The sequence below is a fragment of the Sinohyriopsis cumingii genome, chromosome 6, assembly GCF_028554795.1.
Source record: "Sinohyriopsis cumingii isolate HCF-2022 chromosome 6, ASM2855479v2, whole genome shotgun sequence".
NCBI lineage: Eukaryota > Metazoa > Mollusca > Bivalvia > Unionida > Unionidae > Sinohyriopsis > Sinohyriopsis cumingii.
Genome location: NC_142966.1, coordinates 37,694,122 through 37,766,210, shown reverse-complemented (window position 1 = coordinate 37,766,210; position 72,089 = coordinate 37,694,122). Strand labels below are relative to the sequence as shown.

General features: G+C 37.6%; 1 protein-coding gene across 3 annotated transcripts; it reads right to left on the bottom strand.

Moving 5' to 3' along the window:
• Nucleotides 1-12,287: 12,287 nt before the first annotated feature.
• LOC149796730 (uncharacterized) lies at nucleotides 12,288-41,272 on the bottom strand. Of its 3 annotated transcripts, XR_016421729.1 has the most exons (4): nucleotides 41,101-41,272; nucleotides 20,386-22,647; nucleotides 16,095-17,084; nucleotides 12,288-13,397 (listed from the first exon to the last, which is right to left on the bottom strand). XR_016421729.1 is itself a non-coding variant. In XM_089961381.1 (3 exons), exons 2-3 carry the CDS (start codon nucleotides 22,476-22,478, stop codon nucleotides 13,379-13,381), a joined length of 2,112 nt encoding a protein of 703 aa, XP_089817507.1. In that variant the 5' UTR covers nucleotides 22,479-22,647; nucleotides 41,101-41,272; the 3' UTR covers nucleotides 12,288-13,378. The 3 variants fall into 3 exon arrangements, 2 of the variants coding, with proteins under 2 accessions (XP_089817507.1, XP_089817506.1); XM_089961381.1 differs by lacking the exon at nucleotides 16,095-17,084; XM_089961380.1 differs by lacking the exon at nucleotides 12,288-13,397 and having other exon boundaries at nucleotides 15,979-17,084.
• Between the last annotated feature and the right edge of the window lie 30,817 nt (nucleotides 41,273-72,089).

Genomic DNA, 72,089 nt, shown 5'->3' with positions numbered 1-72,089 from the left:
GGTGGTAAAAAGATGAATGTCACGTTGCTTTAATTCTTTTTGGAAAGCTTGGTTCAGAAATTCGGTGCCTTTGTCCGTTTGCCATCGAAGAGGGTGACGACCGCTTTGTTTCAACACCCGTTGCAGGGCTCGCACTAACTCGCTACTCGATTTGGAAGTCAAGGGCACGACCCAGGCAAATTTGGAAAAGACGTCGATGACACAAAACAAATATTTGTAGCCACGATTGTAGCTGGCCAAATGAGAGACATCGGCTAAATCGGCTTGCCATTGATGATCGATGCCTTCCACTGGGGTGCGACTTCTGGCAAACTTGCGTCGAATGGGTTTATGTAAAGTGTAGGTAGCTTGTTCTTGTAACCATCGTTGCACTTGAGGTAAACGGAGACTTTTCAGTCGCGTTTTGGCAGCACGATACAATTTTTGAACTCCTGCGTAACCTGCAGGATGCGAGGGATCGTAGTAAATGCTGGCTAAGACTTTTTCCATTTTTTATGTTTGTTTGTGTGTTAATAAGTCACCCACTCTTCGGTGATGCTACTTTGGATGGGACGAAAGGGTGGTTTGGAAACGGATTTACGTGTCCGATGGGCTACGGGAGTAGAAATCGAAGGTAGTGGTGGTGGAGGTGGCAATGGAATGGCTTTGGTCTTCTTTTCTTTTTTCACTTCTGGTTTCCCTTCTTTCTTTTTCACTTCTGTCGAAGGAGGAGTGGACATCATCTTTTGAACCCAAGCTTTCATTTCTTCTCGTTGCTGTGTGGGGGACGGTGTCAACAAGGATGCTGCAATCTTACTCGAAATGGGAGCTGCTGATGGTCTTTGAAACACTTCTCGCATCTCTTCTTCCTCAGGTCTTCGTGGGGTAGCATCTCTGGTGACCCCTGGGGATGATAGTAGTGGTGGTGGTGGTGGTGGTGGTGGTGGTAGTGATGATGGTGCTGGACTTTTCATCAAGGTCTTAAAATCTTTCAAAGTTTGTAGAGCTGTTTCGTCTAAAGCTTTCTGGTGAAAGAGTTGCAGTCGTTGCAAGAGTTGACCGTACTTTTGCGATTTTTCTGTTTCGGACAAATCTTGGCGATCTATCAAGGACTGCAATTCGTGTTGTAACTGGGACATCTCGCTCAAATTGGGATTGGGAGGTAAATGCGGGGTGCGTTGTTCTTGCCACCGATGGTATTCCATCCATCGTTTGTAAGGCACTAAAGCTAGTTTTCGTCCTTCCATGGGGTTGTCAGCGGTCGATTCTGAGATCTTGGGACTTCCGAGGGCCTTTTTATCTTGCTCCTACCAGTCCTCCCAACATGGTTCCCAAGACTCCTTTCAGTATGGGGCCTAACAAGAGGGGTAAAATGCCTCCACGTTGGACCAACATCTTCTTCTTTTGACGAATGGGAATTTTCTTTTGAACCATTTGGCGAAGAACGTGACGATGTTTGCCTAAGCATTGTTTCTGGTGTTTGGACAAAGGGATCGTGCCTTTCAAGATGTTCAAACAGCATTCGCACACGGTATCAATGACCTCTTTGGAGGCCGATTGAATGAGTTTTTTTCGTAGAGGTGGAGAAGCTTTGGACAGGACAGATAACATGTCTCCATGTTTGACTAAACGTGGTGGTAGTCCTTTCCTTTTCTTTCCTTGGGGTTTTCTGGAGGGTAACATCTTCAGGAGCACCAAAACACTGATACCCCCGACTTGGTCACAGGCCTTTTTTATACTGGAACGCGTCGCCAGTGATTGTCTTTACGTCGTATTAGTTTGAGCGCAGGCATGACACGTCGTGCAGGGGTACGTAACGGACTAAATCGAGCCAGTTCTTGCTTGGACAAATCCAGTAAACTTTGTAACATGCCCGATCTTTCTTGAACTTTGATTTTGGGAGAAGGTACTTTGTGAGCAGCAGCCACTGCCACTAAATTGGAGGGTCCTGCCACTGGGGAAGTTCTTTTTGGGGTCATCAACGGAGAAGTTCTTGGTGTGATCAAAGTCTCCAAGTACTCTTCAGTTCTTGGTGTCATCAACGGAGAAGTGGATGAACTTGAGGCTGCCGGAGACGCGGTCACCGCCGTGGCAGATCGTGGTTTGCGAGTGTAAGGTTGCTTCCTGGCCGAAGTGCCTCTCTTGCGACTAGTTTTCTTCTGTGGACTTTTCTTTTTCTGGGGGACTTTTTCTCTGTTTCTTTTTCTGGGGGCTTCTTTTATTTTTCCGGGGTGGTGACTGGTAAGAGGAGGGTCCCGCCACTGGAGAAGTTCTTCTTCTTGGGGACCTGGTCTTTTTCTTCTTCTTGGGGCTTCGTTGGACTTTTTTCTTGGGGAGAAGTTTGGGGGCATTAGGATCCCATCTTAAGAGAGAACGAATGATGACCCCTCCATGAGTACCCTCCAGGTTTCAAAATGATTTGTTTTTTGGTTTGAGTGTCGATGCGGGGATCGGCCAGTTGGGTCAAAGTGACTTTGTTTCGATCGAAAAAGCGTTTGATTTGATGAGGAATCTGAATGATTCCTTGGAGTAATTGACGTGCCGTCACCGTGAACCATCGTAAGACTTCTTTGAGACTAGCTTCTAAGACACGAGCTCGTATTTGTGGATTTTTTTCTCGACTGATGCCATACCAGGCACGAATCAATTTGACGGAAAGATGCGACTGAAGGAACGTCATGTTCACACTGTGTGAGACAGACGAAAAGGGTCTGAGGTTTTTATAGTTTTTTTTATGTGGAGTGAAATTAAGTTGAGGACGGAGACGTGTACAGGACAGGTCCTCCGTCTTGGCACCAGTGGTGAAACAAGTGGGTACGAAATCTCAAATCCTCGGGGGTCGTAGGTTTCAAATCGACGAGTAAATAGGCGTATGGAGTTTGAGTGGCATCGTCGTACGCCTGAGTCAGCCAAGGCGTTCCTAACTGTTTGGCTAAGACTTGCACTTGCGATTTATCTCGAGGGCTTTTAAACAAGACCACGTAATGTGCATTGAGACTGATGGTGCGATGGGCTTTACTTTGTTGAAACAAGTTTTGGGTGATGTAAACGACACTGGCATTACGGTGATGCCCTTTGCGCGTGAACCACAGTTTAATTTCTTCTTCGTCTTCTCCTAACATGTCGTCGAAAATGACCAAATGGGTTTGACGGGAGTCAGAGACGATGCCGTCGTCTTCTTTAGGAATGCCTTCCACAAACACGATGGAATCGCCTTGACTTTCTCGCAAGAGGCTGTACGCCGATTGCCACTCTTTGTAACACCACACGATCCGTTGAGGTGGCCGATCGATCAAATGATGTTTATGTTCGATCAAACGTTTGACGAATTCGGTTTTGCCTGAACCGTTAGATCCGGCAATGAGCATGTCAAAAGGATGGCGAAGATACAAAGCCTCCCAACTGGCACGATCTAAGTGTTCGTCGATGACTTTGACAGTAGAGGAAGAGGGAGCAGAGACAGCAGAGGTAGCCATAGTGTCAGGAATGTCATTTGTGACACGAAAACAAACAAGACGAGAGTTTATATACTTTTTTCAGAACACGTTTATTGAATGTTTCAAACATGAATACGAAAGACAAAAATACATAAAAGCCAAAGGCTTAAGTATAAGGATAAAAGGCACATGATAACCATTAACGTGGAATAAAGACAAGTGCCTGTGTTTTGGGTAATGTTCTAACCAGTTCTATAGTAGGGGGTAAGGTCACACAAGTGTCCTCCCGAAAGGGTCTTTCAGGTCTGTCCACGACAATCCTGTCCTGGGTGACGAGTTCTTCTGGCACCGTCACTAACACAGGTTGAAAAGTAACTTTTTTCCTTGAACAACTCTCGTGCATACTGGGCCACTTCTTGGGTCCAAGCCTCAAAATCCCATTCTTTCCAGGCACGGACATCTGTCCAATGGGGATATAAGTCACAAGCTACACACACATCGTCATACACGTCTTGGGTAGCTAAACGTTGACGAATCTTTTTTTCCTGTTGAGGTCGAGAAGTATCCAGATGAAAACGCAAGGCTTTGAGCAAAAGGAGTTTTTCGTGACCATTTAAGGCCATGGGGGATGTGGTAAGTACTGATCGTAAAGAGTCCACAAAGAATCGCCTGGTAAACGAAATCCCAGAAAACAAGTCACTAAGACACACATCACTTGTCGACCCAAATTGAATGGATACAGTTCTTGTAATAATCGATGGTAATGATCCACGGTTTGAATATGGTCATTGAGTTCCTTCCACGGAATCTGTTCAATGACATGTGACATAAGCCGTGGCATGGCAGCCTGTTTTTATATTCTCTTTTTTTCGGATGCAATACACGTACTTTCTAGCCAGAGATCTTCGTTCTCCAGTGGGGAATCTAAATCTTGCATAATGTAACCGAAACGTCAGAGTTCGTTTAGAAGTTTCCTCTTCCGCTAAGTAGATTCCACGTAACAAATGTTGGTAATCCTTTAACTTGTCTTCCTCAATGCGTTGCACTAGGTGAATCTCGAAGTAGCCATAATTATGAACATCATTAGCGACCTCAATGTTTTGAAGAATGTCTGACCATTGAAACAATTTCTGACGAATCAGTTCTCTTATACCATTCAGGTACCAGTGGTTAAAGATCTGGTGACGTAACGGATGCAATTGTTCTTTACGTTTGACTTGTATTTTCACCAGCTCTCGGTAAATCCTTTCTCTCAACTCCTCAGGCAAACCCAAAATGTTCTCTTGTAAAGTATCCATAAGTATATACACTGTTTTTTGAATCCTTGGGTGGTAGCCAATAGCCTCGTTTACCTTTGTGCCTGATGTAATATCCACTCATAATCAGTCTTCTTATACTTTGGAACAGAGCATAATTTAAAAACGGTTCAATAACTTTGCGTTTGCGTTTCACTTGTATTTTGATCAGTTCTCGGTAAATGCGTTCTCTCAACTCCACAGGCAAGGCAATGTTCTCTAGCAAAGTATCCATGAATAGGTCATACTAAATCCTCTTTTGTCTGACACAAGAAATGTATCGTTTGCACAGACATGGTTTTACTTCAGTGTCGAATTTAAATCGTTTAATTTCAAATTTTCACGTTACAATTCGTTCAGAAGTTTCCTCTTTCACTAAGTTGACATTGTGAACAAGATGTCGGTAATTCGTTAACTCTTCCTCTGGAATTCGATGCAGTACGTTTACATTGTAGTAGATAGAATCATCCAGAGCAAACCAATCCTTTTTAAAACTAGGGGATCGTTGACCAATGTCTGTCCAATGGAACACTTTCAACTGAATCAGTCCTTTTATAGCATTCAAGTACCAGTGGTTCAAACACCGGTGACGTAACGGATGCAATTGTTCTTTACGTTTCACTTGTATTTTCACCAGCTCTCGGTAAATGCGTTCTCTCAACTCCACAGGCAAAGCACGAATGTTCTCGTGTAAAGTATTCATGAACAGATTATGGTAAGTTACTTCAATGTCTCGGTTCCACTAAGGGTAAGTAATGACAATTCGGTGACCATCGAGCATGTTCTACGTAGGCCGAATCTTGCGGTTCCCAGTGGTGAAGTGACACACCGCAACTGAAGCACTTGACATTATCTCCTTCGCCCAAGTAGAAAAATCCGGCTCTGGCTAATTCTTCGGGGGTCGGTCCAAGAGGACGAGTGGCATCACTTTCGCATCCCTCAGGTTTGACACGCACAGTATCACTTTCCATGATAGGGGTAGTGACACTAAAGTTCCCATGATCCTTTACGGCATCGCTAAGGTCACAACGTACAGCATCGTACCCATCGCAAGGCTCACAATCGCATTCCACTTCAGAAGTCCCACACTTGAATTGTGCCTTTCTAAACAACTTGTTTTGTGTTTCTCTGAAAGTATTCATCTTGTTCGCTTGGTCTTGGTAGTCACAATGAACTATCGATCTTGCCTAGGGTTCCTTTTTATATACAGACCAATACCGACGTGTCCATACGGTAAGGTGAAATGATTGGGAAGTCTAACTCGCTTCTGGTACACGATTTGATAGACTTTTTCCAAGGGCCGACTGACGATGTGGTGAGTGGGTAAACGTACAATCTTGTTCGGTTGATAGGTGGTCACTTTAAAGTTTGCATCCTCTCCCGATTGCAAGGCTTCTTTCAATACCCCAAAGTTGACCACACGACTGGTACGATAATTCAGAGTCAGTCCTTTCACTTTGCACGTCGTGTGCACTTCTCCTTGTGGGTCCCGGTATTCGTAGCCGTAATTTTTGGGACCGCCACTGACGAAACTATGAATCTTGTCGTCGGGATGTTCGTCTGTCCAGGCTCCTAAACGGTCTCCTTCGATGTCAGGGTGCTGTTGACTCGGGTGATGGATGTAAATGCAACTGTCCGTATCAAAGTACAGGACGCGTTCCCCTAACAGTTCTAAAGCTTCGTACAATTTTAAGCGAGCATGAGCTATCACGTAAGCCGCAATGATGACATTTCCAAAAGGGTCGTCTTGTACAAAGTCCAGATCTTCTTCGTAATTGACCAAGATCAAATCCTCGCGAACAACGTCCACGTGTTTCATGTATTTGGTTTTGTCGTGAATCATCTGGAAGTAGCGGGAAGGTTCTGTCAAATATTCCGTCTTGGGTAAACACGGTCGTTGTGCCATTTTACCCCACAAGCAATTTAACATCACTTTGGCAAACGATCGCCTGCCTTCGTTTTTCTCGATGTGGTCTAAAGAGATGCCTTCTTGTTCATAGTACTTCTCTTTGAATGTCTTTTGGTCTTCGCGAGTGTGACACCAGGAAGGATAGCCGCTGGCTTCTTGCTTCAGTTTCAAAAAGGCATCCACGTAGTCGGCAAAAATGCCTTTCTGACTGGGGTCACCCTTGTGGTATTGTTGTGTCTTGGGAAAGTGGCAAATTTCGTACACTTCTAACAGTTGGTATCCCATGTCCAGAGCTTTGAACAATTCTACGCTGACCCAGGTTCCCGTCAAGGCCCGTTCTTCCTGGGTGTGCTGACAAGGTTGGTCTTGGTTGCACGTTTCGGCACAAGTACGGCACAATGGAAACATCAGTTTGCCTTGGCAATGGTGAGGTAAGACGGGATGGTATAGGTTCGTGGGAGGCAAAACTTTACACTTGATCAAGCCTTCGTATTGTCGAATGTTTCTCAGGTCGATGTGTTCCGTGAACAATTGTGGGTGTCCTGCAGGAAAGCGACAATATTTGCACACGTAAGGATACAGCGAACACACGTCCAAGTATTTGATTTCTTCTCCTTTCTCTTCGTCGGCTTGGTACAGCAAACAGGTGGCATTGGTCCTTCCTCCGTACAAACTATCCCTCGGGTTCAGGGGGTCCATCAGCTTGTAACTTTCCACGACACGTTTAAACTCGGGATCGGTTTTCATACGGTGATCGTACTCGTGTTCCCACATTTCCACCACTTGGTATCCTTCCTCTTCTAACTTTAGGCGTCGCTGACCAGTGTCCTGGTACAAGTCTTCCATGGTTCGTTGCAAAAACTGATAATTAGTGCCACGTTGAGGGTAACAGACGGGACATCCGTGAAATAAGCAACCGTTAAACTCGTACACGATCTTGGGGTTTTCTAAGTCCCAGCCATCTGCCGAATACGTTCCGATGGTCTTTTCACCCCCTCCGTTGCGGGCATGCTGAATCCATTTATCTTCCTTGTCGCACAAGTAATGTAACCAACGTAGGGCTTTGACCGAGTACTGACGTTTGACATAGTGGGTCGATTGAGGGCTGATGACAGCTACGGTGTTTTCAGGCATGAATCGTTGCCGGTACACTAAGGAACACGCTTTGGCAATGGTGCAAGCTTCTTTCAAAGGATCGACCCCTCCGTGTTCCATGAACAGTTCTCGAAATTTTCCACAGCAACGCCGTAAAATGTCCACGTCGGAACGACAATACTTTAGCATTTCTTCCTGAAAGTCGAAAGGGTCCGAGGCGTGAGCCTGGTACCAAGCGTAGAAAGCTTCTCGTTGTTCGGTACGCATGTTGTCGGGGTCGTAATAGTGAGCCTCAGGTAAATGGGGTAGAACAGCGTGTTGATTGGTTTCCGTATTGAAAAAGTGTGGAAAGTACCTTTTAGCCATTTCTGTCATTCCAAACGTTTTAGGCATTCGGCTCAAAGGCATGGCCAAGTAACTCATCGAATCTTTCAACTGTACTTGTCCCACTTGCATGAAAATGATTTTGGCTCCGTTCAAAGTGACTTTAGGACGCTCGATGCCTTGTTCCGTATAGTATCTCAAAAGAAACTGTCCATCGTATCCGGAGAAATTGTGAGCCATCACCGTGGCATGACGTGGCATCTCCGTAACGTTCGATGTCCTCTTGGCTCCACGTCTTGTCGATGGGGTCTAAGACCCATTGGGCAAAATCGGCTAACGTGTTCGGTCCCCGAAAGATTTTTTCACGCCCTCCGGGAATCTTGCTGCAGTGAGGACAATGACTGAAAATAGGTTCTTGAATGCACTTTTCGCACGCTCGATGAGCCACGCAGAAATTAGGAATGTGAATGCCAGTCTCTTGCATGCATTCGAAATCGAAAAAGATGAAATTGCCTTTCTTCTTGTGACCATCCTCTTTCTCTGGTGGGGGTTGGTATTTTTGCACGTAGCATTGGTGTTCCAAGTCCACGATGTGATGACAAATGTGACATTTTTTCTTTCCTCGACATACGTGTGCCTTGGCATTATTGGTACATAGGCCTTGTCCACACGTAGGGCACAATCTCAGCAGTTGACAAGCGCATTTCTGCTGTGAACCTTGTGTTTTCAACTGTTGTTGGTAACAGGTAGGGCTGACAAACGTGCGCAGACAAGTTGAACAAGGCACTGGTCCTTCGCTCAGACAAGGTGGAGAGGCGAAACATCCTGAGCATTTCAATCCGCAATGCTTGTGTTGCTCTCGATTATTAAACCATAGTCACATTTCTCACAGCAATAACTGTATCCCAGGAATCCAGTGATACTGGTAATCGTATCGAAATGGTCATCGTGATAATAGACATGAATGTATTTTCCGTCCTTAAAGTCTTGGCCTCGAAACAACAGAGACCCACGCACTTCTTGAGGGTGCACTTTCAAGGTGTATCGTGGAGCTAGGGCATCTTGCAATTTTTGCATCTCAGGAATGCCACAGGGTGTGTCTTTGGACAGGCCAGCTTGTTGTAACAGGAGTTCTGCTTCGTTTCGTTGTTTGGCTCGGTCCGATTGTTGAATAGTTTTCCAGGTTCTTTTCCATTCTACCGTGTCGTTCTTGTTGGCATAGGTCTTGAGGGTTGTTAATTCGGACGAGACTTGTTTTGGTGTTGCGAAGGTCGTCCACCAATAAGACCTTTTTGCGTCCAGTCCCTTGAGGAGGAGAGACGTGGGTCATGTCCAGTGTGGCTTTTCCATCAGTGATGTCAAACTGGTCATTAGATTGTTGCACGTGTTGAATCTTGTCCATGACTTTGGAAGCAGTCAGTTCTGCAGGGGTGCTGAACTCGATCCAAACAGGGGATTGCAAACTGTCGTGTTGTATGGAAAGTCTCAAGCGATCGTCTTCTTTGGGTTGACATTGTCGCTTCAGTGCGGTGAGCAAAGAATCCCACACTCCAGTGATGAACCCTTCTGCTTTCTCTAACGGTACTTCAGCCTTGAAATCTTTAAACTTCACCGTGTATTTGTAAGCCGTGGTTCTAAATTTTCTAGAGGAGCGCTTTTCGGTCTCTCGAATGGAATAGTATTTTTCAGGGTTGACTAAGGGTGGCAAACTTGGTTTAGAGGGTTCGAATTCTGGTTCACTCATGTCCTCTTCAAAATCACTGGCATGAATTTGTGCCAAGACTTCAGCTCTGGTACGAGGCGATAGATCACGTTTCTGCCTCTTACTTTCTTCTTCTTTCTTCTCGAATGAATAGGATCGTTTCATCTTGAGTGAAAAACGTCAAATGACTCAAGTTTAAACACCATGGACTAATTTATAGTCATGGCAGACCAGCGTATATAAAAGGGTGTGTGTCTTGTCCTTTCACTATTCATTTCACTCTCTAACTGAGCACAACGATGGAAGAGACTACCCAAATCGAACGTTTCATCAGAGCTTTGCGAGGGGTCATTAGAAAATTCTCTTCAGACAAGCCCACGGACTACTCTCCTTCCTTCGAGATAAAAGTCAAGATACTTGCTATATCTGTCAGAAGAAAGGGCATTGGTCTTCAGAGTGTCCAGACCGTCAAAAAAGAAGAAAAGGGGCTAGAAAAGACAAAAGTAAAGATACCTGTTATTATTGTCAAGAAAAAGGACATTGGTCTCCAGATTGCCCAAAAAAGAAACAAGAGGAGTCAGAAGAAAAGAAGGATTCTTCAGAAGAAGAGAGGGATTCTTCAGAGGAAAAGAGGGATTCTTCAGAGGAAGAAGAGGAAGAAAGAAGACAATTCTATTTACAAGAGGCAAAGAAACAGGAGAAGAAAAGAAGGGAAGAAAGTGAGAAGGAAGAAGAGGAAAAGAAGGTGAAGAAATTTAAAAAAACAGAGAGAGTAAACAAGGAGACACAAGAAGTTAATGAACTTTTTAAAGTGTTCTGTTGTGAATTGTGAATTGGATTGTAACAATGGATAAAAGAATAAATTAATTATATAATTAAGTCCGGGTTCCCTTGGGTGGTCTCCACTGCTGGTGCACCCCAATGAATCGTTTTCTGAGTTTCCGTCATGTTGAATCACTGTCGCATAGACTGACTGCACACAGGCGCTAGCTAATCTATATAGACCACGTGACGTCACAAACTGCTCTCTTCGGATTGGATGCGGGCTGACTGAATTTTTTAACGCGTGTTCGGATTGGTGAATGAACTCAATCCGTTTCAATCCTTCCTCTACCTATAAATAAGCGCAGTTCACTGCATTGATTCACCTGTTCTCGTCGCTTCAAGATGTTGACCACAGTCGAATCATCCACCCTAGTGTCTTCAATGATGTTTAGGACGGACATGCTCATGTATGTCCGGTCCAAGTGGACCATTGTCGACAAGTCAGACACCAGTCTGTGGATACGAAGAGTGTACGTAGAAAGACAAGGTTGCCTCAAGAGGACACTGATTTATGGCCCTCGAGTAAGACGCAGCTTAAGGACAAGAAGATGCCGCAAATGCCCTTTATGTTAAGGGCATATTAACATAAACCCAAAGGCCCTTCTCAGGGACACCCACATTTCTCGAAAAGAGAATGACTTTCAATTGCCTACCCCTTTTTTTATTTTATTTTTTTTTTAAAAAAAAATCCCGTGTTCAATTCCCCTTGTCCCTAGATAGACCCACACTTTATTCCCCCCCCATGTTCAATTCCCCTTGACGCTAGAGTTGCCCACGATTTTTCTCCATGTTAAATTCCCCTTGACGCTAGAGTTGCCCACGATTTTTCTCCATGTTAAATTTCCCTTGACGCTAGAGTTGCCCAGGGGGTTCTGTAATGATAATTCCCATTGACGCTAGGGTGCCCCATATTACTACTCAACGGAACGGTGCTTTTAAAGGGCAAAGATAGAACAGCAGTAGAGAGCATATCTACATTCCCAGGTTCGATCTTTGCTTTAAGTAGGCTCAAGAATCTGTTGTCGCCAATTCAGTATCGTTGGCGTCATCAGACTTAATTGGTATCTCAAAGATCAAATTGTTATGCAATCTTATTCATTCAATTTTCAAGTAATTACAAAAAACTTTCATTATGTTCTACATGTTTATAAACTTTCTTGACCGAGGTCTTCGTAGGAAATGAAAATCTTCCCAGCAAGAGTTAACAAAAAACCTACTTGAGACAGAGAAGTATAATTGAACCAGTTTCGCTTTCTTTGACGAATGATTGATTGATTGATTGTTTGTTTTTTAACGGCGCATCAGCACTTTTAGGCTATTTAGCGCCAAACAAAGTGTTATTTCTATAATCTTTTAAAACTTATAAAAGGTTCTAAATCGACCAGCGATATAAAAGAACAAATGGTTGAAATTAAAAACGGTAAGATGTTCTACATGTTTATAAACTTTCTTGACTTTCTTTAAACACATTCTGTGATCCGGAGAATGGAGGAGTGCCATACATAAATACTCACGTAGATATTGCAGGGACAATGTTTCTGATTGTGACTTTTGAGGATGCTTTCGTCTTGATGCCAATTTAATTGCTGCTTGTTAGGTGACAATATGCAGATTTTAGACGGGTGGAAAGCCAACGCCCAGATTACCCATGTAAGAGATACAGTAAGCTTACGTATACTACTAATGACAACTAAAAACAGAAAAATTTCACACAGTCAAGCTTCAAACAGTAGCAATACTTTACTGGAAACGCTATGTTAACAGCTTACTTAATGACAGATATTCATTAGATAATAAAGAATTAACTTTGATAATAAGTGAATTGAATGCATTATACCATGAAAATGCCTCTATATCTCCACTGTCGCCTTTAAGCCAACGCAATCGTCCGTGTCATACAAATCAGCCTTTTATCCACATCCTTAAAGTTTAGCATTTGTTTTTTATTGTTCAGCTATGAAGACAAATGCAAGACAACGTCCTTTATGAGTCATTTTGTAATTCACATGGATTACAGCCATAGAAGTTACACACATTTTCAAATCCTTTTGGATGAAATTTTACAGCAATTGACTTAGCGACAACACTTTATATCAAGACGCAAATCATTACTCCGCACGTCGTGTACAATGTGCCCTCAGTATTGTGTATCTGTGGATGTGAACCAATGAACTGGCTCTAAATGCTGAATACATCTTGCAGAAAACCTCATAAGATTTACATATGCCGAGACAAATAACCGGAATTCTAGAATTATAAAACGTGCCCTGCAGTCTGCAGCGCTTGCAGACATTCAGCTAGATTCAAGTCATAGCTGCAGTCAGTGGAAAGCAGTCAGTTTGACGGAAGCAGTGTTAGTCCGTGCAGCAATCTCTACCCTTGAACGATTTGTTTGGTTCATTATTGATAAACTAAAACTCCAACTGAAGGGAGCATTACTACTTGTCGGATACTCGGCTTATGATCTGTCAAGCCCTAATAAATTAGCTGCGGACATAGTAGATTGTGTCTGTCAATGTTAAGGGATGGATGTTCACAGCTATACCATGCTTTTATCTCTCTAATAAATCAGTGATGTTTAGCTGCATGTTTCATTCTGACGACTGGGTGCTAACCTGGACTCTCAGTTGCAGAGATTAAGCCTTAATATTTGCATTTTCTCAGAAATTGTAGATAAGATGATTGCTGGGGACTTCGTTCCCTTTTGATGGAATTCAAAAATAGAAAATAGCGTGATAGCTGCAAGCTGGTTTTTTTTTCTTCTGCTTTGTATAATACAAGAACTTTTGAGTAGCCAGATAAGTCGATGTTTTCAATATCCAGATTGTGGCCTGGAATTAAAAAAAAGAAACACAATGTCCATTTACAACACAATAATCATCTTAAATGTACATATACAATAATCATCTTAAATGTACATATAGGCAAATATCTTTTTATATGTACTGAACGAAATAAACACAATGCTGAATAATATTTCTGTGCTTTTACTCTCTTATTCATGTAAGGACGTTTTTAGGCCCAGATACCAAACTTTGTGCGCGCTTGGAAAGCAACTTTCAATTCACTTTTAGGCATACTAAGTACTAATCAGTTTGAAAAAGCAAAAATTAATGTTAGAAATATTCCAATATTCTGTATTCCCAAATCAGCACGGTGGTTACGACTCTTATCAAAACTCCCCAAAACAATATTAGACGTCTGAGAATTAAAAAAGCCTTCAACAAATCACCTCCTTTATTAAACGAAATTCAGTGAAATCTATGTTTCCTACAATTGGTTCGTCTTTATATACAAACGCTTGTAAAGACGGACATTGCATCACCCCAAGCCACAATATCGAACCGGTTACTAGATAAAGACTCGAGTTTTATTGCGGAAATTACAGTCGTACTAAAAGTTTTGAACTAAGTTGAAACCTGTCAAAAATGATCTTAAATCTGAAAACCTGTTAGTAAACTCAGATAGTACAGAGACATGATGTTCTAACATAATCTCAGATAGGCTGTCTATGTAATATTGGCATAAAGGAGAATCCAAACACGTATAGAGCAACCAAACCTGCCGCGCAGTCACATGTTAACAAATCAAAGTTTTCATTTACGGTCATAAAAATTGTGTGAATCAACACGTTCGTCGAACGTGGCAAAATACAAATTGGAAGAGATGAGGTGGTATTGTGACAATCGCGTATCGGACACAGGTACCTGACGCATGCATACATCCTGAACGGTGAACTTGACAAAAAAGTTCGCAACCAGTGTCGATGGACAGCGGAACACATTGTCGAGCGTGTAGATTTCTGTAGGGGGAATCCGTTATCTACACTAACAATTTAAATTTGATTTAATGATATTTCAAATGTTACCTTTAAATGCTATTTTATTTACATTTTCCATAATTTTAACAACATTACGTTTTTGAATTTATCTTATTGTACTAAATGATACGTTTTTTGGATGGCTTTTTGCGCAACTCAGTTCCACGTTTGACAAAGTTAATCTTTTCGTCATGTTTGCACATAGGTACCATAACACACTACTAAATGTATACGCAATCTAGTGCATTCATTATAAAATTTTGTCTACTGAAGGAAATTCACTTTTATATTCAACCGGTTAAAGTCAACACTAAAATAACCTTATTATTTGTAATTATTCCTCTTCCTTTAGACACACACACACACACACACACACACACATATATATATAGGGGCCCCGAGTGGCCGAGTGGTCTAAAGCGCTCACCGTTACGGATTACTGCCATCTCACCTCTGTCTGCGTGGGTTCAAGTCTCTGGTCCGACTAGTGTGGGTATGTGAGAAAGCTTGCCAGTAGCTTCTCGTGGGTCGGAATTTCTTTCCGGGGTTTTCCCGGGTTCTTCCTGCACCATTTATACATGCTGAAAAATGGCGTTAAACCCTACAACAACAACACACACACACACACACATACACACACACACACACACATATATATATATATATATATATATATATATATATATATATATATATATATATATATATATATATATATATATATATATATATATTTGCGTGTGTATTGTTGTGATAAAATACACATGAAGTTTCTCCCTTTCTCTTAGTTTCTCTCTCTGTCCCACCAAGTCATATTATCCTGACACCAAGGTGACCAGTCCTAACACTAACCTCTTAATCCGAGCGCAACCGAAGCAGCTACTAGTATAATTGTTTATGACTTTTGTATGACTCGGCTGGGATTTGAACCGCTACCTCCCGTATCCGAGGCAGACGCTTTAGCCACTTAGGCCACCGGAACGGTGCTTTTAAAGGGCAAAGATAGAACAGCAGTAGAGAGCATATCTACATTCCCAGGTTCGATCTATACTTTCAGTACGCTCAAGGACCTGTTGTCGCCAATTCGATATCTTTGGCGTCATCCGAATTACTTGGTATCCCAAAGATCAAATTGTTGTGCAATCTAATTCATTCAATTTTCAAGTAATTACAAGAAACTTTCAATATGTTCTACATGTTTATAAATTTTCTTGACCGAGGCATTCGTAGAAAATGAAAATCTTCCTAGCAAGAGTTAGCAAAAAACCTACTTGCGACAGAGAAGTATAATAGAACCATTTTCGCTTTCTTTGACAAAAAATGTAACAACTTTAAACACATTTTGTGATCCGTAGAATGGAGGAGTGCCATACATAAATACTCACGTAGATATTGCAGGGACAATGTTTCTGATTGTGAATTTCGAGGATGCTTTTGTTTTGATGCCAATTTAATTGCTGCTTGTGAGGTGACAATATGCAGATTGTAGACGGTTCGAAAACAAACGCCCAGATTCCCCATGTAAGAAATACAGTAAGCTTACGTATACTACTAATGACAACTAAAAACAGAAAAACTTCACACAGTCAAGCTTCAAACAGTAGCAATACTTTACTGGAAACGCCATGTTAACAGCTTACTTAATGACAGATATTTATTAGATCATAAAGAATTAACTTTGATAATAAGTGAATTGAATGCATTATACCATGAAAATGCCTCCATATCTCCACTGTCGCCTTTAAGCCAACGCAATCGTCCGTGTCATACAAATCAGCCTTGTATCCACATCCATAAAGTTTAGCATTTGTTTTTTATTGTTCAGCTATGAAGACAAATGCACGACAACGTCTTCTATCAGTCTTTTTGTAATTCACATGCATTAAAGACACAGAAATTACCCACATTTTCAAATCCTTTTGGATGAAATTTTACAGCAGCTGACTTAACCAAAACACTTTATATCAAGACGCAATTCATTATTCAGCACGTCGTGTACAATGTACTCTCAGTATTATGTACATGTGCCTGTGAACCAATGAACTGGCTCTAAAGGCTGAATATACCTGGTAGAAAACCTCATAAGCTTTACATAGGGCGAGACATATAACCGGGATTCTGGAATTATCAAAAGTGCCCTGCAGTCTGCAGCGCTTGCAGACGTTCAGCTAGATTCAAGTGATTGCTGCAGTCAGTGGAAAGCAAACAGTTTGACGGAAGCAGTATTAGTCTGTGCAGCAATCTCTACCCTTGAACGATTGCTTTGGTTCATTAGTGATAAACTAAAACTTCACTTGAAGGAAGCATTAGTACTTGTCGGATACTCTGCTTATGATCTGTCAAGCCCTAATAAATTAGCTGCGGACATAGTAGATTGTGTCTGTCAATGTTAAGGGATGGAAGTTCACAGCTATACCATGCTTGTATCTCTCTGATAAATCAGTGATCTTTAGCTACATGTATCGTTCTGACGACCGGGTGCTAACCTGGACTCTCAGTTGCAGAGATTAAGCCTTAATATTTGCATTTTTTCAGAAATTGTAGATATGATGATTGCTGGGGATATCGTTCTGTTCTGATGGAATTCAAAAATAGAAAATAGCGTGATAGCTGCAAGCTGGGTTTTTTTCTGCTTTGTAGAATACAAGAACTTTTGTTTAGCTACATACGTCGATGTTTTCAATATCCAGATTGTGGCCTGGAATTAAAAAAAAGAAACACAATGTCCATTTACAACACAATAATCATCTTAAATGTACATAAAGGCAAATATCTTTTTATATGTACTGAACGAAATAAACACAGTGTTGAATAATATTTCTGTGCTTTTACTCTCTTATTCATGTAATTACGTTTTTAGGCCCAGATACCAAACTTAGTACGCTTGGAAAGCAACTTTCAATTCACTTTTAGGCATACTAAGTAGTAATCAGTTTGAAAAGACAAAACTTAATGTTAGAAATATTCCAATATTTTGTATTCCCAAAATCAGCACGGTGGTTACGACTCTTATCAAAACTTCCCAAAACAATATTAGACCTCTGAGAGTTAAAAAAGCATTCAACAAATCACCTCCTTTATTAAACGAAATTCAATGAAATATGAATTTCCTATAATTGGTTCGTCTTTATATACAAACGCTTCTAAAGACGGACATTGCAAAACCCCAAGCCACAATATCGAACCGGTTAATAGATAAAGACTCGAGTTTTATTAAGGAAATTACAGCCATACTAAAAGCTTTGAACTAAGTTGAAACCTGTCAAAAACAAGTTACATCATCTTTTCGGATTTCGACATTGAAAGATGTTCAGAATCTTAAATCTGAAAACCTGTTAGTAAACCCAGGTAGTACAGAGACATGACGTTCTAACAGAATCTCAGATTGGCTGCCTATGTAATATTGGCATAAAGGAGAATCCAAGCACGTATAGAGCAGCCAAACCTGCCGCACAGTCACATGTTAACAAATCAAAGCTTTCATATACGGTCATAAAAATTGTGTGAATTAACACGTTCGTCGAACGTGGCAAAATACAAATCGGAAGAGATGAAGTGGTATTATGACAATCGAATATCGGACACAGGTACCTGACGCGTGCATACATCCAGAACGGTGAACCTTGACAAAAAAGTTTGCAACCAGTGTCGATGGACAGCGGAGCACATTATTGTCGAGCGTGTAGATTTCCACCCTGTGACTCTGTAGGGGGAATGCGTTATATACACTGACAATTTAATTTTGATTTAATGATATTTCAAATGTTACCTTTAAATGCTATTTTATTTACATTTTCCATAATTTTAACAACATTACGTCTTTGAATTTATCTTATTGTACTAAATTATAAAAAAATTTTCATAGCTTTTTTGCGCAACTCAGTTACACGTTTGTCAAAGTTAATCTTTTCGCCACTTTTGCACCTAGATACCATAAAACACTACTAAATATACACGCAATCTAGTGCATACCATATAAAATTTTGTCTAATGAAGGAAATCCACTTTCATATTCAACCGGTTTAAAGTCAACACTAAAATAACCTTATTATTTGTAATTACAAGTCTGGAGACAGTATTTATCCCCCCAAAAATTACAAAGAATTTCATAGTCACACACGCACACACACACACACACACACACACACACACACACATATATATATTGGGGTCCCGAGTGGCCGAGGGGTCTAAAGCGCTCACCGTTACGGATCACTGCTATCTCATCTCTGTCTGCGTGGGTTCGAGTCTCTGGTTCGACTAGTGTGGGTGTGTGAGAAACCTTACCAGTAGCTTCACGTGGGTCGGTGGTTCTTTCCGGAGTTTTCCCGGGTTCTTCTTCAACCATTTACACTGGCCGCCATGCTGAAAAATGGCGTTAAACCCTAAAACAACACACACACACACACACACACACACACACACACACACATATTATAGATATATTTGCGTGTGTGCATTTTTGTGACAAAATACACATTCAGTTTCCCCCTTTCTCATAGTTTCTCTCTCTGAATGTGTCAGTGTGATCCTTTGCAATGTTCGACAAAATAATTTTTACACATTACTGGAAAATTTGATTCGCTGGCGCTTTAAAAATCTCTTTGGTTCTATATTTATTGAGTGATTGACGGGTGGTTAGTGCTATTCGCTGAGAAAGAGAAGCCATTTCCTGTCCACCAGTCTGTGACTTAAATTCATCTCTCTGTTTCTGTCTGTCTGTCTCTCACTGAATTCATAATTTTTGAAAGTACCCTATATCGACAACCTAGAGACACTCATCTTGTTTTACCTATCCACCTGGAAAAGGTGATTTACACGCAGTAACTTTCCCTACTATCAGTTTTATGGTGCACAAAGTTATTATCTCCTGTATTTTTCATTGATTGACACAGGTTTCGACACGGTCGTTATAGTTAAATATATTGCGCAAACAAAACGACTTAATCTTAAACCGTTTTTTTAGAAGCAGAATCAACTCATTTATCCCAACTATTTTCTGACTGGAAAGTACATTTTATAACGTTTCGGAGCGATGAAGATTATTTCTAAATTTCCTGTTTATGTGAGTTGTTATCTCCGTATTGTATATATTGTAAAATTCTCACATTAAAAAGAAAATCTGACCAAGGTATATTGATACTGTAATAAATTTGGACTATGCGCATTTGACGATAGAGCCCCGTTGTTAGGAATTTTAAGAATTTTGTGATTACTTGTCTGATTATTGGAATTCGGTGCAATATAAATATTCCTTTACCCGAATATTACTAGGAGCAAACGTAACGGAGTAAGGCGTTGGTGAGTTTCCATGATACCATGGTTCACTAGAAGTGAATTCTGGTCCTAACCGAATGAGTGTCCATGTAATAATACAGTCCCTACTAAAATCTAGCGGTGTACATTGGTGGTGTAACTGCAGTGGCAGAATTTACGGTAGGAAACCGGTAAATTAGACAATGAAATCAATAAGAAGGGACTCGGCAGATACCGTTTATGTCGCCATGGTGGCAATGGTGATGCCGTTGTACTGGCGAAAATTGCCTGGAAACCATATTTTGACTGACCTAAGGTGGCGTAGTTAAAATAGTTCCCTGTGTTAAGGGCCAGTTGCATAGTTTCTACGGCGAGAACTGCTGGCGGTACGGAAACCTAACGAAGAAAAACCATGCAGATGTGAGGTTGATATATATTTGGCAGCCTGTAAGTTCTGTGGTCATGCAATGATTAGAGTAAAATTTAGGTACAGAATGGACACGTCGGGTTTTCTAATTTACAACTTAAGTTGTATGGAAGTCTGTGGAAATGTGGGGTAAACTTGTGAGTTCTAGCGGGAATCGCGCCAGGGTTTGACACCGCTCGGTCAGGTAAAGACCACTGGCTTGTCACAATACATTATCCGAAAGAAAATGATATGTTTGGTCGACTTGTTACATACATACATACATACATACATACATACATACATACATACATATACTTCCTCCTAAAATAATTACCTTTTGATTAATGCAGATGCTAGAACAGCTAGGTGCCATGGTGTGGAAGAAGAGCATTTCTGCATAAACAGTAGAGGACGGAGACACATGGCTAGGCAGAAACAGCCGTAAGCTCTGAGGAAGTCCTTCTTCTCCATGTAGGACAGGCCCAACACATTTAGCGCCACCTCTCGATATTCCATATACGGGTCAAATCGGTCTTTGATGGCTATCTTGATCAAGTTAATGAAGGCAGCTTCAGCATTTACTTTATCTCCCAGTTCTGTGTGGCATTTGCACAAAAGGTAGTACCTCAACATATCAGGATCAACATGGGCTCCTTTTAAGGGCTCTAAACTTTCTGGCACATGGAAGAGTTCATATTTGATATGATTTGGAACAACGTCTATTTCCTCTATGGAATACACCACATCGAGTGATTCACATTCTTGTACATATTTGTCTCTACCAAGTCTTGTGACAACCTCCTGAGTATGAGCGAACATTGTCTTTGTGACAATGTTATTTTTATGAATGACACTCCGACAATGAGCTTTGTAAGACACGCCAAACAAAGGCCGTAGTTTTATGGAATACAATATTTTCATTGCTTCGTTTGTTTTTCCAAGTACATGGAGCAACCCGGCAAATTTAATTCTTCCAGCAACCCTATCTGTGTCAATGTTGGCAGAAGCAATGTGAAGCAAAGGTCGATACAGTTCATATTTCATTCTGTTTGACATTCTAGCCTTTTTGACCTTGGCTATGTTGATAAATGCAAGCGTAGCTTTCATCCTCTTTGAGACGCCTTTAGTTAATGACCCGTGTCGTGTCATATCAGGTGAATCTATCAGTGATATAGAACGGAGTATGTGTTTTTCAGTTTGATCCATGTCAAAATAATCCTGACAGTAGTGAGATATGATGTTGACTAATTCTACCCAACTCCAGTAATTAACAATCCTCTGCCTCAAACCTGGAATCTGTCTGATGTGAAGCTGTTCCTGTATGGAGGGAAATGTTAGAACACATCCAGCTCCCTGAGACAACAAATTATTAAGTAGTCGGGACAAAGATGCCGCTGTACTTAGAGTTATTTTCCAATCAAACAGATTGTTTTCCGCGATGAAGTAAGCAGGCAGATTCCGACTCTCCACACACGATTTCAGAAAGTCTAACGCTTCTATCAGCCGATTCAGCAGGTGAGATCGGTCCCACTCTCTTCCGTGGTGAAATTCTACCTGCCACAGAGCTACAGTTTTCATTGTATATGACGTTACTAAATCTCGAAATTCAGGGTACATGTTCTTCAGGTCATTTGCTATGATTTTAAGTAAAATGTATACTTGTTTTTGCATCAGGTTAAATTGCTGGATAATTAATTTTTCGTGATTAGCAAAAGAAAAACACCATTCCATATGTTCCGTTGGACTTCCTTTATACCCTTTTGGTACCACGTGACATCCGCACTGTACAATAGCTGCAACAACTGTCTCAGGAGGCCATCCATGTCGCCGACATCTATGAGCCCATTGAGATGCTTGGGCCGGCCATTCTGGATGGTGAAATGCATATACAATATCCCTCTGTATGCCGTTGGACAGCATCTGATGTGCTGGTCCGGATGTTGCTTGAATCTGTTTTTGTGAATGACATTGAAATCGCATCGCATTCAAGTTCCTACTCTGAATGAAGACAAAACTTGACAAGTAAAAGACCATTGATAAGCTTTCACTCACTATGCAAATTAGGGATCTTTTCATCGGTTTATCCATTTCCCCTTGATAGTCCACACGCAGCCGTGTATATCCACAATGGATCCCTTGGTCATCCGCATAAAGCACTGTATGTCGATGGCTGGGTGGCTGAACCTGTCGGCCTGTGACGATTGTTGACTTATAGACAAACATCAGATCTAGATCACCCTGTCCCCACTTCGATGTTCCGTCGGCCTTTCCTCCTGTTATGAACCTAGCGTGATTCTCATGGAACAGTACACCTGTGATATCCCTTAGCCTTGTATTATTTATTCTATGGTCTATCATCTCACGATTAAATCCCATTGTATCCAGCAATGAAGAAATGCAGACTGAGCAACTACCAGAATTGGCCATTGTCAAAGAATGTTGTTATTGTATCACCAGAACTGATCACCGTATATTTCACTGACTTCCTTCTCAAGAAGGATAAGAATATCCGATTACATAATCGACCAGAACTTGACGTGAGGCGGCAAGATGGGGACTACTATTGCAACAACTACTACTCCTAGTGCCACTAATGCTGCAAATAATAATAATAATAATAATAATAATAATAATAATAATAATAATAATAATGATAATTATAATAATAATGAAAATAAAGATAATAATAATAATCATAACGATAATAATAATAATCATGACGATAATAATAATAATAATAATAATAATAATGATAATTATAATAATGATGAAAATAATGATAATAATAATCATAATCATAAAGATAATTATACTACTACTACTACTACTACTACTACTACTAATAATAATAATAATAATAAGAATAATAATAAAATTTTAAAATAATTTAGACAGGAAGTATAAAAGTTCTTAAACATTTTTGTTATTATCATATCAGTGTCATCATTATCATCGCCTTAATCATAATATTCATCACCCATGATCAAACTTTGTCTTGATCTTATCTTCATTATCGGTGATACTTTCCATCGTGCCTGCTGCTTCTGTTGCTTTGTCTTATATCTATGATTATAGAAATGTATGTTGTCCCTGGATGTAATTTAAAATAAGGCAATATTTTCCGATTTCGTCATACAAAGATTAAAATGTTCACTGTTAAGAGGAAGCATCTGCGTTTGATAGTCAGTCAGTCCTAGTGTGTTCCTTCATTTGTATGGGAAAATATGAAAGAGCTTTTATCCTGAGCGATACTGTACGAATGAACTAAATACCCAATTCTTTCTCTTAAAGCACGATTGCTTATGAAATCAACCCCTTTAGTATTCCTATAGAAAGTTCAGGGAAAACGAGGTATTTATCTGTCAGTAGAGCACAATATCAATTAAGGTTCGACGTTATCACTGACGTTATAAAATCATTCAAAATTACAAAATCGAAAACAAGTTATACGCCATTGTTTCAATTACGATTTAAAATGCTATATATTTTTTGGTAACTCTTGGTATTTGTTTATGGCTGCAAGTTGTACATAATATCTCTAGTTAAATTTTGCATAACTGACCTGAGTCTGTTAAAGAGCATAAACAATGTACATGAGTTCAATCTATCTTATCGGTTAGAATTTTGCTGTATATTTTATAATCAGTGTTAAGTAGTGTGATTTGTCGCCATTTTCTATATCTTCTAAGTCCCCTTTTAAAGTTATTAGTCATTTTGTCATAGTATTGTGTTATGTGTATATGATTTAATTTATATTTATTAAATTTAATTGTTTTATTTGTAAGCTTTAGATTTTTTTATTCCATTACTTGCTATTAAGATGTAACTTTATTTACTGGAATATTGTTCAGTTCTGACAGAATTTTTTATTTTTGACGTTAACAACTTTTTAGAAACATTGTATCTAATGCTGACCTAGTTCCTGACCTTGATTCAGAATCACTGATAGTTTGTAATAAGCAACTTTTTATTTATTATCCTTTCTCCGAGTAAGATCATAAAGTGGTATTGAGGCAATACTTTGAGTACGTGACAAATAACGTGCAGCAATTGTTACAAACTCTGGTATTTCCAGAAGATTGACCCACATCCGGCATCTGTTCTGCTTTGGAGTTCGATTTATTATTTTTTTTAATATAAATAATAGTTAGTCTTGGTTTGACACTTGAGAAGTTAAAGTGTTTTATGTTGTGACCAGTTTTGGGGTAATTATTTTGTTTTCTTCTAATTATTTGTTGATCAAGATTGTTTTCCCTGGAAATACTAGTGCTCTAAATTAATTCTTGGCCAAGGACGTGTATTGACATTTATACAGAATCAAAATTGGAATATTATTTTCTGTGATTCAACAAAGAACTGTTGACACATCAGTACGACGCTGACCACAGCATACGTCATCGCCTTTCATTTTGGATTTCGTCGGGACTAGAACTCAGTTTCATTAGGACTTTTTATTACCATGCCTTCTATTTTTTAATTCTTGGATTATTTTTGGATTTGATTCGTAAAACCGTAAGTTCTTTTTCTCATTTTTACCTTGATTTTCTAGGGAAAAAATTATTTGTTAAATTGTACAAAGCTTGTTGTCTTCACTTTTTTCTTGTTACTTTTATAAGAGCCTAAATACGTACCAATTAGACATTATGTTGCTAAAATATTAGTAAATATGTGTTCTAAGATAACTGAGAGTTGGTCACAACACTTTATATAAAAATCTGTCTTTATACCGTCACAACCTGGTGGTTTCCCCTTATTTATTTGTAAAAAATACCCACATTATTTTTTATTCAGATATTTGCTCAAACGTGGTATTGCTGCAATAATCATGCATTTCAGTCTGTTCAATATCTCGCAAACTTCATTTCATTACAGCTTCTTTGACCTTGTATAATATGTTAAGTTTTGAATAGCGTGCATAAATTAAACTTGCCCCCCCCCCCCCTTTAAATTCTAGTCTTCAGCATATACCCTTTGCCAGTGAATATAATTGTGGATATTTTTACGCTCTCACCGTTACCCACCATGTTTCATACCTTACAATTTCTTTTCGATGTTTCTTAGCGTATCTTCGTCTTTCATCTTTTTACTGTGTGTTAGCCTATATCCTGGTACTTCTTTTTCGCGGCATTTCGCTGGATTTGTTTCGTTGTGCCATAGTTGATGTTTATTCTTATGATTGTCTGTTTGAAATGATCTAAATCTTCTACAATTTTATTGCTCTCTTTCTCTACAATTTAATTTAACATTTCACATTGAATATGCAATCGTGTTCCTAAAGTACTGAATTATTTAGTTTCCAACCGCCCTCCCACCTTTATTTTTGTATCACAAAGCTTATATCGAATAGTGATCGGATATACTTGAATAATTTATTTTATCATGTATATTATGTGTTAGTGTCTTCATTAAGCAAAATCGATTTATTCTGCTTTCATTTGATAAACCATAGTTTCTCTTAAATTATCATTCTACACATATCTGTTAATTATTTTTGCTTCAAGAAATATGCTACTATTGGAGCCATTGTCTTATCTCTTTTTTATAACCCGTGTCTCTGTCAATGTTTACATCAATAAAACTAAAATCTCCTGGAATGCAGAAATCCATCGTGTGCTCTTGTAAATAGTTCCCTACGTCTCTTGTATAATCGACAGTTTTCTCATCATGTGCTGTACGTACAGGAGGATTACTTATATAATAATAATAATAATAATGAGGACTTTGTATAGCGCCTAATCTTTAGAAGCTCTAAGCGTTTACAACATTAGACAACACCTATAAGATAAAAAACATATAATAATTTTATTACAAAAATAAACACCATGAAATTAGAAAAACATTAAAAAAAAATAAAAAACATGCTGAGAATATTTCAGGTAGGAAACATTATTAGGTCTTTAAGTTTGTTCTTGCAGTCGAAATAAGTGAGCTTTGAGAGACCTCTTGAATGTGATCATTGTGTGTTTGTGTCTAAGTTCAGTGGACAATTCATTCCACGTTGATGGGCCCTGGTATGCAAAAGAATGCTGTCCATATGACTTTGTTTTCATAGTGGGAATAATGAGTATACGATTGTCAGAAGAGGAGCGTAAGTATCCTGCTGGTGTATACACATGGGTGAGGTCGGATAGGTATGTTGGACTAGAGTCCGACAGTGAAACGTAGCACAGAGAACAAATTTTTTGTTTGATTCTGGATCGAATGGATAGCCAGTGTAGGTTACAGAGCAGCGGGGAGGTTTGCTCTGATCGTGGTACTCTAAGTATGATCCAAGCAGCTGTGTTTTGAACTTTTTGAAGTTTCTGGAGTAGATATTGAGATGAACCAGACAGAATTGAGTTACAATAGTCCAGTCTTAAAAGTACTAATGAACACACAAGTGTTTTAGTGGCATCAGCTGAAAGATATTTGCGAACTGAGCTGATGCGTCTCAGCTCAAGATATGCAGCCTTGCATATGTTCATGACATGTTGGTGCAATGTGAAAGTACTGTCCAGAGTAACATCTAGGTTTCGTACTGATTGTGTGAATTTAATGTTGGCGTTGCTAATATTTATTGTTTGAGGTAAAGGATGTGAATGAGAAAGTCTTTGTGTTGTGATCAGAATGGCCTCAGTTTTATCATCATTCATTTGCAGCTTGTTACATGTCATCCATGATTTCACATCAGAAATGCACCTCTCTACACCTTGGATGGTAGCATCAACTTCAGTTGGGTGGCTAGATTTGTATATTTGGGTGTCATCAGCGTACAATTGGTGAGACACTGGATGATGATCTATGACACTTGAGAGCGACTGAGTGTACAGAATTAAGAGAACAGGTCCAAGAACAGACCCCTGTGGAACATCACAACATAGATCAACTGGGCTGGAGTGTATTCCATTTGCAGATACAATTCGTGTCCTGTTGACCAAGTAGGACTTGAACCACAGTAAGGCGGTATCATGAATGCCAAATACATGCTGGAGACGGTTGCCTGCCAGTTAATTTGATATACAAGTGTCTTCCTTTAAAGAATTCTTACATTATACAGGTTTCCCATGTGGGTACTAGCGCTTACCTTCTTCATAGTGTTGCTACTTCTCGTTTATTATAAAACTGTATTTAGCTCTTCTTCAGTTTGTTTAATGATGCTTTTTCCGTTTTGTGTTCCTTGCAATATTACGTCGTAGTCGATAGCTAGATTTTAGTTAACTGATTTTATATTGAAGTACCTTAATTTTTAATATAGATACTTCACTCTACGTGCTTCTGAGCTGTATACTGCGTTGTAGATTTTTCCACGTTGTATTCGTTGCAAAAGTCATTCAGCAAATAACCATAATGATATTAGGTAAGTGATTTTCAGTTGAGACTTTCAAAAGAAATTTTGGCAGCAAAATAAAAGTATGATACAGATACTATAAACAATAAAGAGTTGATTGTTACTTTAATTTTTGTATATCGATTATACAAAAACCTGTATTAAGCATTGTTCATGGCGCAGAAGTTGCCGTAGTTTTTTCTTTAGAGTGGGGTTTGGTTTTGGAGAAAACCTGAAAGCATAGTGGAAACCACTGGCCTTGGATGGAAGACCAAGTAAATTTCGCAAATGTCGGATCCCAGAATCGAACTATGGACCTAAGATGTGAGAATTTAGCATGTTACCAATGCAATATATTGGCCTCAAAAAGTTAAGTCTATTATGCTTCGTATGTTTCTGTAAATGCCCTTCCTTTATGGATGGGCGAAATACAAAGAGCCAAGAATAGAAGGTGGAAACTCAAATTTATAAAACGGAAATGAAGTGCGGAATGCAAATTGGTTACCAGATAAATGCATACAGGGTAACTACGAGAAATATATTAACACTGATTGTTGTTATTAATATTTTTGTGTTGCAATCAAAACTTGAGAGTACCTTTCTATAAAAATAAATAAATAAATATAACTGTGTATACAAAGATAGCTTTTATATATGAGGGAAACTGGAAAAAAAACATCAGTGAAATAAACATCCCTGTTGAATTTGCAGACGATCAGGGATTTTACTAAATCCTAGCCATCCAAGAAACGACCTCCAATATCACTTTCTCAATCGCTTCTAGCCTCTTGTATCAGTTTTGTCATCATTTGCACACAAGTAGTGCAATCATCTCAAAATCGAGAGGTATGCTCAGGAAACTATGAGAGCCAGTTTGTTCTCGGGCATGAACGTCTTTCGATAGCCTAATCATCACGCCTTAGCAATGTTATAAATTTGTTTCAAATGTTAGATACTTAAAAGACTTTACACAATTGTCGTAATGTTCCACAGCCACGTTGTAAGATGTCCATATCGGATCGGCAGTACTTCAACATTTCTTCCTGAAAGTCAAGCAAAGAGTGAATTTCGTACTAAGCGTAGAATGTTTCTCCTGGTTTTGTGTGGATGCCGTCTGCGTCGTAATAGTGAAAGTCAGGCAGATGTGGGAGCACAACGTGCTGATTAGATTTGGTAATGAAAATTGTGGAAAATAACCTTTCTCCATTTCTGACATTTAAAAGATTTTTTTAGCCATTCTTCTCAAAGGAACTGCTAGTAAACTCACAGAATCGTAAAAGGGTATTTGTCCCACTTTTTTGTAGATAAGTTTTGTTGCGTTAGAGGTGAAGGTGGAACATTAAAATCCTTATGTTGACAAATATTTAAGAAAAAATTATGAGCCATCACAGTTGCATATCGATTACAGTCCCCGTAACTCTGGATGTCTTCCTCGCTCCAAGTATCCTCGGTAGGGTCTAAAAGCTATTCGGCAAAATATGCAGGAGTGCATGGTCCCCGAACTTTTTTCAAGAGCTCCTGGAATCTTGCGACAAAGGGGACAATGAAAAGATTGTAGGTTCCTACATACACTTTGCACAAGCTAGACGAGCTACACAGAATTTAGGAACATGAAAGTTAATTGCTTAATTCAAAGCCAAAAAGATAAAATCTACTTGCTACGTTTTCTTCTTGTGCTGGTCTTGCTTGATGTCTTCCTCCAGTTCATTATCAAACTGCCAGGAATAATGGCGAGTCTCAAAACGATTGTCCACTCTAGCTTTGCATCGTCGTTTCGATGTCTTTGACAATAAATTCTTCAGAGTTGTAACGAAACATGCTACTTTCTCGAGTTTAATTTCAGTTTTGGACTATTAAAATTTTACCTTGCATGTGTAAGACGTAGTTCTAAACATTTCTTGGAGTCTGTTTTTGCCTTTAAGGAATGTGACAATAATTTTCCGGAGCTACGGAACGCTTTTCCCGTTTGATACATCTGGACTCTCTTAGAAATTCAACAGAAGTTGCGGTTTGTTTTGTTTAGGCCCACTCATAGAGTCTTCAAACTCACTCGCATATGGTTGAACTGACACTTCAGCTAGCGTATGATGCTACAAGGAAAGTCGTATTCGCCATGTGGATATTCTACTAGTTTCTGCTCAGCAAACTCTGTTTCTTCTTATTTCCAAAATCTGGTTTGACAACAATTGCCCGAGATGTACCCGTCAAGAAATAAAAGAAATGAAGATAACAAAAGACAATACAGAAAACAATTGTGCGTGTGAAGAAATTCAACAAAAAGGACAGACACTGAAAGGAAGATAAAGGATAAGGGACTTATGTGATGTGTTACGAAGGTTGCATTAAGTGCGATTTAAAAGTAAATATACCAAATAAAACGTGTTTCTTGCTCTTGATTTTTGTACGCTATGGATTTGATACTTAAACGCACATTGACACACGCACACAGTTAAGTAATTGAAAAATAATTGAAGTTTTCTCTTGTTTTTATAATTCGGCCAACATTGAGTTGCATCTCTTTTTCACGGGATACAGTTGGCCCTAAAAAAGACGGTTGGATTTTTTAAACTAAAGGGACGTCAGGACATCATCAATTTTATCTGTCTCAATACTTTTCCTCGGTCAAGTATTACGTATCCTCCTGCTGATGGTGATGTTTTGTTAGTGGTAATAGTATTTTCCGTCAAAGGCATCTCAGTGGCGGTTGGTAATATGTACGTGCGGTCTCCTTAATCAGGTATAATTTCTTCAGAGGGTTCCTGATCATCGTTTAGCGGCAAAGAAATTTCACTCACTCTTGATATATATTTTGTTTAATTTTTACAATCCATACATTGGAACGCCACTAACATATGTTTTGTTTCGGAAAGATCATGTTGAGTACTCATTTGCCGTATAAAGTGTCCCACCCTATTATTTCTTGGGTGCAAATCTGGTACGTGCGAGAAACTTCAGCATTGAAGCGATTCCAGATTTCATAGATGATAACAACAAATGATTATTTAGAGAGTGACTATGTTAGCACAGGCATCCAAAAAGTAAATGTTTAAAATACTTTACCATTGGCGACACCTGCACCACGCCAAATAGGATCGTTTGCGTTGTTCTTACGAAACAAAGGGACTCTCCGTTTAGCTCCAAAAATAACATTGCGAAAATGTCTGCAAAGTCCAAATATGGGGCTGAGAGGAATAGCACCAGAGAACTTCAGTGAACTACCAATGAGTTGTGATCGGCGCTGTGCAAATACAAGAATAAAATTAGGGCAGGGCCTATGTAAGATGAGCAAAAACATGCAGCTGAAACGAATGATGATGAACAAAAAATATTGTGAGCGATCTTTGATTTGCGTTTTAGTTACGTCTTTGACACACATGATTGTTAGACCTGTTTCTCTCGTTAATCAAATCTGTATCTAGTTAGTTATTGAGTTGTCGTTCCTACGTCGATGATGTCAAGAATTTATTCAAATTCCTTTCCACTGATGGGAAAACGTAACGCCATGATTAAATTGTTGACGAATCCAACATTGGATATAGAGATTATAATTGTTACCACTGCAAACGTGTACACATTTTTAATTGTAAGTTTTCCCTTAATTTCCATGAATGTCTCACATGGAAGGAAAATTCTAGATGTGTCTTGTACGTGTAGTTTATTTTTGTTTTGTTGATTCAGGGTCTCTAGCTGGTATGGGTCATGCTGAAAGTCTCGTTTACTTTATTTCACTAACAAAGGCGCTCCCATATCACACGCGGGATCTGATATATCTTTGAAATGAGCCATTGTGCATACATTTTTAATTTTAGCTAATAGCTTTTCATTACGTATTTGTTGGCTTTACAAATTGATGGCATCTATGCTACAAAAACAGGTCAAAACCTGTTACTGATTTATTAATTTTTCTATCGCGATCTTTCAATGTAACATTGAAATTCTATTGGTAGGAAAATATTTAAAGGAAGAACAATTCTGCTGGCAGAGTAAATATGGAAGAATTGTGGAGGTACATCCATCTGGCCGATCTGGAGTTAAGAAGATGATGTTCTAAATGCGCATTTTGGTTATGCAGCTAACTCCTGACAAGGATGGAAAGAAAACTACTACATGGTCGATTCAGCTGTGCCTGCACTATGCTGAACCATAAAGACACAAAGTTAATCAATTATGAAATTGAAAAAAGCATTGAAAAGATTATCAAGACGTCGGAAAATTACACCATTGCAGGTTCAGTATTGACAATTGACCGATATGCGAAATTCGAGGTACTTATCTCACCATATCAGCCGTTTTATGGCTCTGTCACGGTCAGTAATAAATGTAAGAATTTTAACAACAGAGGTGTTGAAGTGTTGAATGGGAAATTCTTATAGTCTTTTATCCTGTTTATGACCATAAAGACTAGTCTGAAAAATATCAGCACCACCTGGGTGAACTTAATTTTGGCAATATAGAATTTCCTGTGCGAGATTACCAATTCCACACTAAACAAATTTAAAACACTGAAATCATGTATCACCGTTAATGTGTTCGCTGAAAACAAAGGCTTTTATCTGCTTGAACTATCCCCACATGAAGAAAAAAAAACAGGTTAATTAGTTGTTGCTGAATTAATATGACTGATTCAGAACTGGTCTCGCATTATGAATGGATAAAGAATCCTGCCCGCTGGCTTAACTGACACGGTAAACATGAGAGTAAGGAAAATCCATACAAACGTTGCATGCATGTATTCAATACCCAACAACTGCACACTGACCATGACGCTTATTGTGGTGGGTGTCACGGAATTGTATAAATTCTTTTATTTATTAAATATATGTACTCTGGTTTCGTTTTTTTGTGTACAACGATACCCGAGGGTGGTTTATGTATATTGTGTTGTATTTCGAAATAGTGAGTTCGGTTCATCCTATGCCGCACATGCAAAGTGCTCGCGATGGGATGAACCGAATGCCTTCAGTGCACAGACTATATATGTGTATAAATACCTCATCGTAGGTAAAACTCTTTACATTACGGATAGTCTTGTCAGTCAGCGGTCTGCTTTAAGGACTTGCATATCTTCAGCTGTAGAGGTATGTAAGTTTATTAATTTCTTGTGTATAATTTGTAATTACTGTATTACCACGTTTATTTTTGTATGTTTGATATGTAGCTTACGCAGTATAATGCAAATATTTATATTCTTGTTTGCGACTTAGCAAGGAATTTATATTAGTAATATAAAGCTACATTTTTAAGAAATGTTTAGTACAGTAGGATTCTTATCGAGTAGGTTTAGGTTTATTTCTGAACCAAATGTTTTGTAATTATTGTGCCGATAATGTAATCTGTATAGCTTACCTTGTATAACGTCTTTACGTTTTATCTTATATGCCCGTGTCATGTATAGTACATGCTGCTGGATATATTTTCAGCTGTCTAGAGTTTCTGGAATGTCAAGAGTGTGTAGAGCTGTGTAGAGCTGTCCAGAGTTCTGGATTGTCTAGAGTGTCTTGAGTGTCCAGAGTGGCTAGAGTGTATAGAGTGACCAGAGTGACCCAAGCGTTCAAAGTTATCGGAGTGATCGGGATCGACGTGGTGCAAGCTGTAAAGCCAACCACAGTAATTAACCGTAGCAGCTTTGAAGCTGAACTGTAGCAGCCATGGAGATGAAATAAAGTGTGCTGATGACGGAGTGTATCTCCTTACTTGTAATCTGCTAGTCGTGGGCTAATTTTGGGGTTCCTAAAACCCATTGTATCTTTCGTGATTGTAAAGATAATTTGTATATATGTCCCTTTTTGTTGCATACTTTCACTATCTGAATGAATTCATTTTACTACATGAGTAAATTTCTAAATTGTTTACTAACTGAGTAAACTATATCAATCTTTTCATTGTGAAATCACTGTGAACCATTCACCGCTTGTTTTTGTATTTTGTAAAGTAATTTATTTGTATTATTAATTATTAAGTCTGTGCTTTCTTATGTTAATTAATCCAACATTTTGGATTATATATAGACGGACATATTCATAATTATTTGCTCATTCAAGTCATTCATTATTAAACACTATTTATATCATCGTCAAAAATGTTCTGTTGTGAATCCGGAAATCCAACCCTGTTTTGTTATAGAGAAGTCAGATTTTACGTGCGAACTGGAGCACCAATGTTGTATCGTGGCCGGGACAAGTTTGATATTTTTCTACACACGATTGAAGTTACAGCAAAATGAAACCGACAAGAGTTCTATTCACCCGTAGACATAAATAATTGGGACTGACGCCAAAGTGCGTGACATTTGTTACCTCAAGGGCGCGTACAGAGGAGCCGCACACAACACGTTTGGATATGATAGTCACTTGATTATGCAAGAAGTAGCCACGGCATCAAAATATCCAAGAAATGTTATTCCCAACAACATGCACCAATTCATTACGTTTTGTCTGGGACAATACATGTTCATCGATTCGTTACAATTTCTGGATTTGTCTTTGGTCATATTAGTGATAAATGTAGCTAAAATACAATATTACCCGTAGACACTGTGCCAATTGTGCCAGCCCTGACATGCTAACGAAAAAAGTTATGTATCCTTGCAAATACATGAGCGAATGGGGCAAGTTTGCTGAACGTCATTTGTCACCGATCAAAAAATATTGCCGCCAACGATGTCGAGCAAAGTTTGGTCGGCATTAGAATGCAAAACCATGTGTGACTATCACTATTTGTACTTGCGCACTGATGTACTTTCGCTCGAGGTTTTTTACTCGAGGGTTTTTTGACAAATTTCTTGACACATGCACGTGTACAAGTTTGATCATGCTCATTACTTCTTACTACCAGAAATGTCTTTGTATGCGTTGTTGTCAACAATCAAAGTTAAGTTGTAATTTCTCACCGATAGTGATCATTATCTGTTTATTGAGCGCACACTTCGCGACGATTTTTCTATGATGAGTCACATACGATCACGCCAACATCTCACGCATAGACGGACACGATTCTGCTGACCGCAACATTAATATTTTGGATCTATATGCCGATAATCTCAATGGCTAAGATATGTTGTAATCATTACCTCTTTGTGAGATTTATTTGATTGTTCCGGCACATGTTGGCCTACAAAAATACCTATGCGATTTTAGCAGCAACAATGACCACGATGTTTCTTTAAAGTTAATTTAAAATACCCTGAACATTTACAATATTATTATTAGCGATTATTCGCAGGCCACTGAAGCGTCGATTGCGTCTGATACGTAATCGTTAATGAATCTGGAATCAAGTCTACTGAATGCACCAAATGTGTACCAAACCGTTGGACGAAACGCAATTACATATACGAAATCTGCAGTTTTACTTGCCATAGGGAATTCGTCTAACCAAGATACATCCAGTGCTTGCACCCTGCATTTGAATCTCGGAACAATTGAAACTCAAGGTGGAAAGACCCATCTATTTTGGATCGTATGTGCTATATATCCCGAAAATGTCAATGTATGAAATTTAGTATGACAAGATTAGGCCGATACCCGGAGGCAACATCAAGAAGCTTTACACGGATGCAGACTCGCTGTTGATGCATATTACCACAAATGATGTGTACGGGGACATGGGCAAAACAAGTTTTGGCAAATTAATTTCATACAGGCGAGTGTCCGAAAGAACATTCGTTGTTTACAAACTCCAATAAAAGGTTTCCTGGTAAGTTCAAGGATGAGTATTCCAGATAACCAATGGAAGAATTTTTGGACTCCAAAAACATGAAAAAGCCAGATGTGTTCTACAGGTTATTGTGCAAAACAATTTATGGAACGACATTTACGTGGAAAGTCTTCGCAAACGATGTTAATTTGCACAGGTGGCAAATATGATCCGATCGAAGAAACATCGTATTGGATTATACCAATGTAATATAGTGAATTTGTCACCGCTTAGTACCATGCGATGGATATTCCCCGACTGAATCACCACCTACGCGTTTGGTCATCATGGTATTGTGAATCAACCTTAATCTCATGCATTATGGCATCAAATCAGATCTTGGTTGCAGTTCAGTATTGGCTCGAACGACTTGCAACCCATGTGACACAAATAATCGGCGGTAGGGCTTTCTGTTCTTTCATTAATAGGCTCCAAACGTTAATATGTTTTTTTGTGTTTTTTTCTGGGAGCATCCATAGTTGCAACCTTGCCGGCTGTGAAATCATTTTCTGAATAACCATGACATTCTTTTGTCGAATTGCATCACCTGGTTTTAATCAGATCACACCCATGACTTCATTGTTCTATGCTCTTATGACAAATAGAAGAGTTGCTACTAATTTGTGAGACCGCTGGGGATTCATTAACAACTCCTCTTCTGTCTGCGTGGGTTCGAGTCTCGGATTCGGCCAATGTGGATATGTGAGAAAGCTTGCCAGTAGCTTCTCGAGGGTCGGTGGTTCTTTCCGGGGATTTTCCGGTTTCTTCCTCCACCATTAATACTGGCCGCCATGTATAGCCTATCGCGTGCTGAAAAATGGCGTTAAACCCTACAACAACAACAACAACAACTCCTCTGCGTACTGATGCCCGAATTTTCATTCCGTATGTGTGCATTTAAGCGTTCCACAATGCTTGGAATACATGTATATTAATGTGAGAAATACGAACTGGTAAACGATGTTTTGTCAACCATGCAGCAACAGCTCAAGGACATTCCTTACCAGAATCAACTTGTAGCAGTCTTGGCCATGTTAATTGGGAATGTGCATGATGTGTTTGAGAGCATCAGCGACAATTTCAGCGCCTTTTGACGTCAGCGGCTCTGGTTATTTGTGTTTGCGGGCAATATCGACACTGGTTGAATTGTACCTTTTATGTGAGTCCCTTGACACGATCGTGTTAACAACAAGAGATCATCCACGTAATATCTTTCTTGGCATTGGTTCGTAAGTTTGCCACAATGCTGGTTTGGGCAACCAGACTCAAGCAGCCCCATGCATAACATTTACAGCACTTCCTAACTTTTCCGCATGGGCTTTATCTTTCCAATACACGTGCGGACAGTAGGATATTCCTGAAAATTTTCGGCTTTTATATCCATGTTCGGTTTGTTTGTTCGTGTCAATATATAGTTACCTTAAAATCCTCCAAGAGCGATCATGGTTTTAATATATCTGTTGATGATCCATCTAGCTCTTCTTTCTCCATCGCCTGATCCCACAATCGCATTCAAGTCACGAATGAGATCCAAGTCAGCACGTTGACATACACGGATATCTTTTGATGCTAGGTACGAAAGGTTATTTTAGTAACATGAGTAATCAACACGATTTATAGGTGTTTCTCCAAGCTTTCGTTGGTCTTCAGAATCAAGTCTTATATCCAGCCGTGTCACTGGCCCACTATAATTGTATAAAGGAATGTGTTTTTCACCAGGATAGTTACTCCATGGTGATCCAAGTAGTTTTGTTAAAGCAGTCGAGAGATCACCTCCAGGGACGTTTCTAAAATAAACTTGAACTCGTTTGCTTCACATTGGACACAAGTGTCAGTAATCGCGGCCAGCTCATTACGTGTTTGAACATGAGTTGGGTTTGCGGTAGCTGTGTTTTAGCAGCATAGCGCACAATACGAAGACATGATTGTATTGTACACCACAGTTGTATTATCCAATAAGATTTTAAGATGGTTGAAATGGGATCGATTCACGTGATTATGTAGTTAGCTGATGATCAACTTTGTTATGATGTTTTGAAATACTTTCAAAAAGCGTGATTGTCCACCATCGATTTCTTTTCCATTGTCGATACAGCACCTACCATTGACGATTTGGATGCAAACGAAACCAGTCTTGTAGTGTACGACGATGTGATGATTAAGCACCAAATCAATACCGCGCAAATATTTTCACTGGACCGGCACAAAACACCGACGTGATCTATTTGACTCAGTGATACACACATTTGCTCAAAGTGATCATTGACAACTATAACATATTGATGATATTTAGTGGCATTGATGAGATTGGCCTTGCAAACAACTATTGGACCTAGTGTATCACTGACCACTTGAGGGATGAATTTCGTGAAACGTGTGCGCAAATCACAACAGATTTGTATAATTTTCTCACCATTGACTACACCAGAACGTCCAGTCGCTAAGAAACATATCTTGCGAGTTTATACAGGAATATGTCCGATGAAACTAGTTAATAGTCATATACAATATTCGCCAGTGATGTCATGGAAGAATTTAAAAAGCGATGCCTTAAAGCCGCTAGCGAACACAAGGAATTAATTAGTAATGTTATAGATGGGCGCAAAAGCGTCAAAGTCACGTTTGAGTCCACACAATCTACACGAGAAGACATTATGGTGGGCTTTGAATAAACATTTGCACCGCTGATTGAATCGAGAAAAGAAATTACGGAACGTGCTGAGGATATCCAAACGCAACAAAAGCAACAATTGTACTACTGTCAGCGCTAGCATGAACAGAAGAAGAACCGGACTGAATTTATAAAATAATTAAAGGTACCAAGGCTAACAAGAAAGCCACATAGCAATTGCAGGGAATGTTACGCGCTTGGCAGCTGCGATTGAGGAAGTCAATGAAGACGTCGGTGAAATTGGAAAGATTACAACGGAGTAAACCATCAGAGAAGTAGTTGATAATATTCCACGACCAACATTGCACTACTCAAGAATAGAAACAACGAAGCAAATTGTAATGATTACGGTAGCCAGTAGATCTTTGAAAATCCCATCCGTGAAGGTCTTTATATACAGCCTGTGGTTAAGATTTAGTCATCAAAAACGCAACAAAGAATATACAAATGTATTGGACTAGTGGATATACAGGGGATTTACTGGCAGTAACAAAGCATGTGATAAGATGTTTCACTTGTATCAAGGTTTACTTGATATGGCTAAATCAGGACAAATTATTCAAGTATATGAAGCAATGAAAGGTTGTGCACAACTCTTGCACGAGACAAAAGAAAAACCTTCACCCACCAATGAAACACAGGCAGCAGACGAACTTGACTCTAGAATGTGTGGATCAAGACGTGCAGAACAACGATGATGCTAATGATTACATTTTGATGCATGATTTTGTTGAAAATATCAATGATGAATACGAATGCCTTCGTTTGCACAACACCGATGATTAGCTCAAGAAAAGACTGCATTGCTGCGTGTACTACGAGAAATCTATGCTGCAATGCAACAGGTTGTTGGTAACACAAACCAAAGTGTTACCTCGATGATCATTTTCTCTTCAACAAAACCAGAATTCGAAGTGACATTTTCACACTTGGTACTGTTGGAGAATCATACACAATACAGATTGCATTGACGGCGTTGCGAGTTTATTACAGTTGGTCTAATATCAATGTACACCACTATATTTTAATATAGACTATCTTACTCCAGGGACATTCATTCGGTTTTGGCCGAAATTCACTACTAGTGAACCATGGCATCATGGAAACTCACTAACATTTCACTCCGTGACGTTTGCTCCTAGCAGTCGGCTAATTATTTCGGGCTAGGGATATTTCCGTTGCGTCGAAATCCAATAATCACACAAATAATCACACAAATCTAAGAATTCCTTAAAACGGGGTGCTATAACCAAATGCGCATACACCAAATATATTTTTCAATATCTTCGAAAAGACACATTAATGATACAACTGTACATTAGCGATAAACCTAATATTTAATATGATGACAGTCGTTCGTAGAATTGTAAGGCCCGAACTCACTGTAAATGCGAGAAAACCCGTTTAGGCTACATGTTACGGAACTGGCAACGGTGACGTTATTCACTGATTGTTTACAGGTGCACCAAAGGTGCTTGCGGGATTGGCTTCACGCGCTGCACCAATCGCTAATCAGGTTGGAAAGCGATTCGTTGGTACATCAGAACTATTGCTGTTGATCGGATGAAAAAACTGGGGTTGCAAGCGTCGCAATCGCCTCAAGATCAACTTTTGCAATTAGTTACTTGAGCACCAACAAAAGCGGTAACGGTACGATCAGCTTAAACTATGTCGACTGCGGTTGGTAAAAGTATTAATTAGGCTATTCAGCAACGACTTTGAGATTCAGTGATTGCATTTTTTAGCAATTTTAACTGGATTACGTTTAAGTGACAGTGGCGGTTTTTGCACGTTACTGATCTGCGTCGATGCATGATTCTGGTTGCTTGCTTGAACTACTTCACTTTCATGGATTATCAACGCTAATAACCAACTGGTTGCATAAAGTATTTGGCTTGCTTCCTAAAATGAACGCAAGTTATGGGAGATAGAGACTATGACCATGAAAATTACTAAATTCCCAAATGACCATTATTATACTACTCACATTCATTTACTTGTAGATTTAATACAAAAACAAGAATGTCCCATGATAACACCCAGGCGTTATGATTCATGCACAAGGAACAGTCTTTTCGTCTGACCTTTGTTAGACGTCATTTCACAGTCGGTAATTTTGAATAGGGTATTGAGTTGCGTTTAATTCAGTTTTCAAACCATATCATTTACATCGTACATGAACCTAGCAATTGGCCTGATGCCAGTAGTTTTGTGGGTATATTTAAAATAGCACATGTACATAACAAAATGACGTCTTATTAAAATATATTTAATAGCAATGGGACAAAAATGTCACCACAAATGTTGTCTGCAATCTGTCTTGTCTTAAATACATTCAAATAAGGGAAACAATTGTATAACCTTGAATCAACTTAAATATTTTATTTGTTTGAATATATTTCTTTTTCTCCATAAATATATGTGGATTTTGTTGTTGTTGTTGTAGGGTTTAACGCCATTTTTCAGCACACAACAGGCTATACATGGCGGCCAGTATTAATGGTGTAGGAAGAATCCAGGAAAACCCCGGAAAGAACCACCGACCCACGAGAAGCTACTGGCAAGCTTTCTCACATACCCACATTGGCTGAATCTGAGACTCGAACCGTTGCAGACAGAGGTGAGATGGCAGTGATCCATAAAGGAGAGTGCTTTAGACCACTCGGCCACACGGGGCCCCTGTATGGGGTGAATAGCAATCATCATTGTTGCGGATTAATGAAGTGATACTACATATTTGTACCAGCTTACTACTACTACTACTACTACTACTAATAATAATAATAATAATGATAAAATTATTATCAATATTATTATTAATAATATTTTAATAGCTTTAGTATTAGTAGCAGTAGTAGTATTGGTGGCATGGTGATTGTTGTTATGCTGCTGTTATTCTATAATTATCCATTGCCATATTTCTGAATGTAGTATGCTATGAAATTAGAATGTCATTATTATCATACGTTATAATAATAATAATAATAATAACAATAATAAGAGTAATAATAATAATAACACTAATAATACTAATATCGGCTTTTACATGACTTTTAGAAAGCAGATATCTCTCTTGTTACATTTGACCCTATTTTATTCTGCTATCTAGGTAAATATATTAATCATATGTCACGTAAATCAGCATGTTACACAGTGCATTATCCATCTGGATTCCAAACTTTTCTTGTGTAGGAAAATATTATCCTGCTCTGTCAATCATGCACCTTTATTTTAGTCTACAATGATTATACAATGGATAGGAAAGTTTGTACAATATATATAAACAATTTTGTTTGGCAATTATACGTACCTCTCATAATGCGACATCATTTTATTTTAAAATCTTTATATAACGGTCGGCAATCTATCACACTTACCTTGTATTAAGATGAATCTGATTTGAAAGCTGTGAAGAGTACCTTCTGTAAGAAAAATAAAACGTAGGCAGTACTAAGCAGTAAAGTCTAGGAGAGTTATGGGTTCAAGGTACGGTTTTTCCATGTCTCTTCCGCTTGGGATTTTATAACAAAATTTCATGGCCATGACCTTCCATCGTGATGGAAGACAGCATTGAAAAAAAGTAAAAATACTCATATTTACTAAATTTCACGTGTGATCCAAAGCAGACTCTGTAAGAAAATGTGTTTCATACAATGCTGTTACACACTTATTTATCATACATGTTATCTGATAAAATTATTTTATTAAAATAATGACGACAACATAATAACATGTTTATGATAAATAAATAAAAATCATTTTATCCTTGTTTTGATCAAGCTATAGGTTTGCCAAAGAAAAGTTATTTATCCAATATAGTTCATAAATTAACACGCCTTGTTTTGCGTCTCATAATAACTGCTTGAAGCCTACGTACATATATTTTTTTTACATTTATCCCTATAATATATTACTAAGTATGTATCCATAATTTGTGTATCTAATTAGGTGTGCGGGTGGATTTATCAAATTATCACAGTGCAATTTTGTCGATATTAAATAATTTCAAATATATGCGAGTTTACATATTTTAGTTGCCATATGTATGGCGGCGGGTTTAATTGTACATCCTTATTGTATGGTTCACATGAAATTCTAGAATAGATTTAAGAAAAAATACTTAAATGTGTCAGACTTTGCTCCGTTGTTCTAGCTGTTTTATCAGAATGAAGCGATAAACTATTACAGTTAGCTATTTTAAATAATGTAAGATATGGTTCCTCAATACCATAAACATTGCAAAAATACATCGAAATAATGATGTATTATGTACTGAATGCAAGGTGTAAGGGACGAGTATATCGTATGGACAATCAAAATGAATATCTAATTTCTAATACAGTCAGGAGGCCTATTGTTGTGGTGCTGTCCGTTTGTACGTTCGTCCTGAATCCATTTTAGAGCGATAACAAAATATGATCAACCAAAAGGCCATGAAATTATGTATTAAATCATAGTCATATGTAGACGACCTAATTATAATTCAAAGGTTCGATCTTTATACAACTTTGAACATTTTTGGATACAAGTGTAATTTTAAAAAAATCAAAACAATCGTATAATGATTAATCGAAACCAGACGAGATATACAAATTAAATTTAACAAGCATATAAGTAGTCAGTTCAGTATGACCTGATTAGATTTAGATGCCATAATAGCAATTGTGCAATATTTTATTTCAACTCTATGGACAATTTATGAAGTCTATATAACGTGGCCAATGTAGAAAAATATGCATATTTTTATTCTCTTGCAATTTTGTTCATTCGATTACCAGGTAATTACAAGAAATTTTCAATACCTTTCTCGACTGAAGCCTTCTTGGGAAATTAATTTCCCACCCATGCGACAGAGAAATTTACTTGTTTTGCTAACCTTACTTTTCTTGTCTCAGTCTAGTCATCTCAGACCAGTCGTCTCAGTCAAGGTGTCCACGCGCTCAGAACTGCTTTTAAAAAAAGAAAAACTTGTTGTCTTCTGTTCTTCCTGACGTAGTTGTAATAAAATCAAACAACAACAACAGCAACAAATATATAACAAAACATAGTAACTTAAGTTAAATCCATCTTTGAGAACACGCTATAGAAAAACAATTCGAGAGAGACAAAGAGAAACGCATATGATGTCGAGCTTTTTGGTATTATGTTTGTTCGTTCCACACAGCATGGTCAATTTGATCCTATAGGCAGGCCTAGCTCAATACATTTTTAAATTAGCGTCATTAAATGTAGCTAAAGCTACCTAATTAGTTTTAAATACTTCATGTGAAAAAAATTATATACTGTTAGCTACATTTAATGACGCTGACCTGAAAATGACTGTGCTACAGACAGGATAAAATTCTCAATGTTGTGTGTGAAATGAACAATATAACAGAAAACACATATCCATGCATATATACTATAGACCTATACACTTCATAGCCTCACTACTCTCTTAACAACTACGGAAAACTTAGTAACAGCCAGAAAAGTTTTATATAAAACATGCTTTTTTTCTAATCTTGTTAAGCATCTCCACTGTGCCCCGGTTGAATCAAAAATATACCTACACTATTTAATGACAAATAATACACTTACCAGCCAGAAGGAATAATTTATCCGACAGGACATTAATCCATAAGCAAATTTCACTGTAGCACTTGCCATATTTCCAGGACAGAAAAATAAATGTTCAAAGAATCCGTGAACTTGAAAGTTTAGCACATGGTTATCCGCTCCGTTTTTTTGAGGGTCTATTATACGCGGGGGTAACTTTACAATCAATATTAAGGACAATACAAGTATGTCACACACAGTTTCACCTCCTCCAAAGAAAAGAATAGTTATATACGATAGTGACACAGATCTCTAATTACCCATGAATAATTTAAAGAAAGATGTTATTCTTCGTTATAGCCTGTACCAAGTATAATTACAAAACAGTAGAGATGAGTAGCCAATTTCGTTTTATTATTTACAATAGAACGTTAACTTTTCAAAATTGTAACTGATGAAAATAAAACGGTTTCTTGTAATAAATATTAATTATTTATTGTCAATTTCATATAATATCCATATATTAAATGTGATAATACCTCATTATTATACGACGTTTTCTGTTGTTATTTTTCTTTGCTCACGCGTATAAACTGTGTACTTCGGACGCAAAGGTCACACCACAGCCCTCATTAACATATTTATATTATCGCGCCGCATATAAACATTGGACGTGAGCGCTTGTGCAGAATTCTTTTTACTTGAAAGGAAAATATTGGGTCAGAAAAATAATCTACGTTGGGGTTTGGACCGAGACAAGAAAATCGCAGTCGCGGGTTTATATTATATGTCTCCCCATAAATATAAACCCTTGACTGGGATTTCTTTGTCTCGGCCCAAGCTACAACATAGATTCTATATATCATGCTAGCAAGTCAAGAAAAAAATCTACTTGCGGTAAAGAAATATAATAAAATAATTTTGGTTTTTTTTTTGGACAAAAGCTGAAATAACTTTAAACACATAATGTGATCCGGAGAATGGTGTTTTGTCACACATATATACAATATATACACATGTAGAAATTGCAGGGATTAAATTCATGATTGCGAATTTTGAGTTTGCTTTTTATCATGATGACAATTTAATTGCTGCTTGTGACGAGACTATATGCAGATTTTAGAGGGATGAAAATTAAACGCCTAGATTTCCCTTGTAAGAAATACAGTAAGCTAACACATTCTACTAATGACAAATACGAGCAAAAAAATTCGCGCAATCAAGCTTCAAATAGTAGCAATACTTTTCTGGAAACGCTGTACATATAGAAGTAACATATAGATAATGAATGTTCATGTCTTAGTTATTAGCGTAACCAAGAGCTTACATATTGTCTGTTATTTGCTAGATAATAAAGACTTTACTCTGATAAAAGATGAATAGAATGCACTATAGCATGAACATGCCTCAGTATCTCAACAGCTGCATAAAAGACAAAAGCATTCTTCCGTGTCATCAAAAATCGCCTTTTCTCCATCCTTAAGTTTGGGGTTTGTTACTTATTGATCAGCGTTGAAGATGGGGTTTGTTACTTATTGATCAGCGTTGAAGACAAATACACGACAGCATTCTTTTTAGGTTTTGTTCTTTCATTCTGTCTTGCTTGTTTTTAAATTCCTTGTATTCGACGACCTTAAATATACATTTAACTGAGAAAGAGCTTGGCTGAGATATTTAATTTAGGGTAATCTTCAACCGTCAGTGTCAAGAAAGGTTCCGTTCATTAATTCCCAAGAAACATGAAAAATAATCCGATTTTAGGTTGAGCGCACATTATTATTGCAGCAATGAACTTGCAGAAGGTAATGACAAATATTAATACAAGTGATATCACCCTTGAGTATGCCAATGAAATACAAGATCATGATGTAAATATTCTGAGACGACCTACCGTCTTCGACGGCAGAGTCAAATAGCTCTCTTCAGATAACACTTGTATGTCTGATGAAGTCAAGGTTAATACTATTTAGAACTCAGATGAATATAATGGAAGATGGAGTCTTCATTCATTTAAATTAACATTTTACTGATACAATGTTTACCATATTTGACATATTCTCTTGCCATAATACATACCCTCTCCCCCCTCTCTCTCCATATATATATATATATATATATATATATATATATATATATATATATATATATATATATATATATTGCGAAGTAGATCCATACGATGTATCATTCCTTTTTCTTGTGTTCTTGTCTCAGAATCACTATACAGATGTATCTAATGCCGTGTTTAGAAATAATTGCGAGGAGTCGTGTGTTGGGATTGTTCATTGGAATTACAAAGTACTCACTGACTTTGGGTAAAATATTAATCGGGGATTATTGTGAATTCTTTCAAAAAACTTCTGTAAAATGTAATTGTGATAAATCTAGACTATTGACACTTCAGCATACTCAAGTATATTAGTGGATCAGTACATCCAGGACTTGGACTTCATTCTGAATATTCTATTGTGAAGGGCTTGTGATAAAACTTGATGGATTCATTCGGATTTAAGTCAAAATAATGTTACGTCCTCTGAAAGATTCATTTTAAAACTTAGAGCATAACAGTGTTTGAGAAGTTTTACGCAACTTTTTGATTGTGCTTCTGTATGTTACTGAGTTTAGGTCCACAGAGTCGTAACAAAGGAAGATGCAAATATTTTAGTGTTATTAAAATGACCTAACTTTGATACACAAACGTCTGGAAAAGATAGCACAGTTCCTTAACGTATAGTGTAACAGTGTGGTTGATCAATCGAATAATATTGATACAACCAAAGATAATGCAAACAATGTTATCAATTGTATAATGCAATATACACTTCTAGACTTAATCAGCAACAAAGAACCATATGTGAACTGACATATATGACGTTGACAGCGTCTTCTATATAGATTTTCGTTTAGAGAAAATGTATAAAGTTTGTTGGAAGTACGTGGTTTGAAATACCAATAGTAGAATGCAGTATGGTCTCCATAAGCAGCATTGGATAGCAAAATTTAGTTTGTAACTCCAGAAAATTTCTATCGTAGATGGATCTCTCTTTCCTGTACTATAAACTGTTAGAAAGCTTCTATGAGTCTAATCCTCTGGATGTATTGTCATAGCCACAGAGGTTACCAACATCTTAAAATCATTTTTACAGCAACTGACTTAGCGACACCACTTTATATCAGGACGCAATTCATTATTCCGCATGGCGTGTACAATGTACTCTCAGTATTATGTATATGTGCATGTGAACCAATGAATAGGTACTAAATGTTGAATATATCCGGTAAAAAATCATCATAATCCTCACAGATGGAAATACGTGGTAATGGAGAAACAACTGGGTCTCTTGAACTATCAAATGGTGCACCGGAGACGGCAGCACTTACAGACATCAGCTAAATTGATGCGTAAGCTCTGAAGTTAGCATACTGCTACATTCATTTGAAGACAAATGCCTTGACGGAAGCAGTTTTAGTCTGTGCAGTAAGCTCATTCCTTGAAGGATTGCTTGGTCTGTCACTGATAAGCCGAAACTGCAATGAATGAGATATTTCTGTCTTTCTAATAATGTTCGTTTTTATGATTGACATACCGATAATGAGCTTTGTAAGATACGCCAAACATTGGCGTTAGTTTTATGGAATACATTGCTTTTATTGCTTCGTTTGTTTTTTCCAAGTACATGGAACACCCCGGCAAATTTAACTCTTCCCGCCATCCTATCTGTGTCAATACTGGCAGAAGCAATATGAAGCAATGTCGTTACAGTTCGTATTTTCTTTTATTCGAAATTCCCATCTTCTTGATCTTGGATATATTGATATATGCAAGCGTAGCTTTCATCCTCTTTGAGTCACATTTTGTTAACGATCTGTGTATGTCATATCAGATGAGTGTATCTGCAACATAACATGGAGTATGTGTCTTTCAGTTTGATCCATGTCAAGATAATCCTGACAGTAGTGAGATATGATGTTGACTAATTCTGTCCCACTGCAGTAATTAATAATCCTCTGCCTCAGGCCTGGTATCTGTCTGATGTGAAGCTGTTCCTGTATGGAGGGAAATTTTTGAACACATCTAGGTCCATGAATCAGCAAATTATTAAGCGGCCGGGACAAAGATGCCACTGTACTTTGACTTTTTTCCCCCATCAAACAGATTATTTTCCGTGATGAAGTAAGCAGGCAGATTCTGGCTCTCCACACTCGATTTCAGAAAGTCCAATGCTTCCGTCACCCGATCTAGTAGATGAGATCATCCCCAGTGTTTTGCGTGGTAAAGTTCCACCTGCCTCAGAGCTACAGTTTTTATTGTGTATGACTTTATTACATGTCGAAATTCAGGGTACATTTCCTTCAGGTCATGTCCTGTGATTTTAAGTAAAATGTATAAGTGTTTTTGCATCAGGTTAAATTGCTGGATAATTAATTTTTCGTGATTACCGAAAGATAAACACCATTCCAAGTGTTCAGTTGGACTACTTTTGTACTCTTTGGGTACCACATGACACCCGTACTGTACAGTAGCTGCAACAACTGTCTCAGGAGGCCATCCATGTCGCCGACATGAGATGCTTGGGACGGAAATTCTGAAAGAGGAAATGCATCTTCAAGATCCCTCGGTATGACGTGGGAAAGCATATGATGTGCTGGCCCGGATGTTGCCTGATTATGTGTATTTAAATCACACCGAAATCGCATCGCATTCAAGTTCCTGCTCTGAATGAAGACAAAACTTGACAAGTAGAAGACCTCTGATACGCTTTCACTCACTATGCAAATTAGGGATCTTTTTATCGTTTTATCCATTTCCCCTTGATAGGCCACACGAAGTTATGTATATCCACAATGGATCCCTTGGTCATCCGCATAATGCACTGTATGTCGATGGCTGGGTGGCTCAGCCTGTCGGCCTGTGACGATTGTTGACTTATAGACAAACATCAGATCTAGATTACCCTGTCCCCACTTCGATGTTCCATCGGCCTTTTCTCCTGTTATGAAACTAGCATGATTCTCATGGAACAATACACCTGTGATATCCCTTTGCCTTGTATTAAATATTCTATAGTCTATCATCTCACGACTGAATCCCATTGTATCCAGCAATGCAGAAATGATGATTGAGCAACTACTAGTAGCCATTCTCAAAGCAGATTTTATCGCAATATCTGATCAATGTCAGCTGCACTAATTTCTTTCCCAAGAACGATATTGATAGCCGAGTACATAGTCGACCACAACGTGACGTGAAGCACTTGAAGGGGAACTGCTATTACTACTGCAACTACTAGTACTACTCTGCTGCAACTACTGCTATTGCTCCTACTAATAATACTACTAACGCAAATACTAATACTAATACTAATAATAATAATAAATTTAATAAATTTGTGACAGAAAGTATAAAAGTTCTTAAAGTCTTTCGTTATTATCATATCAATATCATCTTTGGTCATAGTATTCAACGCAGAGGGTCAGACATTTTTGTTGATCTTTATTATCAGTTATAATGAAACAATCTCGACTAATGTATACAATATGGATACAACTGTTTTGTTTCCCTTTATTGGTGGAACTAATTTCCACTCGATTTTCCAATTTCTAAGCCATTGCGTTTCAAAGTAAATATTACACTTTCCTGAAGTTTGAATTCACGTTGCTAAATGTTCGAATCAGAATTTCATTTATTTTTTCTCGTATGCAATATGCCACATGCATATTTTGATGTTAAAATCACGTTTAGTCTTATCATGCTTCAAGCTGAAGAATGAAAATATAAAAAATCGCCAGTGAATCTAAAGGTTCTTAAGTGTTTTTAATTAGTATCAAGCATTTAATCAAGTCAAACAAGTTGAGTATATCCAAAAGTAGATATCTCATATAAGCTTAATTTAATTTATCGTACTAAGAATGAACTTTTAAAAGTTATATTTTTCTCACATATCATGAAAATGTAACCCGTCATATCTTTATCCCATAGTAACCATGTCTTCCTTATCCGTGTAGGAACTGTTAGCCTTATTTTTTCTGAAAGAATATAAGTAATATATACATAGTAATGACCGAATATAATTTTCAATCAAGATATATACATGCAAGGTGTATACATAAATAGATCGCAGTACAAACGAGAATTTTTACATGTGGAAAGGTTTTTACGCCGTTGAGAGGTTGGAGATATAAATAAATTAGGTATCTTCCATTCTCCAAGTCTTCATGCTAACAGGCTGGATTTAAACATCAGATTTCTGTGCGTATATATCTATTTGTGACTTTTAAACTAGTATACAGGGATTAAAGTCAACTGATTCAAAAAGAATTTTGGAGAATTACAATTAACAGAGATATTCAGAGCCATAAAATGGCTCGATTCAGTAAAATGAATCTATATATAATAGAAGCTGGGCATACGAAAACCATATCGCTATGTTTTGTCTGTAATGAGTATGACACAAGGAAGTAAGGAAACAGTAAGGATGAAATCAGGGTACCCAGAAACTTACTGAAGGATCAGAGGTAAATCGATAAAAGTTTTAAGAGGAATTTCATAATATTTGTGCTCGTCTAAACTTCACACGACATCTCATTAATTCCTTTTCATGGTATATCAAAGATGTATTTAGAAATAGATTTCCTTTTGTCTGATGAAAAACGTCGATGAATATTCTTCTTCTTCTTCTTTTTATTATTATCATTATTATTATTATAAAATTCACAAATATTCCAAAATAAGTCAGGGACCAACGAAAGAAGAAGACAGAAGAACAATACCTTTGGATTTTTCTTCTGATATTTCGATTGATAATTGGTTCTAGCGATTACGAAGGTAACATTTATCAGCGTATTACTCTGCAACGTTCAACGTAAATGATGGAGAGTTTGGGCTAAATTAGAATCCCATAACAGATTTCTAGGCTAGAAATATTTTGTATATTTAATGAAATTACAATTAATTTTATAAAGCTAATTAGTGACATTTTTTTAAAAGTTGGAACCTTCCCAATTGTTTTTTTCTTTCTGCTCCAAAGACACCAATTTCTTTGCAGTAATCGATTATAGCGATATCTTAGGCCAAATAGTAGCAGGAAACAAACTGCAACATAGCCTGGGACAGTGACGTCACTAGGGGGTTCGGGTATCCGGACCGCACCGGGTGACACCATCAAGAGGGGGTGACACCAGAATGACTGTCTATAACATTTTTTAAATTTTTGTGCAGGAAGGGTGTTCATGGGTTTGGCACCATGAGTTACCGCACATGACTGTCTATAAAATATTTGAATTTTTGTGCAGGAAGGAGGACCATGGGGGTGACACGACGAGTTACCGCACTGGATGACACCAACTCGAGTAACGCCACTGCCTGGGACAGTATTGAAACGAAGACACGGCTTTTGTTACTGATTCTTTACACTAAGAGTCATTAAAGGTTGCAGATATATATTTCAAATGGCAAGGTAGATAAATAAAACGTACTAGAGACCCTTTATGGGATTAAACTGTGAAGAATGAATTTCTCTCGGAACTATCTCATTAACTTTTTATTGTAAAGACACTGATTGTAACTTGTTTACCTGGAACTACAGTCTCCTTTTCGTCCTAAGTAAACACACCAACATATAAATCAAAAGAATCGAATGATCAAAACAGCCAGAAAGGAATGCTAATGAAATCGATGAGGCTCAACATAAACGAAACTCCTATAATAAATGTACAGAGCTTACAAATTATTGTTTACTGCGGAACAAATTCAAATCACTCATTGCAATAAGAAAACACTCCTTTTTTCAAAGAAGCCATCGCCTAAGACTAAAACAGATCCACATCGATTTATCTGCAATAACTAAGTTCGATGAAACGAGTACTTCTAAGTCCATGTGAAATTCTAGTTAATAGCATTAGAGCAGCAGAGAGGGTGAACAACCTCTAATTGGTTCAATCTCCGTTTCGCAAAATAAGCCTTCCTGAAAATCGCAAAAAAATGTGTCCGTGAGCAAATAATCGCGATCGCGTCAGTACCAAGTCGAGAGACAGCATCCTCGTTGCTGCTATTAATTAAAAGGTATTATATCATAATATGGTACATCCGGAATCTTACACAGCTAGATTAGCTAGAGAGCGACTAGAAGCAATCAAAGAATTTGTTCCTGTCAGAGACGGGTTCAAAAAAAACCTACAGACGCGGCGGGAAGCACAAGTTGAGTACGCAGAGGGTACTGAACAGTTATTTAAACCCGTCACTGCGGTGACTGGAAATTCTTAACTGCTATTAGGGAGCCTGAGAAAGAGAAGAAGGAGGGGGAGAAGGAAGAGAGTCTTCTTCAGGTATTAAAACACACTGCTGATAAAATATCTGCAGCTCAGCCTCAACTTGAAGATGACGGTGAAGAAATACTTGAAGGTGCTGTTGGTGAAAAAACAAAGAAAGGAAAGAGAAGAATCGATTTTAGGGAGAAATGTACTAAAGAAGGTATACAAGAAATTCAAAAATATGAATTAAGAACTAGACAGGATAAGTCCAATTTTGGTGAGTTTGCTGCCGAACGTTTTTCTTCCAGAGATCAATTTTTAAAACCCGAATACGTTTAAAAAAGTAAATAGTGACACATGGAACGATTCGGTGTTTAAAATAAATCAAAATGTTGATTATATAGACAAAGAAAATATTGATTATAAGATTTATTCAGAAGGAGCAAAAAGTTATGATAAAACAAAGAGAGCAAGATAAAGAACAAACACAAAGGGAAAGGGAACAAAAACAAGAACAAAGAGAGCAAAAAAAATAAAAAAAAAAAAAAAAAACAGAGACAAAAACAGCGAAAACGAAAACAACACCAGGAACATCCTTCCTATCAATTTCCTCCTCCATTGAAATAAACGGAAACACGTGAAGAACCAGAAGAAGAATTCCATGATGCGCCTCGTGCTACTGGTAGTGGTTTGGGAAATAATTTTGTTTGTCCTAATAATATCCTCAATGATGTACAACGGTTAGAGATTCTCATAGGAGGGAGACGTGCGGGAAATAACTCACCAGAAATAATTAATAAAGCAGCTGATATCTGTCGACGATTATTTCAAGGCGGTATCATGGATATTGGTGTTTACCGAGAACTCATTGATGAACTCGTTGATGATTATCATAGTGACTAGTTGTCAGAGAAATAACAACTAAAATAAAATGATCATGTAGTTGTTAGATAAATAACAAGTAAAATAAAATGATCATGTACAATAGACATTATAGACCCGTACAGGTCAGACCAGTAAACTCACGATTACCAATCCACAGAGCACCTTACGGAGATGGACTTGGTGATGTTGTTCGGGGGTTATTTGCGGGGTTAACACCAAAAGCGGGACCTCTTGCAAAACAACAATAGATGAAAGCTATTAATGTTGTTGGTGAAAAAGCCCTTGATGCAATCGTCGATGTTGCTGATAAGGCGTTCTCGGCAATCAAAGAAAGACTAGCACGATTAATAAGACGAAAATCACCACCAGTAAAATTATCTAGCACTGAAAATATGCCTACAGGCGTCAGAAAAATAATAAATCAAGCCTCAGATAAAGAACTAGCAGATCAGGGATCAGGGATCAGAGATCTGAACAAATACAAAGAAATATCACCGCAAATTTGATAGCAGGAGGTGGACTTCGTGTCAGACGACGATAATTTAGATCACCTTTTGGAAAATAGGCAATTATAATAAAATGTTCAAACGCATATCCGACACAGCATTTGACATAGACGAACGGATCCCCAAAGATAAATCAGTACGTGATTATCAATTTTATTCCTATGATGCAAACCAACCAAATCAGCGGGGACGTATCGAACTTCAAGTTCATGATACAAGTAAATAGTTCTTACCCTGTGAGGCTTTTATTGAAGTAGAAGGTGAACTTGTAAAGGCGGATAATGCTGCATACGATGCCAATTCACGAGTTGGTTTTGTTATTAATGGGATTATGGCATTGATTGATGGAAGAAATATCGAAGATCGCTCAAAACATGTGTTGTTCATCATCATTCGTTTCTGCTACATCTGTTTGCTCATCTTTCATAGCCCCTGCCCTAATTTTATTCTTGGATTTGCACAGCGCCGATCACAACTCATTGGTTTTTGTGTGTGCCATTCCCCTCAGCCACATATTTGGACTTTGCAGCAAATGTGTTTTACAATATTCATAATGTCATGCTGCAAAGCTAATACTTTCCAAGACACACACACACACACACATATAAAATTGTCCTGCATTGAAATATTTTCCTACCAATAGAATGTCAATGTTACATTGTTAGCTCGCGATAGAAAAATTAATAATCAATAACAGGTTTTTACTGTTTCTGTAGTAAAGTTGCCATCAATTTGTAAAGCCAACAAATACGTAATGAAAACCTATTAGGTGAAGTTAAAAATGTATACACAATGGCTCATTTCAAGGATATATCAGATCCCACGTGTGATATGGGAGCGCCTTTGTTAGTGAAATAAAGTAAACGAGATTTTCAGCATGACTCATACCAGCTAGAGACCCTGAATCAACACAAAGAATAAACTACACGTGCAAGACAACATCTATAATTTTTCTTCCATGTGAGGCATTCGTGGAAATTGAGGGAAAACTTGTACGCTTGCAGTGGTAACAATTATAATCTCAATATTCAGTGTTGGATAGTCAACAATTTAACCATGGCCTTGTTTAACAAAGTACTTTTTCTTGACATCATCAATGTGGGAACGACAACTCCTGGACTCAATAATTACAGATTTGATTAACGAGAGAAACAGGTCTAACAATCATGTGTGTCAAAGATGTAACTAAAAAGTAAATCAAAGATCGCTCACAACATGTGTTGTTCATCATCATTCGTTTCAGCTGCATGTTTTTGCTCATCTTTCATAGCCCATGCCCTAATTTTATTCTTGTATTTGCACAGCGCCTATCACAACTCATTGGTTTTTGTGTGTGTAAATCCCCTCAGCCACATATTTGGACTTTGCAGACATTTTCGCAATGTTATTTTTGGAGCTAAACGGACAGTCCCTTTGTTTCGTAAGAACAACGCAAACGATCCTATTTGGCGTGGTGCAGGTGTCGCCAGTGGTAAAGTATTTTAAACATTAACGTTTTGGATGCCTGTGCTAACATAGTCACTCTCTAAATAATCATGTGTTGTTATCATTTATGAAATATGGAACCGCTTCAATGCTGAAGTTTCTCGCACGTACCACAGATTTGTACCCAAGACATAATAGGGCGGGACACCTTATATGGCAAATGAGTACTCAGCATGATCTTTCCGAGACAAAACATATGTTAGTGGCGTTCCAATATATAGATTGTAACAATTAAACATAATATATGCTATGATATTCCACCCCTTAAAAGTGAGTAAAATTTCTTTGCCGCTAAACGAGGATCAGGAATCCTCTGAAGAAATTATATATAACTAAGGAGACCGCACGTACATATTAACACGCAAAGCGCCACTGAGATGCCTATGACGGAAGTTACTATTACCACTAACATAACATCACCATGAGCAGAAGGATACGTAATACTTGACCGAGGAAAAGTATTGAGACAGTAAATATTGATGATGTCCTGACGTTCCTTTAGTTTAAAAAATCCAACCATCTTTTTTTTAGGGCCAACTGTACCCCGTGAAAAAGAGATGCAACTCAATGTTGGCCGAATTATAAAAACAAGAGAAAACTTAAATTATTTTTCAATTACTTAACTGTGTGCGTGTGTCAATGTGCATTTAAGTATCTAATCCATAGCGTACAAAAATCAAGAGCAAGAGACACGTTTTATTTGGTATATTTACTTTTAAATCGCACTTAATGCAACTTTCACAACACATCACATAAGTCCCTTATCCTTTATCTTCCTTTCAGTGTCTGTCCTTTTTGTTGAATTTCTTCACACCCACAATTGTTTTCTGTATTGTCTTTTGTTATTTTGATTTCTTGTATTTCTTGACGGGTATATCTCGGACAATTGTTGTCAAGCCAGATTTTGGAAATAAGATGAGTATGCTGAGCAGAAACTAGTAGAATATCCACATGGCGAATTCGACTTTCCTTGTAGCATCATACGCTAGCTGAAGTGTCAGTTCAACCATATGCGAGTGAGTTTGAAGACTCTATGAGTGGGCCTAAAAAAAAATGCAACTTCTGTTGAAGGTCTAAGAGAGTCCACATGTATCAAAAGGGAAAGGCGTTCCGTAGCTCCTGAAAATTATTGTCACATTCTTTAAAGACAAAATCAGACTCCAAGAAATGTTTAGAACCACTTACACATACAAGGTAAAATTTTAATAGTTCGAAACTGAAATTAAACTCGAGAAAGTAGCATGTTTCGTTACAACTCTGAAGAATTTATTGTCAAAGGCATCGAAACGGCGATGCAAAGCTAGAGTGGACAATCGTTTTGAGACTCGCCATTATTCCTGGCAGTTTGATAATGAACTGGAGGAAGATATCAAATAAGACCAGCACAAGACGAAAACGTAGCAAGTAGATTTTATCTTTTTGGCTTTGAATAAAGGCAATTAACTTTCTTTCATGTTCCTAAATTCTGTGTAGCTCGTCTAGCTTGTGAAAAGTGTAAAGAAGAACCTAAAATCTATTCATTGTCCCCATTGTCGCAAGATCCCAGGAGCTCTTGAAAAAAGTTCGGGGACCATGCACCCTTGCATATATTGCCGAATGGCTTTTAGACCCTACCGAGGATACTTGGAGCGAGGAAGACATCCATAGTTACGGGGACTGTCATCGATATGCAACTGCGATGGCTCATAATTTCTTCTTAAATATTTGTCAACACAATTAATTGAATGTTCCACCTTCACCTCTAACGGAACTAACCTTATCTACATAAAAGTGGGACAAATACCCTTTTACCATTCTATGAGTTGATTTTAGCAGTTCTTTTGAGAAGAATGGCTAAAAAAATCTTTTCAATGTCAGAAATGGAGAAAGGTTTTTTTCCACAATTTTCATTACCAAATCTAATCAGCACGTTGTGCTCCCATGTTTGCCTGACTTTCACTATTACGACGCAGACCTCAGCCACACAAAACCACGAGAAACATTTTACGCTTAGTACGAAATTCAGTCTTTAAACCTGCTTGACTTTCAGGAAGAAATTTTGAAGTATTGCCGATCAGATATGGACATCTTACAACGTGGCTGTGGAACATTACGACAATTGTGTATCGGTCTTTTAAGTATCGAACCTTTGAAACAAATTTATAACATCGCTAAGGCGTGATGATTAGACTATCGAAAGACGTTCATGCCCGAGAACAAACTAGTTCTCATAGTTTCTCGAGCATACCTATTGATTTTGAGATGATTGCATTACTTGTGTGGAAATGAAGACAAAACTGATACAACATGCTAGAAGCGATTGAGAAAGGGATATTGGAGGTCGTTTTTTGGATGGCTAGGATTTAGTAAAATCCCAGATCGTCTGCGAATTCAGCAGGGATGTTTATTTCACTGAGGTTTTTCCAGTTTCCTTCATAAAAACCTGACTGAAAATCCCTTCTCAGAGTTAACCATGAAAGAATTGTAGGCGCATTCAAATTAGGGACGCGTGAAGGTAGAAAAACAAGAATAAAAAGCGGTAGAAATACGGGATCGATGTTTAAACAGTTATTCAGAATAAAGACTCATTGTCGAAAGTTACGATGTGGCAGACATTGAACTATGGAATCCACGTGATATTTTGTTTGAAGGACAAACCAATACGATACACTTGCTTGCATGGAGAAGAAATACAATATATTGATGTGTGTTCTTTGTATCCTTAGGTGTGCATATATATTAGATTTTTTACCTGTCACCCCGATATGTTGACAGAATATATCGACGTTGAGAACATTCGTTTATACAAATTATTGATACATCGGAAAGATTGAACTCCAACTAACTAGTACCATCCTGTAATGTCTCATCTTCTGTCAAGGGCAATTGACGTTTTCTTTACGTAGCATGTGTGCTAAAACATGTAATCAAAACAAACCTTGTTGCCATAAAGATTAAAAACACTCTCTAACAGTAACGTGGGTGAATTCGAATTGTTTCAAACACGGGACACCGCTTGATAAAAGTATACAAAACCTGGCACGTTTCTGTTACCGACCAATAACAAACGAAGACTCCAATAAAATGTTCGCAGGGTACATTAATGAAGTTCTCAAACCTAAACAAGAAGCTAATGGCTATCTATCTACGTATCAGTCTCCAGAATAAAAAGAGAAATTCAAAGAACTGTATCGATCCTGAGAAATTATCACTTTGTAGCAGGTGGAAAAGAACGAAAGGAAACGATCTTTAGTCAAAATGTTTAATAGTTTATGGGGAACACTGCCGCAACTGTGGGTAATACCCAGGCAAAAAATGCTTGGCAGATATAAGTCAATACTTTCAACTAATGAACGACAAGGGAAAACTCATGACACACGTGTGCATGATCCGTGATGATATAGTTTTGGTCAGTTGCGAAGAAGCCACAGTGCTTGCAACTCCCAAATGACTTTGTAAATGTCACCATTTAAGCGTGCGTGACATACAGAAATTGTTTAAAATTGTCCGATACCTTAAAACGATTGGAAGATCGAGTCACTTGCTTTGACACCTACAGTTGTACGTACATCCATCCCCGTTATGGCCAAGGCCCGTAAATCGAAGGGGACCGAAATTTATGGATATTGATCTCTGGAGAGTAAATACAAGAACTGACACTGCTCCTATGATTCCCCCCTCTTGAAAATGACATCACGTGCTTTTGAGACTGCGAAACCTCTTATAGTGTACATAAGATGATGAAACTAGTGGAACTAGATACACCAGTAAAGGCCATATGCATAATGCTAGAAATACACCGAATAGCTGAGAAAGCTCCGTGTGTTCTACGCGCATTAGTAGGAAGTTAATACTTAATTCAGATGCCCAGTGCAGCCTGTAATAACTCTAACAACTGTTTCAGCATCAAGGAAAGAATTCTTGTTATCCTGGAAGCCGTATATATGGTTGTTTTGGTTCCTGCTCACTGGGACTAGGAGAAGGATGTGAGTTTCATCTTCACAGAATAGTCCACAGTCATCCTCTGGCCACCGGAGGGATGGACAAATATGTCGTTGATCAGAGGTTCCCGTTCCGGAAATACATCACCATCACAATACATCACGATGACAAATGAAACAGGGTGGGTGGGGGACACACAAATGAACCTAGCGGGACAGAAGACTTATCCTAGATAAATATAGTATACGTTTCCTTCCTGGAACAGCTGAATATGTGTATGGGGTGAAATTGTTGAAGGAAAGATAGACATTACAGTACTGATTTACTTCGATGGCTGAACATGAATGGGCGCAGATGAATTGCAGATGAAGAATCTTTAGTAACGACTGAAGGATCAGTAGTTAGAAGAGCAGAGAGGGTGAACAGACCTTTGTCTGAAAAACGTAAAAACGTCGAAAATAAGCTTTCCTACTAACGATCGAAAAATAAAAAGCGTCGACAGATTTAAAAAGCGTCGACACCTTACTGAGAAAATCTCTATGAAATTTCCAATTAATATTACTCCATTGTCGTTGGTGATTTTTTTCTAGTTTATTATGCACGCGCTTTACGCAATTACGTCTTAATTGAGGTCCCCACCCTCTCTGCTGCTATTAATTTATCCAAATATTTTATCAAGTCCGATTCGATATCTTGTTCTAGGATCATGTAGTGTTATTGTTATAAATCCATGCGGAGTAGCTTGCGCTCGTGAAAAGAAATTTCTAAATTTAATTATATCCATGTCACCGCTACACCAAGTTTGATGAATATTTCTCATCATGTGTGTATCAACTCCATTAAACACAACTAAAATATTACAGTTATCTCTGATCACTTTTGGTATTTGTGTGTATCGTTGAGTAACATAAATGACATCGGTGTTTTTATGTCTACCTCGAGAAAAAATCCTAGCTGGATTTGATTGTTTATCCAGTATCACATCATCATATACAACTAAATTATTAATAAATCCGTCTATGGAATCTACTGATGGTGCTTCATCAATATCGGTTATAAACTCGATAACATCGTTATCTTCATCTATTCGCGCGTTTTCATTAAAATCCTTGAGCACATCATAACATCGTTGATCATCAACTGACGGGGCTACCAAATACAATTCATCCCACTTTAACCATCTCATTATAAGATTAAGTAACAACTGTGTCTTTCCACTTCCAGATGGTCCTATTATTATCATTCTGATGGAATTTGGTAAAGCAGGATGGTGCTTGAGAGGTTCTCGTTTTCTTGTCGCTGAAAAATCAATTATATCCATGCTGTATAAAATATCCATGGATTTATATTGTGTGAAGTGCAGGACGCGTACACCGACGGATACACTAACAACTATTACCACCAAAAATAACAGATCAGCGGTTACGGGTAAGTGTACGCGGTGTGGTACAAAGAAATTTAAATTTATTCCCGGTGGTAAGTCAGGGACAAAGTCAGCGTTAAAAAAAGCAACGAGGAGGTGATTTTGCAGCAAAATTAGGAAAATTACCGGGAACTGCGTGGGCGATACCCAGGAGAAAAACATCTACCAAGATATAATTATTCCGGTCCTGGTACTCGACTCGATATCAGGCTTGATAATCAGGATCAACCAAAACCAGGCGAGGAACCAATAAACGCTATTGATAAAACATGTCATGCTCATGATGTTGCGTATAAAAGCAATGGTCTACAACATAGGCATATTGCAGATGTGAAATTAATTCATGCGCTAAATTCTATAAAAAAATAAAAATATCAAAGAAAAATTAGCTAATTGGTTAGTAAGATCCGCGATGAAAGGTAAATTAGCGCTAGGGGCTGGTAATATATAAAATGGAATCGATTTATTATTCCCCAATTGGATACTGGAAAGGTAAAGCAGCAATTAGTAAACTTGGTGCTGCATCAGCGGTTAAACATACTACTAAAGCGTGGTTATCCAAACAGGCAATATGGCAAATTTATTTACCACCACCTAAGCAAATTCACTTTGCACATTTCAATATCAGTGTTCCTAATGAAGTTCATCAAGCTGATATTCTGTTTTTACCTCATGATACCGTTAAAATTGGTCGACGTCAAATAACATATAAATACGCGCTAACCGTTGCTGATGTTGCAAGTAGATATAAAGATGCAGAACCGCTATCAACAAAAACAGCATGTGAAGTAGCCAATGCATTTAAACGAATTTATCAACGAGGTGGTCTACGATGGCCACAGCTGCTACAGGTTGATCCTGGCAAGGAATTTCTTGGTCCAGTAGCATCATTGATGAAGCAACATATGTCAAAATACGACGAGGACATTCTGCAATTCATCGTGATCAGGCAATTGTTGAACGATTTAATCGAACACTCGCTGAGCGGTTATTTGGATATCAATACGCGAAGGAATTTATTCAGGATGCGAGATCTCGTGAATGGGTTGCAAGATTAACAAGTGTGATAACTGCATTAAATAATGAGATCCCTCGAAAAACCAACATGAAACCCATTAATGCAATTACAAGCGCACATATACCTACACAACGACGTGATCTTTCAGCACAGCCAGTATTAGGTAATATCGCTGTCAGGTATTTATATGAGCCCGGTGAACTTGAAGGCGGTAAAAAAAGAGCGACTGATCCTATTTGGAGTATTACCACACACAAGATATCCACCGTGACAAGATCCACTGGTAGACCCGCAATCTACCGATTAGATTCAACTGCTCCTCAACGTGGATTTTTACGTGAACAATTACAAGTAATTCCCGAGGACACTCAATTACCGCCGCGATCACTTAACTAGCACCCCAACGTCGATTACACTCAAGACAGGTCAGCATGGTATTTTCTCGTGTATGACCAAGACTGTTATTTTTTCTGTCTACGGTAAATTGTTTTGGATCATTTTTCAGATACCGCCATAACATTATACAATTACAACTTGCACAATGATTATTCTGTTGTTGTTTCAACGTGCTGATAAATTCAACATCAAGATTAAAATCGCGTTTGTTTTATTTGTCACTTTGTTTATAACCAGCCAATTTTTTTCTTATTATATCATTATCGAGGTCATCATTGATCACTGACTCGTCCAAGACAATTCGTCTCAATTGAGATATTCTTCTGACTCGAGACACTGCGAGATAAACTAAGTTTGACCACTCGATACGATCATCTATAATCCAAACAACTGTATCAGAAATAGTTAATCCCTGAGATGAATGAATCGTCATTGCATATCCTAGTGTCCACGGAGATTTGTTCAACGATAATGCATCTTCAACAGCGTTGATATCAACTGTGATAATACCATTTAATACTAAATTCTGTTTCCTTGACTCGGTCTGTACTGGTATATCAACATCAATATTCTGCCGCCGTGTATCAGCTGGTCGATAACATAACGGAACTGGCAATGTTGGATATTTTTCTTTATGTAACTGAAACAATTCCCGTTGAAGTGTATCACGAACTATTTTTCTACTTGCAACTATCAGACCATTCGGCTTCCACGTCTGCAGAAAGTCGTTCATGGGTGTTTCTGAAATTATTCCACGCATTACGTCACATTGAATTTTATTCGGTTGTAGTCTGATTAATTTTTTTAATTCCTTTAATTCTGCATCAAGTGCTCTATGATCATCAGCCACTTCTTCGAAGTGGTCAACAAAGTTCTTTAGCCATCCATTTGGAGATGGTCCAACAAACGGTGGTGGTTGACCATGATCGCCCCACATTATTACAACAGTATTTCTTGTTAGCAACCAATCTAGAAATGTTTTTAATGTTTCTAACGGCACAGTGCATATTTCATCCCATATTATAATCCTTGGAATGTATTTCTCGCCCATCCTTAAAGATGTCCATGTATCACCCTTCCATCGGAAGAAGCTGTGATAAGTACAAGATTGTACTCCTCGTTGTTTCATCTCTCTCGCATGAGTCTATGTGTAGGTATCAGCACGATCATATCTGATTTCTGAAATAGTTCGATCGCTCAAGTGGTTTTACCAGATCTACCCGGTCCATTAATGTATATCGTTTTATATCTAGCTATTGGATCATATGCCGATGGTGCAGATGATATATTTGATCGTTGGTTTTTATAATAATCATCTTTGATCGTAACATCTGCTGATTCTGAATAATCAAGTATATTTTCTTTCTGTATTTTCCATGAACCCCACGGTGCATCATTGTCCGTAAAATCATCCAACAACGTTGCATATTTCTTATCTATATAGAACGAATCCGTTGCAACCCTAACTGCGGTATCAGGAAATTTATTTATCATAGATAGTAAATTTATGCTCACGTAGGCCAACATCGATGATCTTACATGTGTATACTGAGGCGATTCTCCATCCATATAGCTAACAATCGTACCTAATCGTGTTTTATTTGATAAATAAACATCCTCGCGGTTTATAAATATATTTCTCGCTGCTGCATCAGCAACTATAAAATCGTATTCGGTATCATCCAGCATTAATCGTGCATGACGTTGTTTATGATCATGTGCTCACCCTGAGTAAATTTTCCTATTATTTTTCTTCCAAGATCATTTGCTGTTTTATCGCTATTATTGAGTTTAATTTCGAGGATTCTAGGAGCTTCTTTGATGATATTATCCTTGAAAGCATCAGGACATTTTTCTCTAAATTCTTTAATGACCTCATCGAGACTGATATTTTTCTTCGGTGGTAACCAAACCTCGGTTTGTTTCTTATATGATATAATTGCCTCACTAATCACCAACGATACCAATATCGCACAATCGAGCATATATCGTAATAAAACTATTGGTGCCCAGCGTTTTTCTGAGAAATGTCTACCAAACCAAACATAACATATCGCATGAAGATCCATAGCAAACTCAGATAATTCAGCACAAGCAAATCTAGTTAGATCAAAATCCGGCAATGGTCGGATACTCGCGTCATTTCATGTGTTGGATGACCGAACCTTGCAAAATACTTGGAACAATCTCCGTATCCGAGAAAACTTCCTGGATAACACGCAATCATATCAACAGATATCATATCGTTGTAATTATATTTGGTATTCCACAATCCGCCGTGGCCATACTCGACACAACTTGATTGTATATCCGAAAGAAATTCATTTCGGGTTGGTTTCCACGAATTTTTTTCTCTAGCAACATGAGCTGCAACAGATGGAACAGAAAAACAGTTGCTGAGCAACTCATCAATATTTTCTGAATATTTTTGAGCAAGATTTTTCATTTCTTCATGAAGGGATTCTTTACGATATATTTCACCGTTAGATCGCACAAATTGATCAATTTTTCATCATCTGAGCTCTTAAATAACCACACTGACACAGGATCGTTTTTACTTATCTCGTTAATAAAATCAAACATGCTATCATCATCAAATTTAACAGTTCGATTTCGTGGAAATATTGTTACTGCGCTAGTCCACGCGTGCGCGTTATGATCAATAATTTCGATTGAAGCTCCTTTTGATTTATATTTTGATTCATATAATATTTAATGTTATCGTCGCTACGGTTATTGGGAATTTTAATTTTTTTCCTAACTCAGTGACATCTTTGATAGACGCCCCGGTTTCTTTAACCATTTCTCCCCACGTGTTTATTATTTTACGTCTTTTATCTATTAAACCGTTTCCACGGGCCGCGTTTGCAAAATGTTCTATTACTCGTTCAGCCACACAGTTTATTTTTGAAAATTTCATCGGCGCCAGTTTATCAACGCTAGGTTTTTTATTTATCACATAGATTCCATAAATAACTGCGGTCACAGGATATGCTCATTCATAATACGGTATGTCAATACCGGTCAATAGACCTGGTTTGGAATTTCTACCCAGTGTGACAGTTTTTTTATTATTGTGGACAGGATCATATTTGTCACGGATAATCCAGTTATCTGTTTCTGCAAGTATGACAAATTTTATTCTGAAAAGATAACTTCTATCATCGAGCTGCTCAATAATAGCTGCCGCTCGTTTGTCATTGATCGTAGCGTCAATGATACCGTCGACACCTTTGGTGTTACGTATAATTTTGAAGGTTAACCAGACATGAGATGCACCATCTGCATGAAATTCTTTCTTGGCGTCGTGAATTTTATTGATCAAACTTTTATTTTTCTTATCAGCTAGATGTTTTCTTGGTAAATCAGAAGATATCCTGTCGAGGTTGAATTTACTTGTTCTCCAAGGCTTGATTCTGGATAATCTCTCAAACTCATTCATATTATATTTTAGACAAGTATTTAAATAAAAAATATTATATATACAATGTCTCAACAGAACAAATGCAAATGGTTGATGATCGGATCATTAACTCGTTGTAATAAATCCTGCAGGAAGGAATTCTGCGGGATTCACTTGCAGTCCGTTCGTAGAGGTTGTTTAGGACCTATACCGTGTCTGCGATGTGGTGCTGGAGAAAGAGATAAAACAGAGTTATGTGCAAAACGCGATGGTAAAAAATATCGCGAGCTTAAAAGATATTATGATAAAAAAAATAATGACAATGATAAAATTATCAAAAACGAAGAGGATTACCTAAGTCCTCAGACAAATTATAATTTAAACAAATAATATTATTGTAATGAACCGCGAGTTTATAAAGAATCCTATAATAACAAACTACGAATCAAATATTGATGGTATGATCAGAAATTGTCGATTGAAAAAGCCAGTCGGTGCTGTTAATAAATTCGGTTATCTAGTGATTAATACAAAGGGAAATAAACATTATTTCTGTCATCTATTCACATACGAGTGTTTCTTCGGAGTGATCAAAGATGGTCTTGTGATCGATCATATTGACGGGAATCCTCAAAAATAATAATTTATCCAACCTTCAAGCTGTTATACAGAGCGAGAATAATACACGTGGTAATACTGGTAGATGTAAAACAACCGGAAGTAGGGCGGTAAAATCTACAAACACAGAAACTAGTGAAGAAATTATATTTCAATCAATGAATTCAGCTGAGAGATATTTTGATATCTGCCTGCGTTCGGTACAATTTGTCGCGGAAAAATATATATAAATCCGCCTTCTCTAAAAAATATAAGCAAAGAATCATCCTCCAATATCAATAATGGAGATAAACTATCATCACTATCTAGTAATTACCTCAAATTATATTTATTAACTATTTTTAATTATTTATCTTTTTTATCAGAAATCCTCACTTTTATACTACTTATTTTTGACTTATGCGAAAGGGAGATTATTCTCTAAATATATATTTCTCCGTAGATTTCTGATTTTTATGGTCGTAATTAGTCAATTAACCATCTACGTCGTAATTAATATCAATAATTATACTCGTAGAAAGATAATATGTTTTTCTAGGTTACAAAATAGAAGAATAAACGTATTTTACATCGTACAATATAGAGAGTTATTTTTCGATCTGTTATGAAAAATCGAGGCAGAATACGCTGTTAGTGCAGATATTTACAATCTGTTTAGAAACCGCTGTTATAATGCAGAGATATTTTAACCGATCCGTAGGTGATAAAACGTTTGATGGTGCAGTGGTATGAGATGTACATATATTTTTTCAGACTCGATTTTATCAATGCAGAACACGCTGTTAGTGCAGATATTTACAATCTGTTACGAGAAATCAGGGCAGAACACGCTGTTAGTGCAGATATTTACAATATATTCAGAAACCGCTGTTTTAATACAGAAATATTTACAATCTATTCAAAAACCGCTGTTTTATTGCAGAAATATGTATAACTTACAATCTATTCAAAAACCGTAGCTATATAATAATTTCTGAAACGTATATTGTTAGATGATTCGATAGCTCAGTTGATAACGTATCCGACCGTGATACTCGAGGTCTGGCGATCGAATCCCCATGGCTGACAACTGTCGTGGTTATGCTTAATTGCGATTTTTATAATTAATTTGGGCCCCGCCAGGCCTCCAAATTCAACAGAACACCCACCACGTCACTGGTGGTGGATACATGTTTTGTATCACCCACGGGCTGATTATGTGGGGGTGGGTGTGTTCTGTTGAGCGTAGAGCTGGCCCCATATATGTTTGTGCCGTCCTTGTAAGATTTCATTGATTGTGTATATTTCATGTCATTTATTAATTGGATATATTCCATATATGTTTATGCCCTCCTTAATTAAGATTTCATTCATTGTATATATTTCATGTACCCCCTGAACTCGCTAGAACACTCGATTAGGGGTTCATGTGGGGATTGTCATTCATTGTATATATTCCATATATGTTTGTGCCGTCCTTAATTAAGATTTATGTTTGTACTGTCCTTCATTTATTCATTCATTATACATGTTGTGTTGTCTTCACCAAACGCACCCTCTTGAGCCTCTAGACCGTTGTTTGACGGGTTAGGGGCTCTCATAGGGGAATGTGTTTCGTGCATCCTCCTGAACTCACTAGAACACTCGACTAGGGGTTCATAAGGGGATTATATGTTGTGTCATCATTCATTCATTCATCATAGATGTTGTGCTGTGCCCCTCCTGAACTCGCTAGAACACTCAACTAGGGGTTCACATGGGGATATATTTTTTATTTTAAAGATATATATCTACTAAATAATGAACCATGAAAATATCAATGATGTAATTGTTGCTATTAAAAAATTAGAAAAAGACAGTATTAATATATCTGATGAACTGAATCCTGAAAAGATTATTTCTGATTTTGAAATCTTAGAAGAACGTAAAATTGATGGTGGTTTTACACTGTCGTCTGAATACAAGTTCATAAAACGAATTCAGGCTGCGATGTTCCAGTCACTAGCTGCAGTAAAAGATGATCAGGTCAAGGAATTCGTCCCTCTCTCTGTCGCAGTAGAAAAAATTAGATCAGAGTTATCCCACGAATACGAGGCAAAGAAAACGATTAGTACTCGTATAAGACAATTAAGAAAAATTATGTCACCGAGTAACATCGTTACTGATTAAATGATCCTGAGTAACTTTGCTACTGGTGAAACATCCGAACATGTGTAATATTTATTTATTCTGAAATATTTTGTTTATTTTGAAATATTTTATATTTATATCATTTTGAAATATTTTATTTATTCTGAAATATTTTATATTTATTTTTTTGAAATATTTTATTTATTCTGAAATATTTTATATTTATATTATTCTGAAATATTTTATTTATTTTGAAATATTTTATTTATTCTGAAATATTTTATTCATTCTGAAATATTTTATTTATTCTGAAATATTTTATTCATTCTGAAATATTTTATATTTATATTACTCTGAAATATTTTATTTTTCCATTTGTATAATTTTGAGTACCAACCACCATATCAATTTCAGAACAATAATAAGATATTTCTGATAAAATAAAATATTTCTGATAAAATAAAATATTTTTTGGGGTATTTTTTGCAAAACTGATCGATTTTGTTAATTCTGAGTACCTAAATACATATCAGGATTACAAAATTGATTGATTTGCACGATTTTGAGTACCCATTTACTAGTCAAAATTAACAAACTGATTGATTTACCTGATTTTGAGTACCAATTTACTAGTCAATTTCTGAATAAACAAAATATTTCTGATAAAATATTTCAGATTATAATAATTATTCCAGAATAAAATATTTCAGATCATAATAATTATTTGAGATTACTTGCAAAACTGATTGATTTGCATGATTTTGAGTACCCATTTACTAGTCAAAATTAACAAAACTGATTGATTTGCATGATTTTGAGTACCAATCGCCATATCAATTTAAGATATTTCTGATAAAACAAAATATTTCTGATAAAATAAAAAATATTTCAGAATAATTTTTTTGTAGTATTTTTTGCAAAACTGATTGATTTTTTCAATTTTGAGTACCAACCACCATATCAATTTCAGAATAAAAAAATATATTTCAGAAAAATAAAATATTTCAGAATAATAAGACATTTTTTGTAGTATTTTTTGCAAAACTGATCGAATTACATGATTTTGACTACCTAAATACCCATCAGAATTAGCAAACTGATCGATTTACATGATTCTGAGTATCAACCACCATATCAATTTCAGAATAAATAAAATACTTCTGATAAAATAAAATATTTCAGAATAAATAAAATATTTCTGATAAAACAAAATATTTCTGAAAAATCTACGATAAAAGTCTTACGACAGAAATCTTAAGATTTCAGATACAGATTCACAACTAGTTGTTCACAGATCAATTAAGTGTCCAAGGTGGTCAGTTAGTTTAAAATGTATTCGTATTAACATATTATTATGACACCGCAGATAAACAAGATTAGTTGGTTCTTGCACGATCAAATCCCCAGGGGGATCTTGTGGTGTGAACGTGTATAAAATGTATCCTTGTTGAGCCTTATTTGATTTTCCGAGATCTATTTGATAGCTACCATCGATCACATCACAAGCTAGATTAACCGCGATCGTTAAAGTTATATTAACGATTCCCGGAGATACATGTCTACCGCCTCCGTGTGGATCATTATTATATCTAAGAACAGTTGCTGGTGGGGCTATTTTTCTCCACACAGCTAGTATTTCAGGAAAGTTTTTCGCGACAAGATGATTGAGTGATCTTATCAATTCGCCGGTTTCAAATCCTGGTAGTGTAAATTTAATAAATCTGCTTCAGTTATTTTATAATGATCAATATATGTTTGTTTGATACTTTTTTTCCTGAATTATATAATTATTAGCATTTATTACTTCAATAATAGTCTGATTAAAATATTTAAGATCTAATACAAATTGATTTAAATGTTGTATCGTTGCAATGATCTGATGTTTTAGATTGATATTGGGATACTCCAGGATATAGTTTTTAAATAAATGTGCTAATGTCGTTGAAATTTTTATATCAAAATCAATGATAGAAAACGGTACCATAGGATATAATGTTCCATCATGAATAATACGACTATCCCTACCAGTCCATGGATACAAATTTCGGTATTCTGGAGTTGTTATAAACTTGGCTTCGTCCGTGAGAAATTCAATTAATTTTGGTTCTGGTGGTCCTTCATGCACTGGGGGAACATCCGGCCAACCTAGTACGGATCTTATCGTGGACTGATAAATATCATCGACGTAATCAGGCGAGTTTATTTCGATTGCAGGAGATAGCGTCGGCTCATGAACGTTAATTGATATTTTTGATTCTTTTCCGGTTATTGATTTTATTCTACGCGCAAATTCTTCATTGATTTGTTCGATCTCATAACTACCAGTTGGTATTCCAACAACAACCTAGTCAGGTGTTCCATCGGGTTTATTCTTATTAGCAAATACAAGCAATTATTTGCTGGTGTACCATTAAATGATCTCGATCTGATATTTGACCAACTATGGTATACTCGTAATTGCGCTAGTGCAATTTCTTTTACTGGAATTGCAGTTGGAAAATTGATACTAAATTCAGGATTAATCTAGCTTACCGAGATCATCGTGGTCTTGTGCGGGCTTGTGTTCCTCACGATCTGCTGGAGTAGCTCTATTGATGTCATTATTAATACTCGTACCTTTAATAACAGCGCAGTTGTATATTTTAATCTCCTCTGAAAACTCGAAATCAGATATAATTCCATCACTGAGACTCGCTGATAACAACGAAGATAACTTCGAGTATGCGACCGTCGCTGTATGTAATCTTATCATGTAATCGGATAATTTTTCATTCGTGCAAGTACGTATTTTTTTTGCAATGATATTCAGCACACCTGCAATCGTTGTTGTAGCTGAAATACATATAGTTACAGCTACTGGTGCCATCATTGTCATTGTTGATAATATCACACCGGTTCCAGCAACAACAGCGGATGCCGAATAAACGAGTACGTCGACGATAACTAGTCGTCGTCGATATTTCTTTACTTTTACCGTTTGCCATTCACGCGCTTGATTGTACCTAAATTTCTGAACGTCGATTGAGGTACTCATTATATTTTATACAGTAACCAATTGAGGTGTTTCAGCTACAAATTCTAGACACTACCAGTAAGATGTTGCGGTTAATTTCTTAGCAGTTGCTTCCAGAATAAATATTTCTTCGTTTCCGCTATTTAATATAACAGATACAACCCGGGAAAACTTATCAGTTGAATGACGCCATGGATACGTTGTAAATATTTCAAATTTTGCAGCACTGAATACAGACAGTCTGTACACGCCAGTGACTGTTGCGGTATATTTGATAGTTTTATTTTGCTGCGACCATGTTGGGAATCCCGATGATACTGTGTATACGATGTTGGTAATATGTCCGGGAGTAACCCCGCTGAAATTTTAATCAAACTGGTTTTATTAAGGATCTCAGGAATCCCCGCTACGATGTTTTGCTGTGTTTGTTTGATCGTGTCGATATTCGTCTTGATATCAACGAGTTTTACGTCAACGGTCAACGGATTACCAAAATATTCCTCTGCGGTTTTTCTAAAGTTTCTGCGAAGATTTGTGAACGCGTTTGTGTGAACGTTATACTCGGCCCGCAACGTGGATAATTTACCATCTACGGTGTTGTAGTTGACGTCAACGTATATTTTTGTTGCTGCGTCTTCGTCGGATGTTGGATATCTTAAAACTACTACCATATTCCCGTTCATACTGAGTTCTCCCGTCATTGTGTCACCGGTATTTTTCACGCGATTAGCAACACTTGCTGTAATTTGATCTCTGATGGTTGTAAACGATACACTTGAATCCCTGATTTTTCCGCTGTCAGTAAACACAGGGATATTATCCGTGACCGCACCGAGTACTCGTCGAATTATATCATTCCATTTCATATTGCTGGTTTTTAGTTTACCATATCGATCCTGAAAAATAACAACCTCATCTGGGTCAACTCCAGGCAGGTTCATAATATCAGCGAGCTCATCTTTAGTCGCGTACTTGGACAGATCAATGTCATCGGACTTTTTGTTAACGCCGGAAGAAGATCTTCTTCCGTAAATATCAACCATTATATAAAATCTGAGAGCTAAGATCTGTTTAAAAGGAATTGGTTGCTTATATAATCATGCACGACTTTATGTGGTGGTTTGGATGATTTTGATACAGCGTTAAGTACATTAATTACTTCACGGCCGCATATTGGCGGATCTGTCATTGTTTGTGTGGGTAGCGTTGAATACCAAACTTGCGGGTGAAGTGGTGCAACATACTTGATAAACTCACGTGGTGGAGCTAACCCATATGAATCAAAATAAACGATTCCACGTGGTTCAACCGCGTATGATACCCAATGAGTACCGGGTCCTGAATTCGAGTCAAGATTAATAATACCTGTTTCGAATTCATTCGGTTGTGTCGGTAATTGATCTCGCATAAAAACACCTCTGAAGTGTTTTATTTTTAATCGTTTAACAGCATCAAGTAAATCAAAATTTGATGCTGGAGCATCTAACGAAGTGATCCTGGAAGCCTCAGACTTCTTTCCCAACGAGATCCCGGTAATCTTAGGCCGCGTCCCTTTTTTTGTACCCCTTTCCTGTTGCTTTCTTTAGAGCCATTCCAGCAGCTGTTCCAACAGCACCTAATGCGGCTGCTTTTGCTACGGCTGGAGTGGCAGCAGCTATTAACGCTGGTATTACTGCGAGAAGTGGAAAAATACCGCCGGTTTCAACTGAGTCCTTAATCGCACCTGCAGAGACATTAAGTCTGACTCCTGTTTTTGATTGTTTAGCGCTGTTGAAATGTTTAAGTTGACGTTCTGATAAAG

What these genes read in the sequence shown, in the direction of transcription:
- LOC149796730 (XM_089961381.1), bottom strand. Translation starts at nt 22,478, where the DNA reads ATGGCCAATTCTGGTAGTTGCTCAGTCTGCATTTCTTCATTGCTGGAT.